The 72,089-nt window shown below is 34.4% G+C and overlaps 3 protein-coding genes, 1 long non-coding RNA gene and 1 other non-coding gene across 5 annotated transcripts; 4 read left to right on the top strand and 1 right to left on the bottom strand.

Moving 5' to 3' along the window:
• The first annotated feature begins 2,104 nt into the window (after positions 1-2,104).
• LOC148205812 (small nucleolar RNA R71) lies at positions 2,105-2,212 on the top strand. Its single transcript, XR_015783977.1, has one exon. It is a non-coding gene; the product is annotated as a small nucleolar RNA R71 (small nucleolar RNA).
• Positions 2,213-23,157: 20,945 nt separating this feature from the next.
• LOC124838627 (Polymerase/histidinol phosphatase-like protein) lies at positions 23,158-26,139 on the top strand. Its single transcript, XM_088103852.1, has 5 exons — positions 23,158-23,750; positions 24,365-24,489; positions 24,671-24,985; positions 25,072-25,241; positions 25,643-26,139. Exons 1-5 carry the CDS (start codon positions 23,406-23,408, stop codon positions 26,053-26,055), a joined length of 1,368 nt encoding a protein of 455 aa, XP_087959978.1. The 5' UTR covers positions 23,158-23,405; the 3' UTR covers positions 26,056-26,139.
• A 13,655-nt stretch (positions 26,140-39,794) lies between these two features.
• LOC148205811 (uncharacterized) lies at positions 39,795-41,886 on the top strand. Its single transcript, XR_015785775.1, has 2 exons — positions 39,795-39,933; positions 40,319-41,886. It is a non-coding gene; the product is annotated as an uncharacterized LOC148205811 (long non-coding RNA).
• Positions 41,887-43,021: 1,135 nt separating this feature from the next.
• Positions 43,022-52,483, bottom strand: LOC124820898 (uncharacterized). Its single transcript, XM_047292683.2, has 13 exons — positions 52,174-52,483; positions 51,360-51,433; positions 51,022-51,105; positions 50,786-50,866; positions 48,871-48,951; positions 47,912-48,004; positions 47,387-47,566; positions 47,192-47,259; positions 46,076-46,127; positions 45,728-45,781; positions 45,559-45,645; positions 43,858-43,924; positions 43,022-43,504 (listed from the first exon to the last, which is right to left on the bottom strand). Exons 1-13 carry the CDS (start codon positions 52,313-52,315, stop codon positions 43,413-43,415), a joined length of 1,155 nt encoding a protein of 384 aa, XP_047148639.2. The 5' UTR covers positions 52,316-52,483; the 3' UTR covers positions 43,022-43,412.
• Positions 52,484-57,690: 5,207 nt separating this feature from the next.
• LOC124834206 (plant/protein) lies at positions 57,691-60,990 on the top strand. The gene is made up of 4 exons (XM_088103851.1): positions 57,691-58,011; positions 58,107-58,239; positions 60,046-60,214; positions 60,610-60,990. Exons 1-4 carry the CDS (start codon positions 57,796-57,798, stop codon positions 60,827-60,829), a joined length of 738 nt encoding a protein of 245 aa, XP_087959977.1. The 5' UTR covers positions 57,691-57,795; the 3' UTR covers positions 60,830-60,990.
• The last annotated feature ends 11,099 nt before the right edge of the window (positions 60,991-72,089 follow it).

The following is a 72,089-nucleotide window of genomic DNA, read 5'->3' as shown; positions in this document are numbered from 1 at the left end:
GGAGGTAGAAAGGATCACCGGTTTCTTCTCATCATCCTCCAAGTAACCATACTTGAGGTTATCTGGAAGTTGTTTCAACTCAAGAGTAGATGCCTGCAAGTCAGATTCATTCGTACTTCCTACAAAGTGGTTAGTGCATTCTGACTCCAAGGAATTCACAGGTAAAGGCGAAACACCTATCTCATCAGGCTCCAAATCCATATCCATGACAATTACATTATCAACATCATTCTCACATTCAGATTCAATGCATGTATGTAGAGAAGATAGAAAAGAATGCTCTTTTTCATGCAAAGAATCAAACTCATCAACAGCATATTTATCTATAATGTCATCCAACATGTCAATCATAAAAACAGAATGGTCCTCAGCTGGGAACTTCATTGCATCTAGAATATTAAAGTGAACCATAATATCAGCAAATTCCATGGATAAAGTTCCAGCATACACATCAATCTTGGTTCGGGCAGTTTTCAAAAAGGGTCTGCCTAAGATTATGGGAGCGGATCCATGAGAGAATCCCTCCTCCATTTCCAAAACATAAAAGTCGGCAGGAAAAATCAGCTCACCAACCCTAATCAAGACATCCTCTATGTAACCTGTTGGGTGGGTAACACTCCTGTTTGCCAATTGAATGACCACACCCGTAGGTTGTAAAGGGCCAAGAGACAAAGATTTAAAAATTGAAAGAGGCATGACATTTATGGAAGCACCCAAATCAAGCATGGCATTTTCAAATTTACTATTTCCAATCATACAAGGAATGCAAAACGTACATGGGTCCTTGCACTTTTCAGGAACGTGCGGGACCGACTTACCAATAAGCGCGGATACATTCCTGCCCATGCTGATTCTTTCATCTCCTTTCATTTTCCTCTTATGCGTGCACAGGTCCTTCAGAAATTTTGCATATCTAGGAATCTGCTTTATGGCATCAAGTAGAGGTATGTTCACCTCTACCTTCCTGAAGGTCTCCAATATTTCTTTGTCCACCTCTTCCATCTTTTTGTTAGGCATCGCCTTTGGAGGGAATGGAAGAGGAATCTGGTGGGGCAAGGTAGGAGATGTGCTGGTGGTGGTAGAAGAAGAAGAACCACCGGAAGAAGAAGAAGGTCCACCTGCCTCGAATGTCTTGCTTGGACCAGCCTGGTCCTCTTCTATGTGGGAAGTAGCAGGTTTAAGTTTAGGAGGTTCAAGTGCCTGAGATGGCATGGTGGGCACAAAAATTTGCTTCCCAGATCTGAGGGTGACGGCACTAACATTCTTAGGATTCTGCACAGTTTGGGATGGCAATTTATCAGAATTCTGAGACTGTGCCTGATTCAGCTGTGTAGCCATCTGCCCCATCTGATTCGTCAAGCTCTGGATGGAAGCTTTTGTCTCCTGCTGAAATTGCATGTTTTGAATAGTCATCTGCTTCACCAACTCCTCCAAGGTAAGCTCAGAAGAAGAAGTAGAAGGTTGGGCAGGAATCTCTTGCTGCTGCTGTTGTTGCCTCTAGTGTTGTTGCATAGGTGGAGGCACATATCTGTTAGGTGCTCCAGCATTCTGGAAAGGTGGCGCCTGCTGCTGATGCTGTGGTGCATTGTTCCATCTAAGATTGGGGTGATTCCTCCACCCTGGGTTGTACATGTTGCTGGACAAGTCATGATTTTGCTGTTGTGGCTGCCTGTTAGTGTAGATGTTCGTAGCATAAGCCTGAGGCGCATCAGAGGCAGCAGGATGCTGCAAAGAAGGACATGCATCTGTATAGTGGTCACTGGAAGGACAAATAGCACATAGTTGTGCAACAGATGCAGATGGAGCTGCAGATCTTTGGTTGGTAGTCAAATGTGTCACCAACTTCGTAAGAGAGTCAATCTTGCCTTCCAACTTGCTTTCAACAGCTGATAAAGACTGGGCAACAACATCATGTACGCCCCTCACCACAATGGCATCATTCCTGGTGCTAAATTGCTGGGAGTTGGAGGTCATCTTCTCAATCAATTGCCTAGCCTCAGCAGGTGTGGTGTCTCCAAGAGCTCCACCACTGGCAGCATCAATCATACCCCGATCCATGTTGTTCAAACCCTCATAGAAATACTGGATAAGGAGTTGTTCAGGTATCTGATGGTGGGGGCAGCTAGCACAAAGTGTCTTGAATCTCTCCCAATACTCATACAAGTTCTCTCCACCAAGCTGCCTAATCCCAGTTATGTCTTTTCTGATAGCTGTGGTCCGGGATGCTGGAAAAATTTATCCAAGAACAGCCTCTTCAGATCATCCCAGCTAGTGACGGATCTAGGCGCCAAACCATACAACCAATCCTTAGCAACATTTTCCAATGAATGAGGGAATGCCTTCAAGAAGATGTGCTCTTCAGGAACATCTTGTGGTTTCATACTGGAACAGACAATGTGGAATTCCTTCAAATACTTATGAGGACTCTCACCTGCAAGACCATGAAACTTGGGCAACAAATGGATCAGTCCAGTCTTGAGAACAAATGGAACGTCCTCATCAGGATATTGGATGCACAAGCTTTCAATATCGAAATCAGGTGCAACCATCTCCCTAAAAGTCCTCTCACGAGGTGGAGGTTGTGCCATATTGTTCTTAGTGTGAAAAACAACAGAACCGGAATCAGAATCAAGTGCAGATGCAACAGATGCAATAGATGCAGTATGCACAAAGTACTCAGCAGTGGGATGCACAGTATCCAATGGAACAGACTCAAAAACAGACTCTAAGGATAAATTTCTAGAATGCCTAGTTAACCTATGAAAAGTTCTATCAATCTCAGGATCAAAGGGTGGTATAGGCCCAGGATTTCCCCTAGTCATGCACTAAGTCCCAACACCCTAAAATCATGAAACGATAGCACAAAAAATTCGAACACACAAAACAACCTAAGCAAACAAATCACACATACTCAAACATACAAGACAAAACAGAACACACACTAACACAACAAAAGACCTAAAACCGAACCGTTGATCCCCGGCAACGGCGCCATTTTGATGAGAGGGTCGCACCTCACACAAAAGTTGATTGCATAAAAGAATGCAGTATAGCTAGGAATTGACTCCTAGGTCGTCTCTCAAGGACCAATTGTGGTTCAGTCTCAGATCAAGCACGTAGTGGGGGGGGTCGGTGAAGATTTTGTGAATGCAGATGAACTAAATTAAAATGTGATAGTAAACACGGATGTAAACCCAGAATAAAAAAAAACGGTTGGTCATTAACTCAATTACAATACTTTCAATCACAGATTAACAAAATAAAGTGCTACTCTAACGTCTTTTTCAACACACATTTCCCAACTGACTTAAACTAACATCACAACTAAATTAAGGAAAACTTGCTTGACTCACTTGAATAAAATATGATACATCAGAAATCACACATTGTATCTTTGAATAAACATTTGCTACACTTAAGTTAATAAAACTTCAATTTAAAAGGGTTGGAACCAATTGAAATGCAGTGGATATAAACTAAATGCCAAAGTGTGTGACACGTGGAAATGCAATAAATAAATGACAAAATGCATCATTACTACTGGAATAAAATAAGCTATGCCTTATCTAATAAATGAGATGCAATATTCGGAGCAACTAAGGAAGCAAGAAAGAAATTTGTGTTGCACCCAATCTCTTCTAAAATAAATCACCACTGTTGGGATAAGAGCTGCTTCCTCTCCAGCCGTGACACATCACCGTGTCTCCAATTGAAACCAAAGCCCATCCCGCGAGCTGCTGCCAAATGAAATCCACGTGCTCTTCATTCTCCAAGTAATAAATGAAATGCATTGTTGCTACACTGCTGCCAACGTCACGGACACATCTCCTATCAAATCAGCTTACTACTACTCTTAAAGAAAAATAAAGACTCCATCCGTGCTGCTCTACGTGCTTCCTTCTCAACTTGACACCACACACTTCTTGCTTCCAGCCATCACCATGCCTTCTACTTCCAGCCGTGTGTCCGTGACAGCTGCTGCCCATTCTCCATTCAACACCGCTTCATTCTTCCAGGACGTGCAGCTATTATGCTTCCAGCTCAACTCCCGTGCACGTGACAACACCTCCTGCCAACGAACCGTGAATGCACCAAGCTGAAATCAAAGTTAGCTGCTGAAGTGTGTCTCTCCCCTGCTGGACGTTTTCAGTGGCTTGCTTCTCTCCAGCAAAGGAAATAAAATTCCAATCACCACCCGAGACGAAAATCACCCCTCGTTCAAGAATAACTATGCGTGTGCAGTCAAAAATGGAATTTACGTTCTCTCCAACAAAGATAAATCAGCATCTTTCATAATGAAAATTAAACAAGTATGGCTCATGAATCCAGCGCTTGCAAAAACGAAATAGAAAAATTGAAAGTGTGTTCTTCATTCATCGTTCGAGAATAGCGTTTCCAGCCAAAAAAACAAAAGCCTCAAAACCAAAGACTGAGACCGAGAGTGAGTGGCAAGTGGCCTGTGGCGGCTGCCCTAAGGCCGTGTGTCCTGTTTTTAATAATGGTGGGGACCACACAACAAAACCCTAGGGTCCAAGTCACTAACTCTAATTTTGGGTCTAATCTAGTCTACCAAAAATTGACCCAAATTGTAAGAGTTGATTCAAAAATTCTAAACTACTGAATTATAATTTAATTAATTCTAAAATGTCTGTGTGGAGAGTCTTGAATTTAATTGCATTCTTCCTAATGTCCCAAAATGTATCTTCAAAATTTTTCTTGTAATCCAAAATGCATTTAATCAGCTCAGAAAACCCAAATTAGCACAATTATAAATTTCCGACCAAATTAAGCAGAATTCGGAAAACGGGGAAATAACAGACAATTAAACACAATTCCCTGGTTTATTTAAGTGCAATAAACTAAATATAATTCAAGAAATAACGACTCATCACTTGCCACACGAGGTTAACCCGTTATACCTCACCTTAGGTCAAGGTAATACATACCGCCCAAGCTAGGGTCTCCTGCTATTCTCACCACATGCATCATCATTCTCTACTTAAGACTCAGTGACCATTAGAATTTCAGGATGAACGTCAGTACTAAGCTTTCCCTATTCATACTTTTACCACAATACAACCAATCACTAAGACATTCCTCCTTGGAATTCAAAAAAAAAGAGAAATTTATGCTTTCCCCTGCTGCGAGAATCAGAACCAGAAAGAATCTGGAAAGAAGAAGAGAGTCCTGTAAAACCCCAACCAAAGACCAGAGAACGAGACGAAGGACAACGCTTCCCCTGCGAGCAGACCAAACCAGAAAAGAGGAAGGAGAAAGGGTATCTCCCTTTTCTAACCCACGACCTCTCTGGAACGAGAAAGGAGAGAAATCCCCTATGTTCAACGTCAGATGCAAGGAAGGAGACAGAGGGAGAAGGAGTGAGAGAAGTAGGGAAAGATTGCCTTAGTGTCAGAAAAAGAAAAAATGACGTGACAATCTGTTAGCCAACTCAGCCTAATTTTAACGGCGTTGGTTTTGGAGGACGAAAAATTATAGTTTCCTTAAGAACAAGAATCAAAATGTACCAAAGTTTGAAAGATGGACGAAAAATAAAATTGCTTGATAGTTGAGGGACTAAAAGCATATTTAACCCATAAAAATATTATATTATTCAAAATATAATTTAAATTTACATAAAAATATAAATATTTAAAAAAGATAGTTCAAAATAAAAACTTGTTATTCTTGTCCAAATGTTCATCATATATCTATTAGTATATTTTCTCGTGCACTTGATCACATCAAGACGATAAACTATTGAAACAAATTTTTATTTTAAAAAATATACATAAAAGAAATATTATAGTTTAATAATAAAAGAAAAAATCAATTTCATCTAAACATTAATATTAAAAAATCATAAAGACCGCACGTGAATCTTATTTATCAAAGATATTCAATAAGTATAATGTTAACTCACGCCTTTCAAAAGACTCATATTAAGTAGGTTTTATTATAAACTAACATCTCATCATTTCGAATACTTGAATTTACAAACAAACTTATAAATTATGAATCAAGGTAAGTTCATTATAATCCAGGTTTCTACATTTATACATGTCATGGTGTGTAAGAATGTAAGAACTCTCCATCAACTTCTCACCACCTCATATCATAGTTTATGTGACTCAAACCATCACTAAAGCTAGAAAATCTTTGTGACAACATAGGTATCAATATACTTAATAGAAAAATCAAACAATGGTTTCCACATTATCCTAAACGTATGACTTTAAATTCATAAAGGTTTCATCAATCTCAATAGTAACAATATAATTTATTTAAATTATAAAACCATAAATGAATCACATTGGAATTAATATTTAATTTGCATTTATAAAAATATTATAATCTAATTAATTAAAAAAGAGTAGAACAAAAGGAAAATAGATTTTTTTTCTTTAGCTTGAGAATAAATATTTTCGTTTGAGCAAAAACATGACTGTTTGAGCAAAATTTTGGTAGAAAGTGGGTCGATTGTATTATTATTTTTGCTTGTGCCTAAAATCTTTCACTTGAACGAAAATAAGGCAAAGATTAAGATACGAGTCTCAATTCTATTTTTTCTTGAATGAAAATCTTCCGTTTGAGCGAAAATATTAGAAAAATTAGCCACAACAACAAAATCAAATCAGTTTTCAAAGATATTTTAGAAATATTTCAATACTATTACTTCTAAACAATTTAAATAATATAAATCATGGTATGATCAAACATCTCTTTTACTCATAACAATTCAACCTTATTTCCTTAACTCAATGTATGTATATTTATTTTCATAACAATTTGATAAACTATCACAAGGAAAGATTCAAAATTCAAATTAAGGAAAATCTAAGATTAACTTGCCTAATCTAGTCTTTAGATCAATATATTGATAAAAGTATACAATTCAACACATTTCAAATAATCATTCATCAAACAAAACTCAATAACATTCAAACGAATTTTCAACTGAATATGAGTTATGCATAAGAGTCATGGACCTAGTCACGTTTACATCCCCACCATCTATACCAATGTTTTATAAAAAGCTTAAAAAAAGCTTAAATCACTCTCTTACCTAAAGTGCTCAACTTGAATGCAATTTATTGAACAATATGATTATTGAAAAATATATGACCTAAACCAAGGTGTCTAAAAATGAAAAAAAAAATAGTATGTAATAAAATAAGTTGAGAGATTCAATTTTTTCAACTGATTGCACTGATATTGATATAAAATCATAAGAAAAACAAAATAAATAAATTTTAGAGTAAACAATGACTCACTCACTCATTTTGAAAAACTGATTGGATAGAATTAATCTTTACATCTTTAGTTGTGACTAGATACGATCATATTATGAAATAAACGAAATTTTATATTTGAAAAATAATTTAATTTAATATTTTATTTGTAAAATAATCACCATTAAATAAATAAATAAGTTTATAATTAATTATTTTCATTTTTTATTTATATTCATTCAGATCAAAATTCAATCAAAATATTTAATATACTTTTTAGGTTAAATAAATAAGTTAATAATTTATTAGGTTAAATATATTTTTTAAATATATCAATTTTAGTGTATTTTTAATGTAAAAACTTAAAAAATGGAGTATTAGAGTTGATAGATATTTTAAAATAATGAGACCTATTATTTTATTTTAAAATAGTTCATGAATATAAATAGAATTTCTTAAATTCGTTTCATTACTTAAAACATTGTCTATCTCTCTAAAACTCTTTTTCTTTGCTTCCACTCACTTCTCTCTAAGATTTATCATCCCTTGATCATTTGTTTGATGACCAGGAAGTTCTTAGGAGATCAAAGCTGAGTTATCTTCAGATCTAGTTGATTAATTTATGTCATAGAGCAAGTAAGTTTCAACTCTTTTTTCCTCATTTTGTTCTTAATTTGAAAATAGAATAATGAGATTGTCGTTGTATGTGTAATCTCGCTTCTTCTACTTGTTCTTGGTTAATCTAAGGTCCTAAGGACTCTTTCCGTTCCCAATTTGATATTTCGTACGTATTCCTAGAAATTCATTGTGTTTCAAGCAATAGGTAAGGCATCTTTTGAGTTGGGCAGTTCTTTGTGAGGTAAGGAAATCTAAAACTTGTTTAGATTATGTTTATTATGCTAAAATAGTATCCATGAGAATAATATGATGAATTGAATGAAATTGTAATTGTAGTGTAGTATTCTTTATGTTTAAATAAGGATATATGGTAGTATGATGTGTGTATAATTAGAATGGCGTGAAATTGATGTTCTATGCTATCATGATTATGTGTGATGAAGTTGTTTTGATGTTTGAAAACTTAATTCAAAGTGTTCGGGTGATTAGGGGTCATATTCTTAAGTTTTAAGTCTAAAAAGGGGGTTTTGATGGGTGAGTTAGAGAAAGAGAGGTTGAGGTGAGAAAGAAACTGTCTAGGAGCTGTCATGAGGTAATTTGAGACTTGTTAGAAGTGTTTTAGGAGAAAAAATTGATATGTATCTAAGAGGTGTTTCATTGTTAAAGTTTTGGAAGGTTTTTAGCGTAAAAATGGGGCTTTAAGTAGTGAGATCTTAAGGTGAAGGGTATGAACTGTTTTGGAGTGTTGAAAGTCTGTTATTAGACCAATTAGGACTTGACTGGATGTTGAAATAAGTAAAAGTTGTCATGGAAGGGATAATTGCTTCATAGGTTGAGTTTCTTAATACAATTGGGAGGTTTTAGGTGATGGAAAATAGAAGTAAGATGGTTGGAAGGAAACAGAGGTATTGGAGGGTGTTAACAAGTGTATTTAGACTTGGTTATGCAGTTGGTGGAATGATATAGGTGTTAGAAAATGTAAAAAAATGATTTTGAGTAGCTTAGAGAAGTGATTTTGGGTTTGAAGTAGTAATTTGAAGTTGTAATAGTGTTTTCAGAAGTTTCACAGGGTCTAGAGGGTCCTAGGGGTCTTTAGAAGTTGGGGTAAAATGTCCAAAGTCAGAAAATTAATGGTTTTGAATTGAGTGTTGGGGTCCTGGCTCTTGGGCACTATCTCACTAGTTTCGGGCGTCGAGCGCCATCTTTCCAACAGTTGGGCACTAACTATCTGTTTTGGGACGTTGGGCGCTAGCTTTTGGACGACTGTGTGCCAGCTTTTGGAAGCTTGGGCGCCACTCTATGTGTTCATATGCTGATGTTTTAGGTGTTTTCCATTGGTTTGTTTGGTTGTTTATGGTCTTTTAAAGTGTGAGTAAAGTTTATATATGTTGGTATGAAATGTGAAAGTAAAGAGATTATGTACATGGTTTCAAAGTTGTGCAAGTGAGTTTGAAGGTGGAATTCTTGGTGTAGTTTCAAGTATCATTAGTCTGAATGTAGGAAGCTTAGTCTTGGGGGTTATCTTGACACTCTAATGGTCATTCATTCTCAAATGGAGATGATTGATACATGTGGTAAGAGTAGTAGGAAGTCTTAGTCTTGGATGTTTTCAGTATGATCCAAGGCGTGTAATAGACTAACCTTGTGAGTGTGGTAGGGTGAAACCCATTGGTAATGGCTTTGCAAAGCAGTAGAAGCCAACATAAATGCACAACACACCACAGCTCAACATTCATTCTAAATTTGGATAGTCCAGTCGAATATTGTCATGTATAAAGTATTTAAATGTTTTGGTGTGATTTGTTTGTCTTGTGTGAAATGTTTAAATGTTTATATGTATATCATTAATGGTTTGTATTCTAGCTTACCCTTTTTGCTTATGATTATGTTTGTATGTTTTCGTTGCTTTCTTTCCTTGCTATGATCAATCGGTGGGTGAGGGAGATGAGGTCTTTGTGGAGCAGGCGTTGGACGGAGATGTTGTGGATGCTTAGTTTACTTTTATATTAGTTCATGTAGATAGTTTTGTTTAGTTCCCTTGTATATATAAAGTTTCAAATTTATGGTTATTCTGGATGGTTGTAAATCTAATTTTATATACATGTCTATCACTGATCTATTATATTGAATTTGTGATGATTATTGTATAGTTAAATGCTATATTTTGAAATGTTAATGGATTATATAATATTATGTTTTTAATAAATAATTAACATAAAGATATAAAAGTAATAAATAAAGTTAATTTAATTAATTTAAATTTAAGTAATTTATTTTAGTAAACTACTGTTTAAATTTAATTTTTAACAAATTTAATTTTATGGTGATTTTTTATTTTAATTAAAAAAATTATTTTAACTTTAATTTATATTCTTAAAACTATTTTTCATCATTTTGTTTTATAGATATATTAATATGAAAATAATTTTATTTTTTGATCAAACTAATTACAAATTCTTTTACTTATTTTTTATTCTTTTTCTAGTAATTTAAAATATCATAATTTTACTCCCTTTCTATCTCTTTTTTTATTCTTCAGCAAAGAAAGCATAAGAGTGATCGTAGCGAGAGCAGCTTGTATGAAACCGAGAAACTGTGAGAAAACAATAATAACAAGGTTAAAGAGAGAGGAGAGAAAAACTGTGAAATTCATGTATTATTATTTGTAATACATTAATTATAAATATAATAAATTAACCAGAAAAACTGTAAAGTAAATCATTATGTTGAATGATAAAATTTTGAGTTGTTGCTGTCAAAATGATTACATCTCTGTTGCCACTCATGTGCATCGGCCCTGAAACACTGCAAACTAAATAATATTTTGTATTATGTTGTGCTAAGACAAAGTACATATGTTTATTTATACTGTTTCCTTGAGACAGAAATTACAAACCTGTGTAATACAGGATGTGCAGACTTTTTTCTGTATTTTTAATTTTATTTAAATATAAAATCCTTCATATTTTTTTATTATCCTCTCTTTATAATGGTAATATCATGTTATGATTGTGAAGGATTTTTTCTCGATTCCTATTGTTATAAATATTTTTTTTTACATGAGTTATATTGTTATAAATATTTTGTTTCCATGTAGATACTAGGGTACGAGGTGGGTGGATAAATTTGAGAAGGTAAAAAGGAGAAGATAAGGTTTGTTTCAAGAGATGAGATAAAAGTAAAAAATAAAATAAAATAAAATTTATGAATGATGCGATGGATAGATGTGATGAATAAAAGAGAATATTTAATGACTAAAATTTTTAGATTCTAATTTTACCATTATGGTTAAGATTAATACAAAATAAATTGTAATTATTATTATTAATATAATTTTTATTATTATTATTTTAACTTTACCATTAATATTATTATTGGAATTAAAAAAATGAGTATTTAACTAAAAACATAGGTGTTGGAGTTTCTTTCCCTTCTTATCTCTTCTTCTATGTAAAGATGAGAATATTTCATTTTTTTGTTAATTTATCCGTGCAAATCACCTATAGTCCTAATAAATACTAGTGAAAAGAATGATTTAACTTTGTCTAATAGGTTTTTGGTTTCAAGAAAAACTAAGCCTTTTAAAGTGTGATAATACTTTTTAAATTATTTGTAAGACGAGACTTTGGTTCTTTAATTAAAACTTATTTTTTTTGTTAAGGGTTAAATTTTTAGAAAAGTTACCTTCTTGTCACAATATTGCATCGTTGTAGTTTTTATTGTAATTGCAAAAATCTACACTTTCTTTATCCATTATTGATCTCCTTTCCACGAGAAATCATTCTTCATTATGAAACATCTTGTTCTTGTCTTCTCTCCTCGTGAAGCATCTTGTTCTCTTCTCTCTCCATTTCTATTCCTGATCACCACATACCATCTCTTGTTCGGAGGTTTGTTTTTCTCTCTCTCATATTTATTTTGGTTTGTTCTAATGTTTTTTGCAATGAGGAGACCAACAATGACACATTTCGATCTTTATCACTGGTTCGTCAAGTTAGTGCCTTGGTCCATTGTTCACACCTCCTCCTTTCATTGCTCAAACATTGCTCATTGTGTATTCCATTGTTTGAAGCACACACCTAATTCAACATTTAAATATCATTTAAATTTTTTTAGAATTGAAGTTAAAACCTTCATTTTTTAGCTGAACTTGATATGCTTTGATTGTAGAATCGAAGTAGAACCCTAAAAATAACCGATGTCAAATCCCCTTCTTGTCATAGTGAATCAAATGTGTTTTGTCCATTCTCAATCATCCTCTCCAATCGTCTCAAACTGTAAATATCCAAAAACAAAATAAAACATAAAAGTTCAGTTTAAGATTTAACTACCACCAAATCCTAATGAGGTTAGATAGTTGGCACAAAACATCATTTAGGATATTTCAAGGACATTTTGAGTGGCTGGTGATGTCCCTTTGATTTAACAAATGCATCAACCACCTTTTAAGGTATAATCAATGAGAAGTTTTAATTTTTATTGAGGAAATTTATGTTAATCTTTTTGGATGACATTTTGATTTTCAATGATTCTTACTATACTCACTTATATCATTTCAAAATGGTAGTTTAAGTGTTAGAAAAAGAAAGGTTGTATGTTAAACTTTCCAAATGTTCATTTGAAACTAATGTGATAAACTATTTGGGTCATACCATTATTGGTGACGGTGTTCACATGGACAAAAATAAGGTGAAAAGTGGTGTTAGAATGACAACAACTAAAAATATCAAACAATTAAAAGGAATTTTTAGGTCTTATTCATACTATAGAAAATTTACAACATCATTCACATGTTCGTTAAAAAAAGCTTTTAAATGATCCTTTTAAAGATTTAAAAAGCTTTTATGAAACTGAAACAAGTCATTCCTTTAGAACCTTGGTTAGTCATACCTAATTTTGAATTCTCATTCAAATTGAAAAGGATGCTTCAAGTATTGTCACTGGTGTTGTCCTTAAGCACGAAAAATCATTAACTAGTTACTTAAGAAAATTTTTCCAATATGTAGCGCTAATGAGCTTACACACGAGAATTTTGTTGGGTTTAATCATTTCAAAGATCTTTGTTTTTGGTTAGAAGTAGTAGATCGATCCTTCATTTTTTTTTTGTCGACTAGGTCCCTAAGTTTGGAAAAGTGAAGTAATGTGGTTCTTGCCATTAAATTGACTGAATGACGTTAAAAAATAGTGGTATGACTCAGTGAACATGTTAATGACGTGAAGTCAAATCAATCACATCCTACTAAGTCATCATCTTTAACCTCAAACTAGAAACCCTAGCCACCAAAGCATTGCAATGCTATCATTGAACCATGTCGTCAACCACCAATGGCATCCACAAGCAAGTGCGCTAACACTGTTCAACATACATCGCGAGCCCCAAACTGCGAATCCACCTCGCCCCTCTATCCTTCACCCACAGATGAATGAACCACTACACTTTGTCACAGATCTGCAGCAACCACCAATAGAAGACCACCCATTGACGTAGAGACCATCATGAGCAGTTGCGCCTCCTCCATTGCACAACACATGCACGCTACATGCATAAAGCCATGATCAACTTACAAGAACGAGCAACCAAGAACCACTCTGTTGCACTACCGTGAGCCTAATTTGAAGATCCATTACAGAACCTCGCCTCCATCAACCTCACTCTTGTTGTGTCAAACCACCTTAAAAAATCTGAAAAACGACGTTGGAATCCACCACCACACTAGATATGGTCACCAGTAGCAACCTTGCAACTCACATATCCACAAGCCTTTGATTGTGAAAACTAGAAACATTTAGTATACCAGATTGCATGACAAAGGCTAACCATTATGAAAAGGACGTGAACCACCAACACGAGCATGCGTGCCTCTTGCAGTAACGATTCCTAACACCGTGAGCGCCTCCTATCGTCGCAAGCCACAAGGTTCTCCACGCAGTCGCGAGAGACGAAACAGGGCACCTGAGTTGAAGATTTTGGATTTTAGGATTTTAGCACATAAATTAGGATTTCCCAATTGCTTGGCCATGTTCAAAACTCACCAGACACAAGAGAAGACTTAGCGGACCAATGGTGGTTTTACAGATATACAATGGTGGCTTACGAGAAAGATGAAGATTGAAGATTCAGTATTTTTCTCAATTTTTTATTTTAAAAAAACGAAATCACACATTAATAGTTTGTTCACTAAACCATGTCATTTAAAAAGTCCATAAAAATGTGTTACATTACTATTTTTTTTATGTCGTTCAATCAATTTAAAAACAAGGATGGTATTGCATTAATTCTTCAAAATTAGAAACCCAATGGAAAAAAACGAGGATTTCTAATATGATTAAACTATATGTGTTATAATAGAAGTTAAATTTAGACATTATTTGCTGAAAATGTTCATGGTTAGAATAGATAAAGTGATGCTCTTTCCAAATGTTTCTTTGTTATTGGGCCTAGTAAACACATCATGTTACACTAGCATAAAAATGGCACCTTATAAGACAGAGTTAGAGACCTCCATCATTCATCAAGTGTGAAATTTATAAAAAGGATGACTTGTCCTTGCAATGCTAATTACGAGGAAGAAGATGATGGTGATTCTGCGTTTTGAAAATTCGCTGATCTGAGGAGTATGGTGGTGAACGAATCCTGGTTCTGTTGGTAAAAGGTTATTTTAGTGAAGGGAGGGGAAATTAAAATCTAAAAGTGGGAAAATTATTCTTTCACAGTTAATTGTGAATTCTTTCACAATTAACTATTTATGTAATCATAAAAACAATAATATGAAACATAATTTGGAAAGTAGCTTTTGTGTCAAATTAATCGTACATTGTGTTATATAATTTTTTATGATTACATTTTTAGATAATAAAATATATCTTAACATATTTTTTCATGTAGAAAGTCTAATTTATCAAATATAAGATTTAGGCTTTGTTCTTTTGGGTGTAATTGGGGGAGATGATTTGGGGGAGATGATTTGAATGGATTTGAGTGGATTTGAGGGTAATTTTGTAGTTGTTTTTTTGAGTGGATTTGTGGGTAATTGAGAGTGGATTCGGAAGTAAAGTTTGTGAGAATTAGTGTAGGATTTGATTGATGTGATAGATTTAAAAAATTATTTTAATTGGTAGAAATTAAAGATTACCAAAATGCCCCTAGTTATTAAAGTAATATAAAATGTTATTTATTAATGTTAAATTTAATTGTAAAATGTTTATAAAGAGACAAAATTTATAAATAATTTATAAAATTAACTTTTAAAAATTATAAAAATTATAATGTAGTAAAATGAATTTATTTTTAAATGTAGGATTTGTTTGTAATATAATTTACTACCCAGTAGTATCAATTTATTTGTTACAGAAGTGAGAATGAATAATTTTAAACAAACAAATAATTAAAGGAAGTTATAATATTACATGTCCTAAAAAAAAGTGACAACATTTAAACATACAAATATATTTGTAATAGTTCATGATGACGTTGCTTCAGTAAGGTATCGTTGCAATGCATTGAAACGATATTGTATTGGCATCCCTATTAGACGTCTTGTATGGGATGGATGCGCAGATAAAAATTTGAAGCACTGTCTGAATAAATTATGATCTTTAATGTTCATAGTCCGTAATAAGTTTTCAATTTCTTCTGTAGTTGGATTAGATAATTGAATCCTAGCATTTACCAGGGATATTCGACGCTCCATGGCCTGTGTATGTCGTTCAAGAGCAGCACATAGTCTTCTTGATTGATTAATTTGTTTTTGCAGTTCATCAATGATTGGAGAGTCCATCTAATTTGCAGATGACCAAGCTCGCAATAAATAAAACTAGCAAAACTGATGTGAAAGATAATAACATTGAAAAATAGGTAATTTAATATTTCAAACACATAAGTCAATTTAAGCAAAAAAAAGTCATGTAATACATTATCGGAATAAAAATTAACTCAGTCATCTAAATGGTGAAGAATCAAGTTAACATTCTGATTGAGGTGAGCAAATTGGCAGTTCATGTCGAGGGAAAGGTTTGCCAAGTTATCTTCAATACGTTGAACCCGCACCTGCATTTGTTCCATACCCTGCATTCTGTGTTGCAAGTCTTGTACCCCTTCCCACATTTGAGTCATCATATTAGGATTTGAAAGAGGTGGAGGAGGTTGCACAGGGTTGTCATGATGGTCTGGTTGCTCTACTTCTTCATCATCACCAACATCATGTTGCCAAACACCGTTGACATTAACAATATTCAACCTCTTCAAAGAATTAATTGAAAAATGATGTCGGGTCCCAATATAAGTGGTGGCATCGGCATCAACATGAACTCCATAATATTGCATGATCTGTGTGATAAGGACACCGTATGGTAGGGGTGTGTCACTGGCCTTCCATTTAAGCATATGCTGCATGATGTGATGAGGCCTATTGATAGCTATATTATTTTTAAGCACCCATATCATAAAGATATCTTCATGCAATAACCTAGCAAAATTCCCTGGTCCTTGAGTCAACATGTGCACAATAACATAATCCAGAAGTCTATCATTAATATTCAAACAACCAACCGTTTTAACACAGTGACCCTGCATTTCTGGTATAACCATAGTAGCTAATGTCATCTCCCGGTCATATGGAAAGTCCTCTAGGATATTTGAAAAACACAATTTCTGGCAAATGATTCAAAATTCATTATCTTTGGACCAACAATACTCCTTGTATAGAAATCAGCTGCATAGTTTTCCATTTGATGGATGTGAGTGAACAAACGACGCTGATCTAATTGTTCCTCTACAGATGGTCTGACATGGGCTGCATCTTCTGCCTCAGTGAGGGTTTCTTTTCCCTTACGACTTTTTCATGGCCTTTTGGTTGATGATGAGGCCATTTGACAATTTCTTTAAGAAAATGAAATGATGAAAACAGTAACAAAGTAAGTTATTTGAAATTATTTATATTTGAAAATAATAACAAGGAAGGACAAACCATAACATCGTAACCATAACCATAACTTAAAATTCAAGATGGATGAAAAATCAATAAGTCATCATTACATCACAGATACATTATTGAATATAATAGTCATACAACTAGTCAGATAAGACTTCCTAACAGTCACCTCCTGAGATCATTTTACATAATTTATTCCACCGCTTGTGTGGTGGAAGTCCCATCAACCTCTTTGTACATGTGGGGTTTCCATATAAGAAATCATAACATTGCTCTAGCAAATTTTCATCAGCAATGTTCATAGCACTCAACATTTCATAAATGTGTACCTCTATATATGTGTAATTCGGGGTGCGACGAAGGATCTCCGTTTAGGAACGTAGTATTTGATTTCTATCTTCCATTGCTGAGACTTGACGCACGACTGCATCAGAAATTACACCAAAATGTACATTTGATGAGCTTAGGACATTTGCGAAACCATCGAGGTTGGTCGTCAACTTATCAAGTTGAGAATCAATTACATCGACCATAGGTGCCTTCCTTTTCGAGCCTCATGAGGATGAAGTTCCACCGGATGGGACGGAAGGCACAGATTGAGTCTGTCCTGGACTATATTCATCCACAGATAGAGGAGGTGATGATGGAGTTGAGTCTTTATACCCCGTCCACTCAGGCTGTTTTGGAATGTACTCAATATTTTGATTCAAATCAACATTGACACGAGGCCCAACTCGCTATCGACGTGCTTGACGAGCGGTCCGAACACCACTCCCAATAGCTCGATCAGCAGCCCATAACTCCACCATTAAATCATAGTGTTTCATACTATTAACTCTCCACTTTGCGGCAGTTGGCCTCGACTGAAACAACAAATAAAACAAACACACTAGTTCATATTATGTATTATAAGGATCCACAACATCTTAGTATTTTTTAAAATACCTGAATCAGGTCCATCCAAACTTCGTCCTCAGCATGAAAGGTCATACTAACTGGGTTCCACGTAAATCCACTCAATCCAGAAAACAGGTCATGTACCTCACGCCATTTATCTTTCAACACTTTCTGACGATTTTTAACATTATTTTTCGTAATTGCGACATGCCCAGAGCTATGAAGATGATAAACTATGTTACTATATGCTTGGGATGTCCAACTTCCGTCAATCCTATTACCGATTCGTGATTCCTTAATCATAGAGTGTAGAAGACGTGCGTCCATGTCCTTTGTCAACTTCATGAACTCTCTAGTAGGACCAAAGGACTCAATGGCGGCTGCCTTACCTCTGTTCATTTTATACCTATTTCATAAACAAAATTGTAAGAAGTTAACATTAAACATCATTTATATAGAATTTAACTTGTCATACCCATAACATGAAATACTCATACAATACAATAAAATACAATAACCACGAGTTTTGATAATCTCGCCACATATGATCTGCTATAGAATCCCTGATACTACTACCAATCATGTGGTCCTCTTTAACTTGAGATGATGAAACATTATGGTGTTCCCTTTCATTCAACTCATTATCAACTTCATCAAGTAATGAGTCATCGTTATCCACGCCACGAAGGAAGTTGTGTAAGATACAACAAGCTAATATAATGTTTGTCATTGTCTCCAATCCATAGTGTGGTTCAGTGCCACTTGCAATGATAGGGAATCGTTTTTTCAAAACACCAAATGTTCTTTCAATAACATTTTTCAACGATGAATGTCTATGATTAAACAACTCCTGTGGATTTTGTGGTCCTCTACGTGTATATTCTTTAAGGTGATATCTTACGCCTCTATATGGAGTTAAAACTATGCTTTTCAACATAAATCCAGCATCATCGAGGTAGTATTTTCCTACAATTTTCCGCATATACACGTAATTAGTCACTACTAAATAAAATCTTCAACATCGCAATGTACACACTAACCTTCGGGGATAACCAACGGATCATCTCGATCAAGAGCATTTTTTAAAATTCTTGAATCAAATGTAGTGCCTTCCCACCCAGCAAGAACGTATGTGAATTTCATGTCAAAATCACACACAACAAACACATTTTGAGTTGGCCAATCTTTTCTTCCTCGAAATCTCAGAGCTTCACATCTTGGCACCTTTACCCGAACATGAGTACCGTCTATGGCCCCTAAACAATCCTAAACATAAAAATAAGAAGTCATCATATTAATCAAAATTTCTTATCATCTTTTGATCAAATAACATTTACAAATATGTTCAAATGAGTACCTTAAAGTACGGGTAAAATCGATTGTTATTCAAGACATATGGATGAACCTCATTTCCTAAGGTTGAATTAGAAATTCAGATTCCAAAGTTAAGATAGTATCCAAGACATTGTGAAAGTGTCTGCTAACCATCAAACCAGATCGATGAAAGAAAAATGTGACACTTTGATTCTTAACATTATGGCCAATTATATGAAGAAATTGAGCAACATGTTGCTCCACTGTCGACCGAATGGCGTCCTTAACTAACCCAATTGATCTTAGTCTCTCACAAAGATGAATAAATGCCTCTGGACCCATCCTAATAATGTCGCGGCACCGATTAGTATGCACAAGATATGACATTAATTGCTCTCTGCGACGGTCTCTGTTTGGTAGGTAATTGCTTACACTACTCGAATCACTGGAGTACATTTTCAAGATACTCAACGCATGTGCAACAATACATAACATTGTTAGTGCAACCAATGAAGTGGTTATTTGTAATTGTTGACGTATCATTGCGATAATATTGAAGTCTACACCAACCACATCATCATCTATATCTTCGCGGTCAAAATATGATAAATCTATATATTCTTCCATCTAGATTTACTTAAACAATTAGACATACTATAATCAAAATCATGCATTCATATATTCATTAAACATAATTCATATATACATTAATACATTCAACTAATCATTATAAATAAACAACAGTAAATAACCTAACACAACAACAACATTTCATATCTTTATTATAAACTACATACATATACATATAACAAATCAAATTCTTATTTAAAATAATTATACATTCATATATTAAATAACATAGAAATATAAATCAACATAATACATTTCATTCATATATTGAACCCCGTCAAGCTAGAAATAACCACCACTGATTCCATGGTTCATATATATATTATAGCCAACTTAACTTTAGAACACTTACCTCTTGAAGACCTTCAACACATGCACACTTCAAGCTGGATTAAGCAAAAAATTTCCAGAAATGATAGGCACTAGGGTTTTTCGTCCAATCACGTAACCAATTTGTCCTTATGTAGATGCTACGTTCAATTCTCAATTTACAAAATCACTCTTAAACAAACCTAACCTGCAAACATAAATATATCAGTTGATTAGATAAGAACCTCATTTTTCAATGCTTGCACAAGATTGAAAATAAGTTTGAATGTTACATTTTCAAATGTACCACTTTGCTCCACTGATGCACCATAGTCCCCCACTTTCACAACCAACCACGCAACCATGTCTTTCCTACCAATGCAACTGTATCAAAAGTGTATAAAAAGTGATTAAGAACTCATACTTAAATTATCCAAGTCATGAGCATTTGCTTTCATTTTCAACAAACAAAAACAAAACACCAATACAATACCAAGTACACACAATGATGGTGTTGATGAACCTCCACCACCTTTCGTAGCTCACACCGCTCCACGACGTTGCCAATCTCCACCACCTTCACGCACGTACGTTCACCACGATCACGATATGTCCAACCACTCAACACCTGCATCACAAATGCACTGTCATAGGTCATCGTTATTCAGCCACCATCATCCACTCCTCTGCATGGACTACACATGTTTCACTCCTCATCCGCATTCTCTTGCTTCCTTCTCCACCTTCGTTTCTCATCAGATCGTTGCTTCATTCACCACCTTCTTATCTCTCAGATGGCCTCCGCCACCTTCACGACGTCCTCCATAACAGCCTCCACTGAAACCTTCTCATTGCCTACGAAGAAGACCAATTGCAATGCTTCTGTTCAACACACAACCACTCACCCCTCCCCGTAACCAAATTTGCAAAAATTTTCCTTCCCGTGTAACCGGATACCCCTTTGAGGGAACCAAATACCACTGTAACCGCATACTTCTCTACTATAACCGATTACGCCACCCTATTCCTACTGTTCATCGTGTTCTTCGCCTCTCAAACACGCAGATTCATCTTCATCTTCAACCCGCAGCTTCTTCATGCCATCAACACGCACAACGTCCTTCTTTTGTAACCGATTACGCCACCCTATTCGTACTGTTCATCGTCTTCTTCGCCTCTCAAACACGCGGATTCATATTCATCTTCAACCCGTAGCTTCTTCATGCCATCAACACGCACAACGTCCTTCTTCCACCCCGTCTACAACCCTGCAAATGAAAACCAACAATACATCACACTATCTTACTAACCTCACCACTTTGTCTTCTTCGACTCAGCAAAACAGCCAACAAGGCTCCCTTCGCACACAACTTTCAACACTAGTAGCCAATATATTATGCTTCTCATCACTCAATAAATAAAATGACCTACCCACTAGCAACTACATATATGAAGTCCGTCTTCTGGTCAATGGCGCTTTGATATCCATACTGCACTTTCACTGTGTCTGGCTGCAGGAATCTTTGCTGTTGAATGGCTGTATGAAGCAAGGTAACATCAGCTGAGGAAAGCTTCAGGAATATTTCTGTAGGCACGCTACCACGCCAACCCAAGCACTCTCGTGCATGTACAGTAGTAAAGGTAAAAGCCTGATGTTATCAAATTTTTTAATATTAACCCCTTCGAATCGGTTCTGGCTACTGCATTGTGCTAGGGAATCGGTTGTAAATGGTAAATTGATATACAGGGATGGGATTTAGCAAATAGGACGAGGGCACACATGACTTTTCGCTTACAATCCGCGCAAATCTCTTCCCATACGTGGGTGACGAAAATTCGATGAATCCTCTAAATCCATCGTCACTGATCCCTCGTAATCCTTTCAAACGAACACCACACGTACTGAATTCAGCGCTCGCAATTTCGCATGAACAATGTCATTCGTTCATGCGAATACGATGCTAGTATTTACAGTTATTTGATAGATAATAGTTCCATAACATGATACGTCAACCACAAACTCATGTATTATTACAATGAATTATTACAATGAGTGATACAATATCTCCTATTTATCAAGTATTACATCATGTACCAATACATAAATGACTCTGTCAACTCAACCTACCATTTTCTTTTTGTTTTATATTACATTAATTTTTATAATTAATGAAAATATCTTTCGATTATCTCAAATTATTATGTTTTTATTTATACATGCCTATTTAATTCTTTAAAATTATTTATTTTAACTTGCAAATAGTCCTATAACGTTATTTAAATAATTTATCATTACAATTTGAATATTTAAAATAATTATTTCTACTGAAAAATTGGTAAAATACAGTAAAATTTAGTTTAATAATAATTCAAATCATAAATTTCAAATAATATTTAATGTAAGTATATATAAAGTAAATAACTAACCCAAACTAAATTAGTAGTATTTATTTTAATAATTCCTAAAAGAATTACTCGAAATAAGTTTCATGAGTTTTTATTAAATTAAAATTGACCTCAATTTTATTTATTTTGAATGAAATGTACTGAATTAAAGATGCTCTTCACCAAGCAAGTACAACCACTATAATTCAACCTCATGTGCAGGCTTTTAATAACTCTTTTCCTTTTGGAATAAAAAGTGTACAGTTTCAGCCTATAAAATATACTGTTGTTTTGGTACAAGTTAATTCATTTAATTTGTTGTTTAAATTTGATTCCGAGTATAGAATTTCCGAAATCATTGTCAAACAAAATCATATAAATTAAAAGATGTTTTCTTTAAAAAATATAATCCCATTTTTGTTCTTTATTTAAAAATCGGATCCCAGAAAGTGAAATTAGATGAAAAAATTAATGACATTTTAATTCATAAAAGACTACATCATTGATGCTTTGTTTCTAATAATTTAAAAATTATTTAATCTTTTATATATACAATATTATAACTATGTTTTGTTACATAATTTAATATAAACTATTTTACCCAAAGAAGCACTTTTATTCATTAATATAACTATAATCAGTGATAAACTATGAATGAACTTAATTACAGAAATATAATTTTTCTACTTTTAATAAATTCTTGGTAGTCTAAATAAAAATCTTGGAACTTTCAATAACTAAATTGGAATTTACAGATTCAAAAATCAAAATATATATTTATTAAAAAAATTAGCAGGGGGTACATGACAGAAAACAGAGTATAACAATTGGGGTACACCTGTCTGAGCACAGACACCGAAGGGCTAAGGAGGAGGACACCTGTGACCTGAAGACTGCCCTTCGGTTTAAGGGTAAGTAACCCCTGCCCTCTCCTCCGTCTCCATGCCTACATAGCCCCACACCCTTCTCTCTCTCTTCCCTCGTTATGTTACTTTCATGTGATATACCCTAACAATTATCTCTTCCACTCTCGTGGCCTAACCAAGAACCAAAATTTTCCTTCAAATTTTCCTCCTTTTTTCGCCCACTGTCAATGACGGGAGATGGGTGCGTGATTCAGGCCACACCCAGTTCCAACAAGAAGAAGAACAACAAGAAGAAGAAGAACAAGGGTGGCACCAAGAAGAAGATGACCCATGACCAGGTTCTCGCCTTCAAGTTCGTCAGTGATTGGGTTTTCTTGGATCACCCTTCTGCTTCGTCATCATCATTTTCTTCTTCTCCTTCTGCTGCTTCCTGTGTTGTGGATGATTTTGGGGTGCAGAAGCCTGTGGGGAGAGGTGGGGAGAAACTCCTCTTTGAATTGCATTCACACTCCAAATTCAGTGACGGGTTCTTCTCCCCTTCAAAGGTTATTGAGAGAGCTCACATCAATGGCGTAAGTTTCAATCTTGGTCTCACTTTCCAGATCGTTTTTTTTAATCTTTTAAAGTTGTGTTTTTTATTTTGTGCTAATTTGCTTGAGTGTGATTGGGAACTGTCTTTTGGAACAGACTTCCAAGGGAGGTAGTTACCTTCCTATGGGATTATTTGTAAGGTAGGTATTGTTCATAACCAGAAATAGGACTATATATTAGAATGAAGTCAGTCAGATGAATTTGAGTTTGTGAGTTTGTTAGTTCCCTGACAGTTGAGAATCAGGTTGTGCTCTCCCTTGTTGTCCTTTGCACTAACTTTACATTTTGGTATTATCCCCGAACTAAAGAATCAGAATCAGGCCATGGATTAGATTTATATATTATCAGAGATTTTCTTGAAATATGTGCATTTTCAACCAATACTTTCTTGAGAGATGGTATATGGCCGATAGAAAGTCAACTGAAATTTAAGGTCAATTTCAGTTTGTGTATGGATTGTGTGTTTTCAGTTATTTCAAAATCCCTGTTGCCCATGATAGTAAAAGACGATTGCCTAAGGTATCCCCTGCTGTTCATAGGGTTTCCTTTTTTAGTGGTAGGCTCCTTTTTAATTAATATTATTTACTCATAACAGGTGAAAGTTCTTGCTCTGACAGATCATGACACTATGGCAGGCATTCCTGAAGCTGTAGAATCAGCTCGTAAATATGGCATCAAGATTATTCCAGGTGTTGAAATTAGTTCCATATTTTCTCCAAGGTAATTTTTTATATTTAAACATTACATATCTTGATGCTTCTTAATTGAATTGGCACTTATGTTATTGTGTCTCTTTCCTCTATAAAGAGATGGAAAGAAGAAAATTTATAAACTTAAATTGTCAAAATCAATTAAAGGTTAATATCTACATCACTTCTAATACATGCAAATCCACTGGCAGAGGAGACTCAGAATTAGAGGAACCAGTTCACATTTTAGCATATTACAGTAGTATTGGACCAACAAGGTTTGAGGAGCTGGACAAGTTTCTATCGAATATAAGGGATGGACGTTTTCTTCGTGCAAAGAACATTGTCTTAAAACTGAACAAGCTCAAATTGCCTCTTAAATGGGAGCATGTTTGCAGGATTGCTGGCAAGGGAGTTGCCCCCGGGAGGCTTCATGTTGCCAGGGCCATGGTTGAGGCAGGTTATGTAGAAAATCTCAGACAAGCCTTTGCTCGGTATCTTTTCGATGGAGGACCCGCTTACTCCAAGTAATGTTACATTGCTTGCTCTTGTAGGTTGTTACTAGTTTTTGTGGTTAGGGAAAATGGTTAAGGATGTAAACATTGTGTTTCAGGGGAAGTGAGCCTCTGGCAGAGGAAGCAGTAAAAATGATTTGTCATACTGGGGGTGTTGCTGTTCTGGCTCATCCTTGGGCATTGAAACATCCAGTTCCCATAGTCAGAAGGTTAAAAGAAGCTGGTCTTCATGGGATGGAAGTCCACAAAAGTGATGGAAAGCTGGCAGGTACGTGCTCTGTAGAAAACTTTCCTCATTTCTTAATCATCAAAATGATGTTGTTGCATTAGGATTATTAAGATATATTCCAAAACAGAAATTTCCAACCCCACCTTCCACTTGCCCTATTCCACTGTTTTAATCATCTGAACCACCTAGCATGAAGTTGATTCCACTATGGGAGAGAAAAGTTCATCACTCTGTCAACTTTGGTGGTAGCACAAGAAATTAGAGTCTAACTGACAAACTGAAGATATCCACATCTAGTCATAAGACCAACAGTATGAACACTGAAAGCATTCATTTACTGTTGATTCTTACTAACTGGGATGGGAATTATATCATCAAGTGCAAATAAAAACAGAATCCTATTGAACTTTTGTATGTTAATTTTTGGTCTTGGTTTCCAGCATATAGTGAATTGGCTGATGCTTATGGGCTTTTAAAGATTGGAGGGTCAGACTATCATGGGAGAGGAGGACACAATGAATCTGAACTGGGAAGTGTGAACCTTCCAGTACTAGTTCTGCATGACTTCCTTAAGGTAGCTCGACCTATCTGGTGCAATGCCATCAGGGAGATAATAGAGTGTTACGCTGAGGAACCTTCTGATTCTAACCTAGCAGCAATTACAAGGTTTGGAAGCACCCGCATTTTAAAGGGAGGTTCACCCTTGAGTTGTGGACAGGACTTGATTGATCATTGCTTACCTCTCTGGCTATCTAGCCAGGAGATGGAAAATGCTGACTTTGAAGCTATCAAGTTAAAGCTTTCCAATGTTTCGGTTACTAAGGGAGGAATTCAGGTTCTGGTAGAGACTTAACAATAGTTGTGTAACTTGTGTATGCCACACATTAATCATTCTCATTGTTGTTAGTTAAATCTTAATATTAATTTTGTTAGTCAAGCTCAGTTTGCCCATTGATTCTTTTGAAAATTCATCATTATTGTCAAAACAAGATTGCATGTACGAAAGTTGAATCAGGAGGGGTTCTTATTCTGAATAGTTTGTGTAATCTTTTAATGAACACGAGGGCAGCAAGTGATCAAATTTTGAATCGGTCAGAAAAATAAAACACGACCAAAGTTACGTTCGACTTACATTTAAAGAAGTTTTAAATAGTTTGTCTAGTAGCTTCCTAAAAGGGAGCTTCAAGGAACAGAAGATGATCGCCACATGAAGTGCTAGTCATTGTTGAGGGCGAAAAAGACGTAGAATTTCTTAATTCACGGGGCAAGAGAAAAAAACGCATATTTTTAATATTTAGGGTTACATAATTCGGAGATGAATCCTTACATCTCACTATTTTTTTTTTTACGTAGCACAGGTGAGTTTTCAAATTTAAAGGGTAGCATAATGTATATTAAATTTACATGAATAATACGGTTTTTTTGTGAAGGTCAGAATTTGGTTTTTGGAAATCTAATTTTAACTTTTTATGAAAACATAGGTTGAAATTTGATTTTTGGAAAATGAAATTCTAACTATGTTTTTTTTTTACATAAACGTAGATCGGAAAAAATTTAATTTTAAGTTTATTTTTTAAATACTTTTATGAAAAGGTATGTTGTAATTTTGGTTTTTGATAAACTGAAGTATGATTTTTGTTTTGAGTAAATTTTGTGAAAAGATAGGTTCGAATTTGGTTATAGGAAATATAATTTTGACTTTTATGTAGATAGTGATTATTAGTTAATTTCGAATAAGTTATTTCGGAAGTAATTTATTATTTAATTGGAATGAAGATAAAGAAGAATTTTTTATTTTGTTTTGTAACATAAATATAAGTTTTATTTTTATTCAGTGAATTAATGTTAAAATAAAAATTCAATGAATTTAATAATGGAATGTGAACCCTCTACTGTTATGATTGTGAAGACAATGATTTCTTGTGTGGCTCGATATTTGATAGTATAAGCAGTTTCGTGGGTGTGCCCATTTCTTGATGTCCATCTTAGTTTTGATTCTAGATTATTTTGGTCGACCATTTGTATTTCTTTTTGTGGCTAGATTAGGCTAAATTTGTGTGCCTTGGTATGGTGACCAATATTCTTCATGTCGTAACTCCCTAAACATATTGTCACACACTTTCATGATGGCATCCAACCTATAGTTGGGACTGATGTAAATGTTAAAGTCATGATGAGCATGTTTGTAAACTGCTAAGACATGTGAGCACGGTAAATGAATCTTTTGAAACTTGTCATAGTCACACCATCATTTAGCCAATCTAACAACAAATATTCTTGCAAGTTGTATTTCTCTAGGGTTTACCATCTCCTCGACTCTGAATCTTATTGTATTTATATCAAATTCAACCATCTTGTGAGTGTTTGATTTTGGATCAACATCCAATAGGACCTTTGTGGCATTTTTAGATTAGACATGACCAACACTTATCATTGCATTTATCTGTTTTCCTCTTTTTGTGAAAAAGGTGTTGCATGTTGTGTTTGGCCAATATTATGGATGAGATTGGTAAATTTCTTGTCTTCTTCAGGACTAAGTTAATTGTTTCAGGACTAATGTTTAGTCATGTGACTCTTTTCATAGGTAAATTCTTACGTTTTTCATATAAGATTCTTCAAATTTTGTATGTTATTGCACTCAGCTTATCAGTTTTACTTGAATGTTTTTTGTACGTGTTATATGTTTTATCTTTACTATGTGAACTCCTTTTTATGCTCTTATGTTGTTTCATTTTGTTTCTTATATTAGCCTTAGTTATTGAAGTACTTGGAAAACACTAGAAGGGAGAGTTGAGTAGTGTTAATGAAAAAAAATTTCGTAAACAATGTCATAGCACTTTAGTCGAGGATTGAAAGATTTAACGTAAATTGTTAGATGCTCGACTTTGGAAAACAATAAAATATTTTTAAGTGTTTTTCAGTTGTTATAATATTTTTGTTGTACCGTTTTGATAAAACGTCCTTTTTAATAAAGACTTGTTTAACAGAGGAAATGTTTATATCAAAAGTAAGTGCAACTGCAGGTTTTGTAAGAGAAGCGTTTAAGAAAACAAAGCAATAAGCACACAGTCGTTTTTATATTGGTTCACTCCACTAAGCTACGTCTAGTCTCCTATATCACCTTAGAGGATTCCACTATAATCTTCAACAAGATTACAACTGAGTATTCTCACCACTCTTAGTATCCCTAGTCAACGAATAACACATGTTACCCTGACTAGTTGAGTTTCACCCATTCTTGGTTGCACAGTATTCTTCACCACTCTTGGTATTCCTAGACATTCCTGGTATACACTTGATACACCGTCTAATTGAGTTTCATCCACTCCTAGTTTCCACTAGACAATCATGGTATCAACCTGATACGTTATCTAGTAATCCTTTAACTTACCTGAGTTAATCAACAAGTGTTTGAATTCTTTTCAAAATGTGCAATCAATCAGATTGCTTACAAGTCTTAGACGATTACTATCACAGAGGGGATATATGTTCAATACAATTCAATCTACAGATTTGCTAAGTGTTTTTCATTTTCTCTCTTCTTACAAAAGCAAGCTTATATAACAATGAAGCTTGAGAGTGTTTCTAGACTTGAGCTTTCTCTTTTCTCATATATTTTCTTTTAAGTTCTTGAGCTCTTCTGTTCTTTTCTCTCGACGATATTCCTTTTTTCTCTTTGTATGCTATTCTCTTCGTAAGTTATTCTCTTGATTCTTTCTTCGAATCATCTTCTATTTAAAGGCTTCTCCATAGATATTTGTTGGATGGAGTTTTGGTCTTGATTCTTGAGTCTTCTTAGTCTTCTCGTATGAAGCATCGTTGGTTAAATTCAACTTGTTAAAGCAGACTTGCTTTTTCAGTACTTTGATAGAAGTAGGTTGTACTATTTTTCTGGCATGACTTCTGAAGAAGAGAACATTCCATGAATGTCTTCTTTGTTTATAATGTCCACTTCTGATTTGTATCGGATGAAGCAGGTGGATGTGTGTAATAGAAAATTTGCACAAAGTAGAGTAGATATACATGAACGGAAATGTTTTTTCTCTTATCACTTTTGTTATTTTTAAACGTTGAGCATTTAATAACATTTAATGCATGTTCAGAATAACAAAGTGTTTTTTTATGTTTTCTACCATTTAGGTAGGATTTTATCATTTAAGTTTCTCACTAAAATATCAAGCATTGATTGAAGACTTCATTTTTGGATGAAGTAGATCGTTTAACTCATGGTATCATCTATTCTCTATAAACATTTTTAGGTTCTGCTTTATTCAACAAGTGTGTTTAGCTAGTCGTATTCTATCACAAGTCTTTGGAATATTAATTAAGACTTTCATTGAAGTTCGGGAAACACTTGAAGGGGGTTGAATAGTATTTCTCAACATTCTTTTTGAGGATCATATATAGATCATGATTTGGATGATCCTCATGAGCTGCTTGAAACGAATTCATAAATGTTATTCTGATGAATGCATTTATAGTTCCAGTTTTTTATTATCCTCCTGGTGATTATGAAGGAGTGATTCTTAGCGTAGATGGCTCGTGTTGAAGATGTGTATGATGAGGGATTGCTTTTTGGATAGAATGATAACTTATAAATTAAAGCTTAACACACAAACAATTTATAGTGGTTCACTCAATTGAGCTACATCCAATTATCCTTTAAGACAACTTAGAAGGTTTCATTAGATACTCAATGAAGTACATATGAATATTCTCACCATTCCTAGTATCTCTAGTCAACGAATAACCACTATTAACCTTACTAGTTGAGTTTCAACCACTTCTGGTTGTGCAATATTATTCACCACTCCTCGTATCCCTAGACGCTTTTGGTATCCTCTTGATACACTATCTAGTTGAGTTTAACCACTCATGGTTGTTGTGTCAACATAGTAACCCATGTTATTGTGACCTTGATTGAGTTTCACTCACTTCTGGTTGTGTAGTATTCTTCACCACTCCTAGTACCCTAGACACCTCTTGTATCCTCCTGATACACCGTTTAGTTAAGTTTAACCCACTCTTGGTTGTCGTTGTCAACCCAATAACCCCTGTTATTGTGACCTTGACTGAGTTTCACAACTCTTGCTATCCCTAGTCAACGAATAGCACCTGTTACCCTGGCTAGTTGAGTTTCACTCACTCTTGGTTTCTGTTATAATATATTAATATTATATTATTGCAAAAGTTAAAAAGCATTAATTATGAGATTGAATTCAGAATGTTGTATTGCAACGTTAGTGCTTTAATTGGCAAACGGTAATATTATTTTATTAAACATGCCAACGTTCAAATTTTCAATGTGATTTAATTCCAACGTCAAAATCTTTATGAATTTTAATTTCTTTTATTTAATTGATTCCTCCCTAGCTCTATAAATAGAGAACTATTTCCCCATTCCAAAACACACAAAATTCAGTTTCTCATTCTTCTCTCTTCTGAGGTTTATTCTTTAGCTCTTTTCTTCTTCTAAAAATATTATGGGTTATTTTTATACTCTTTTGAGAGATCCTTGCTAGTTCTAAGATCCTTAAAAATATTCTGGGAAGTTTCTGTTGTATCCTAGGGGACTTGCGCAACACACCGCGGATAAGTCCTTAAGGACAGTGACTCTACACGCCTCAAGAAATTTTGTTCGTGATTCTGTCAGTCTTTTACAACAATCTTAAGGACTTATGGCTGACATCAACAACATGCCTTCGGAGAACCAAACCATTGCTTCCGGAACCCAGACGGTCTTCGCAAAATCACTTCCGGATGTTTTAAACTCGAGGTTTTCTCTGGACAGAACTTCCGAAGTTGGCAAGAACGTGTGTCTACCCTTTTAGACATGTATGGAGTTGCTTCTGCTCTTTCATATCCGAAGCCCAACTCCAAAATTCCTTCAAACTTAAAACTAGTTTAAGAGTGGACTTACGCTCATAAGGTATGCCGACACACTCTACTTAGTGTACTTTCTAATGATTTGTTCGATGTGTACTGTTCCTACAAGGAAGCAAAAGACATTTGGGACTCGTTAATTCTCAAATACACTGCCGAAGATGTCGTCAGACAAAGATTCGTCATAGGAAACTACTACCGTTGGGAGATGATTGAAGACAAGGACATAAAAACTCAAATCAATGAGTACCACAAGCTGCTGGAAGTTATCAAAGCAGAAAATATTCAGCTACCAGATGAATTTGTTTCAGAACTTATGATCGAGAAATTGTCGCCATCCTGGACAGATTACAAACAACAGTTGAAACACAGGCACAAACAGATGTCTCTACCAAAACTCATTACACACATAATAATTGAAGATACCAACAGGAAGGAATCTGCTACTACAAGGGCCAAAGCTTTATCTGCAAAAGCAAATATGGTAGAAGTAAAACCTGCTCCCAAAGGGTACGAATACAAACCTAATTCACAAAAAGAAAAATAATTTTCTTAAATCCCGTCCCAATGAATCTAAACCCACCTTTAAGAAGAAAGGAAATTGCTTCGTATGTGGGAATCTGGGCCATCATGCACCACAGTGCAGGAGTAGAGCGAGAAACGACAATCCTCCTAGGGCCAATATAGCCGAAGGAGATGACATTATTACTACGATCGTTTCTCTAGTGAACCTGATGACCAATGTGAGCAAGTAGGTGGTAGACTCTGGTGCTACCAGGCATATATGTGCAAACAGAATTGCCTTTACCTCTTACACTAGTGTAGGGGATGGAGAAGAACACGTCTACCTTGATCATTCCAGGACCACTCATGTTCTGGGAAAAGGAAAAATTCTTCTCAAACTCACATCTGGAAAGACTCTGGCCTTGAGTGATGTGCTACATGTGTCATCAATTAGAGTTAATTTAATCTCTGTAGCACTATTGGGAAAGGTGGGGGTTAAAGTGTCATTTGAGTCTGACAAGATCATTATGACAAAAAATAATGTTTTCGTGGGGAAGGGATATTGTGATCAAGGACTCTTCATTCTAAATGTTTCTGAAAATAGTAATGAATCAAGTTCTTCTGCTTATATTATTGACTCGTATGATATATGGCATGCTAGATTAGGACATGTGAATTCCTCTTATGTTTTGAAATTACAACGACTATGATTGATTAATATGCATGATAAACAGAGTAGTAAATGTGATATATGTGTAGAATCTAAATTAACAAATAAAACATGTTTTTCTATAGAATGCCAAACTGAGCTATTAGGGTTAATTCATACTGATCTAGCTGATATGAAACAAACCATGTCTAGAGGAGGTAAAAATATTTTGTAACCTTTATAGATGATTATTCTAGATACACCAAAGTTTACTTAATCAAACACAAAGATGAAACCTTTGATGTGTTTTTAACCTATAAAGCAGAAGTAGAAAATCAGTTAAATAAGAAGATTAAGAGGATTAGATCAGATAGAGGTGGTGAGTATGTATTGTTTAATGAATTTTGTGTTAAACAAGGAATTATTCATGAAGTGACCCCACCATATTCACCTGAGTTTAATGGAGTAGTTGATAGAAAAAATAGAACCCTTAAAGAAATTATGAATGCTATGCTTATTAGTTATGGTGCAGCTGATAACCTTTGGGGAGAAGCCTTGCTTACTGCATGTTTTTTACAAAATAGAATACCCCATAAGAAAACCGGTAAAACTCCTTATGAGTTGTGGAAAGGTTACCAACCTAACCTTAAATATCTAAGAGTGTAGGGGTGCTTAGCTAAGGTGATGTTACCCGATCCCAAGAAAAGGAAAATAAGATATAAAACCTTTGATTGTATGTTCTTAGGTTATGCTGAACATAGTGTTGCCTATATATTTCTAGTTGTTAAAAGTAACATACTTGAGAGAAATTCTATAATGGAGACGAAAAATGCTGAGTTTTTTGAACATGTGTTTCCCTTAAAGGTTAGTGAGATGTCTCAACCTGTTGATGAGAATGATAAAAGTAATACCATGAATGAGGATTTCAGAAGAAGTAAAAGACAGAGAAAGGAAACTTCCTTTGGAGATGACTTTTATACATATCTTGTTGATAATGATCCAATAAGCTTTATAGAAGCTACTAGTGCTCCTGATGCAAAACAGTGGGATAAGGCCATTAGGACTGAAATTGAACCAATTCAGAAAAATAATACTTGGACTTTAGTAGATTTTCCTAAAGGAGCAAAACCCATTGGTTGTAAATGGATCTTTAAAAAAAAATATCACCCTGATAGATCCATAGAGAAGTATAAGGCAAGATTAGTAGCAAAAGGTTTTACTCAAAAACCCAACATAGATTATTTTGATACTTTTGCTCCAGTGACTAGGATTTCCTCTATTTGAGTGTTGTTAGCTCTAGCAACTATCCATAAACTAGTGATACATCAAATGGATGTTAAAACATCCTTTTTGAATGGTGATTTAGAGGAGGAAATTTATATGACTCAACCTGAAGGATGTGTTGTACCTGGTCAAGAGGATAAAGTTTGCAAACTCTTAAAATCCTTGTATGGGTTGAAACAAGAACCAAAACAATGGCATGAAAAACTTGATAATGTGTTACTTTGTGATGGTTTTTCACCTAATGATGTTGATAAATGTGTGTACTCTAAGTTTGAAAATGGTGATTGTGTCATTATATGCTTATATGTGGATGACATGTTAATCTTTGGTACATGCAATGAGATTGTCAGTAGAACTAAATTGTTTCTAGGATAAAAATTTGCAATGAAAGATATGGGTGAAGCCAATGAAATTTTAGCTATTAGAATCATAAGGAAGGGAGATAGTATATTACTATCTCAAGAACAATACATTGAGAAACTTCTTAAGAAGTTTGGGTTTTATGACTTAAAACCAGTGAGTACCCCTTATGATGCTAATTCTAAATTAATGAAAAATAAAGGAGAATCATTGTCTCAGCCTCAGTATGCCCAGATAATTGGGAGCTTACTGCACTTGATGAGCTTTTCTAGACCTGATATTGCTTATGAAGTAGGTAGACTGAGTAGGTACACTCAATGTCCAAATCAGGAACATTGGGATGCACTACTTGCTAGACTTATGAGATACTTAAGAGGTTCAATGGATTATGCCATTGAAAACAGTGGATTTTCCGCTGTACTAGAAGGGTACAGTGATGCTAACTGGATCTCTGATTCAGATGAGACAAAATTCACTAGTGGTTATGTATTCACACTTGGGGATAATGCGATTACATGGAGATAAGCCAGACAAACAATTATTGCAAGATCAAATATGGAATCTGAGTTTGTCGCTCTTGAGATGGCTGGTAGTGAGGCTGAGTGGTTGAAAAACTTCTTTGCAAACATTCCACTAGGAATGAAACCAACCTCATTGGTGTCAATACACTGTGATTGCCAATCGGCAATAGCTATAGCTAAAAACAAGAATTACAATGGAAAGAATAGACATATTCAATTGAGACACAATTTGGTGAAGCAGTTGCTAAAGAGTGGAACTATTTCCATTTATTATGTGAAGTCAGAACGGAATCTAGCAGATCCTCTGACAAAACCCCTGGGAAGACAAATGATATTAGAAACATCGAGGAGAATGGGACTTAAGCCACTTGCAAACAAACAAGTGATGGTAACCCAACCTTTGTGATTGGAGATCCCATGAATAAGGTTCATATGGGTAAAAACCAGTCACTTGTTAGTTCTGATAGCACTAAATTGATTTTTATTCATTATGTCCCTTCCTATGGTGTGTGTGCGTGAAAGTGCTACAGACTGCATTATTGAGAGGCTAAACTTTGTCATTAAAATTCTATATGGTGATAGAATTTTATCTTAAACAAAGTTTTTAATGATTTTCATATCCCTTATGGATGATGTATGATTTGCAGCATACACTTGATGAAATCACCTATATGAATGTCAAGTGGGGCCGCTTGCATGAGATCTTGTCATGATCTCTAGAGCATTCATGAATATCGGGCACGCGCATGGCCTAGTAAGCGCAACACAACGATAACAACAAGGATAAACCTCTAACACACGTCAAGTGTCTTTGGTTCATATAGCTTGCTATACCAACTATATTTTGTGTTAAGTTTCTAAATCTAAGACTGGTTCATATAGCTTGCTATACCAGCTCTAATGCATTACATCCTTTGAGACCTAGAATAAAAGTTTTTATTTTTCTTTCAACTCTCTTTTGCAATACGTGGGAGATTGTTATAATATATTAATATTATATTATTGCAAAAGTTAAAAAGCATTAATTATGAGATTGAATTCAGAACGTTGTATTGCAACGTTAGTGCTTTAATTGGCAAACAGTAATATTATTTTATTAAACATGCCAACGTTCAAATTTTCGATGTGTTTTAATTTCAATGTTAAGATCTTTATGAATTTTAATTTCTTTTATTTAATTGATTCCTCCCTAACTCTATAAATAGAGAGTTATTTTCCCATTCCAAAACACACAAAATTCAGTTTCTCATTCTTCTCTCTTCTGAGGTTTGTTATTTAGCTCTTTTCTTCTTCAAAAAATATTTTGGGTTATTTTTATACTCTTTTGAGAGATCCTTGCTAGTTATGAGATCCTCAGAAATATTCTGAGATCCTCACAATAGTAAGCGTATACCTCAATGAAGCTTAACAGTAATTCTTCTTTCTTTCAGGTGTTTCTCTCTGTGTCTCGTTTTCTTCCTCTCTTCTTACAGTAGTAAGTATGTATAATAATGAAGCTTGAGAGTAATTCTTTTCCTGAGCTCTTCTCCTTTTTCTCTTCTTTGTAAGAGGATTTGACTCTAATTGTTCAAAGAGAGATCTTGATTCTTCTATGGGAATGATTTTTCTTTTTATTCCTTAATTTTCCATCATCTTTTCCTTCTTATTTGATCTTCTATTTATACACCTTTGATAATATTGTTGGTAGACGATGCTTATCCTTGAGATTTGGTGATAGTGTAGTCATTGGATGAAGCTTGTCCTCTTAATTTGACTTTTTGTAGCTTTTATCGTAGGTGGCAATCATAGGTTGATGTCTTCTTGTTAAAGCATACTTGCTTTTCAAAGCGTTATCAAAAGTAGATTAGACTATTCTTTTTTGCACGACTTTTGATGAATGAAACATTCCGCTAATGTCTTCTTCTTTATAACGTTTATTTTTTACTTGCATTGAATGGAATAGATGAATGCGTGTAGTAGATATCCTGCATAAAGTAGGATAGATGTCTACACAATAGATATGTCATTTTTCATATTTACCTTGTTTCTTTTAAACGTTGAGCATTTAAGACACTCAATGCTTGTTCAAAACAACCAAAGTTTTTATGTTTTCTATTGTTTGGTCATGATTTAACTGTTTGAGTTTTCTATTGAGAATACTAAATGTTTCATGAGAGTTTTATTGTTAAATGAGAGTGTGTTTGGTATGTGGTATTGTTTAGCCTGTAGAAGACTTTTTCTTAACTAGTGTTTGTTTGGTAGATACTTGTTATTTTCAAGATTGTGTTTATTGGAATGTCTTTTATCATGTGTTTAGAAGCAAGTTTTATTATTTTTGTGTGTTTACCAAACTCATCATTTTATGGTGAAAGTTTGTCTAGCTCGGTTAAAACATTTAGATTTTTCTATCTGACATGTTTAGCACGATGTTTTTCATTACATCGTTTGAGACTTTTTAGCATGCCTTCATCGTTTGACACTTTTATCAGCTACAACATATTGAGAGAATATTATTGTCTAGTACTGTAAGACTCGTTTTGAGCGCTTGGTGGTGGGTCTTGTTTAGCAAGATTCTCATTTTATATGAGTTTTTGGATTTTGAGATGTTCTTCCAAACACATCTTTCCAATCCTTCTATTTTTCAGCTATGCATAGAATTAGTTTGATCATCGTTTAGTGATGCTTGTCTAGTGTTTGTGTTTCCTATAGAGGTTGTTTAAGGATACTTCTTACAAAACCATTTGTTCCTAGCAGTTTTCTTTAATCCTTGTTTACCTATCTGCATTGTAGCTTTTATTGTCAAAACATTCTTTGGATTCCTAGTGTTTTGTTGTTTATATTTGTGAATTAGATTTCTTTAGCCCTTATGTTGTTTTATTTTATTTTATTGTTTTGTTGTCATCTCTTGAGTCCCAGTTTTTCCAATAGACTTGTTATGTAGACACCTTCTATTCTATATTTAGTGTTTCTATGCAACTTTTAGTGTTTTAACTTTAGTGAACTTCTTTTGTTTGTTTTTCTTTGTTTTTATTGTTTTACAATCTAAGACTATATTTAAGACTACTTCATTTAATATTGTTTGTTTAAACATCAAAACCAAAGATATTGTAGACGAGCTTTTCTTATCTCAACAATCTCTGCATTTTTATGTTTAACAAATATAAACGAAGAGTTTTACTTTTTACTTAGAAGATAGTCTAGTTGTGATTCTCTCGCCTTACTTATCTCCCTTACTTAAATATGCTTTATTTTATCTATGCCTTGTCCATACAATTTTAGTTGAACTTTTCTTCTTATTTGATTTAGCATATTTCTCTCCCTCTTATTTAAGAAAGATAAAAAAGTACAGAGAAATGCTTCTTGTATACAATACCTTTCCAGGTCTAAAGGTGAATAGTTTGAGGCTTCTAAGGATAGACGTAGTAGCAGTTCATTATAGTCATTATGAATTTGTTTATTAGATATCCATCGTCTTATTCGAATAACTTGTTTTAATGTTCTTTTCTTCTATTATATTTAGTGCTTTAGTATGGTTTTTATTGTTAGTTAGGGTGTTTGATGATTTCTGTATTTGATCTTGAGGAAATCATGGACTACAATTTTAGGTTGTCCTAGACTTGTGTTGTTAGGGATTTTATACATAGATTGTTTATCATATTATGAGGATTTTAGGTGTTTTTCCTAATTTTCTGATTTAAATTATCTTGACCTAATCTAAGTATTGATTGGTCAACAATTATCATATCATCATCAATTAGTTATCAACCAATAACGTAAATTCAAGAAGTTAAAATATATTAAAAATTTAAGTAAAACAAAACAGACAAAAGAAAAAGGAAATTCCTATGACATGTAATTTTAGTCGTTTAGTCCTATTTCCTTGAGAAGATTTTGAAGACGGTCCTCATGTTCCTTTTTATGCTCTTGCAATAGTCCTTCAAATCTAATCATCTGATGCTCATTATTTTCAGCGATCAGTTGTTTGACTTGATCGATTATTGCTTGCGAGAGGAGTCTTTAGGAAGAACTGGTTCAGATTTCTCATTCTTCAACTTCTTGGTTTCTTCAGATGCTTCTTCCTCCGCCTGATAACAGTTGAAAAACTGTTATTTTCATGCTTAAAGTTGATACTAAAAGCAACCTTTAGACTTAGAAACTAGCTTGAAATCATGCCTTTTGTTTATATTTTCAGAAATAAGAGAGCTGGACAGGTTTATGCTTGATTTAAGTGTTTTTGTGCAGGTTTTGAGGTGAATTTGGTGAAAGAAGTGAAGAATAAGAGAGAGGACATTAGAAAAGACAAGAAAGAGTGCAAAAAGGAGAAGTCGAAGGCACCGCTCAGCGGCAAACTACCGCTGAGCGGCACTCAAGAGGTGACGTTGGAACCGCTGAGGGGCAAAATGGCCGCTGAGGGGAAGAAAGAAGACGCGCAATCACCGCTGAGCGGTAAATACCGCTGAGCGGCACTTTTTGGGCTTGGACTTTTGTAATCTTTTGTAACTTTAGATTAGTATATAAGGGCTTGCACGTCCTATAGTTAGGCATCTTTGGCAGAAACGAGGCAAACACTCTCTCTTTCACCCCTTTGAAGGAGGATCTTGGATGCTAAGGCTACCTCTTCCACTTTATTGGGTTTATTCTTTCATACTTTCATTGTTATTCATCTAGGTTCACCATGAATATGGTGAACTAAACCTTGTATGTTTGTTGGGGAATCAAAGTAATCTCTTGAAGCTCTCATATATGGATTTGTTGAGTACATCTTTGAATTAAGACATATGCTTTCTTTCATCATTAGTTAGGGTTTTTCCTCTTTGCTCAATGCTTGCATTGTTTAACTCATTCTAATGCATGATTATTGGTTTTGTTGATACGGACACGTACGGGGAAATCTAGATCCGGGGAATTTCTCCCAATATTATACTGACAATATTATATTGGTTGCCTTTAAGCTCCTGCACTCATGAACTAATCATTAGGAATGCTAGGAATTGTATGAACTATTTGATTAGGGAGAAGCCATCTAGAATGGTACATTAGAGAGTGGCATTAACAATGATGATTTGAATGTTGAATTCCTAAAATATATGAGAGTGGATGAGATGAAATTGACCCCCAACAACATATTCATTCATATATTTCCTTGAAAGTGTTTATCTTTTGTCTTTGTCATTGATCAATTCATGCATACATATTTAATTTTCGTCTTTGCATATTAAACTTCAATTATTGTGTTATTAAGTCTTAGCTAATCAACAAATCACATAACTAAACTAGGCCGTGAGTCCTTTGGGAGAACGATACTTGGTCTTACCAAGTTTATTACTTGAAACGATTCGGTCATACTTGCCGATTGTGAAACAAGTTTGTGACATCATATTTTGGTGCTTACAAATTTGTCCATCACCGCCCTGGAGCGTTTTTTAGAGTCTTCAACAATCGTGCTGGTGTTAGAATCAATAAACTCATAGCGGGAGGTTCCCAGTTCTTTAAAATTTCCTCGTAGATAATCTATCCCTAGGCAATTCTTACTCTAAAGCAGATTTATATGGTAAGAGAGGATGTTGTTCATACCTATTTCTCCAAAACTTGTGATCTTATTCCCATTTTTGTTGAGATAACTTTCTCCTTATGATTCCTTTAGATATATATTTGATTCTGTCGTGGAGAGAGTCTAGTTTTTCATCCTTGTGACAGATACTTCTTTTAACCTCTTCATCCCATTTTCGTCTAGCTCCCTTGAGAGTGTTAGACGTTGCTCCCTTGAGAGTATTAGACACTTTTGTCATGAGATTCATGGTCTTCCTTTCCATCCAAATAAGTAACAACTTGTAAAACTAAAGAAAGGGAAGTGGAATAAGGATTTCTAAAGTTCTTTCCTTATCTAAATCTTAGATGGATTTGCTTTGTTAAATAACATTTACATTGTTTTGTAGGCCTTAAATAAAGGTTAAAGATCATGGACAATCAACCAAGGAAGCTTGGTGAGCCAAAGGAAGCAAGGGAATAAAAAAAGAGAAGAATTGAAGTGCTTTCCGGATTTGGACCATTACCTTCCGAATTAGGATAATAAAGGGACTTAGCTTCCGGATTGTAAAATCGCCCAACCACCAGAAGCTCGCGCTCAGCCATTTTTTACAGCTTTTTCATTTTGCACGTTTTTAATGTGTGCTTGGATGAACCTTGCGTCCCAAGCTCCTTAACTTCTCCAGCACACTTCATTTGGGATTCTTAGAAGTTTAGCAAAGTTAGAAATGAAGTCCTCTCTTCACCTATAAAAGAGATACTCTTCTCCATGTAAATCTCAACTTGAATGAGATATTGAAGTGTTGTTCAGATTACTCTAGACCTCTATTCTTCGAGTTCACCTTATTGTGATTGATTCAACACCTTCTCCTCCAGCTTCCTTCCCTCTTAGAAGGCCTTCTGAGCTTGTGAGGCTTCAAACACACACCAAACACACACGGAACCTTCCATCGAACACCTGGTGTGCACCTTTATTTTCACTCATCAATCCAATCCGATGCGTCACTTTGAGTCGTGGAGCTGCTTTAGCATGGAGCTTGGAGCTGCTTCCATCATTATACCTTTGATTGACTTACCCAAGTCATTTCTTATGCTTATGAGCATTGTCTCTTATGTGAGCTTTTCCTTCATCTGCTTTGTTTTACAACTTATGTCTTAAAGTTTTGTACCGATAATCTTCTAGAAGATTCCTTCATGTCTAGTGAGCTCATTCGTTGAGCGATCAAGATCAAGCTATTATACCTAGTGAAGAATTTCATTGTCTAGTGTCATCAGAATTTCTATGTATTTTGAGAGTGACACCCCGTGCTCTTCATTGTCTAGGATGGCTTGGTGGAGTCTAATAGAATGGTTGTTGTTGTGTTAGAGATTTCCCAAGACTTTGAGTTCCTTGAGGATCATTTGGACTTCATTTGGAGTGTCCTCTTTTGAGTTGTGACGAAGGATGTGTATTGACTTTTCAGAGATGCTAAGCCTGCTTCTTGATGACCTTGAGTAACCTTCGTATGTTGGAGGCAAGATGTTTGTTCCTTTTGCTCCTTGATGAGTCTGAATAGCTGCTTCAACTTATCTTTGTCTCCTTCTTGTTGTATTACTTCGACGAACATCAGCCTGTGTTTTTTCAATCCCTTGGACTGTTACCTTGAGTTCTGTTACCTTGAGTTCTGTTAGGAACTAGCTCAATGAGGTAGGCTCTAATACCAATTGAAGTTCGAAAAACACTAAAAGGGGGTTGAATAATGTTTCTCAACATTGTTTTCGAAGCTGATATATAGATCATGATTTGGATGATCTTCATGAGTCGCTTGAAACGACTTCATAAATGTTGGTCTGATGAATGCATTTATAGTTTCAGTTTTAGATTATCCTCCTAGTGATTAGGAAGGAGTCATTCTTAGCGTAGGTGGCTTGTGTTGAAGATGTGTATGATGAGGGATTAATTTTTGGATAGAATGATAACTTATAAATTAAAGCTTAACACAGAGATAATTTATATTGGTTCACTTAATCGAGCTACGTCCAATTCTCATCTAAGACAACTTAGAGAGTTTCATAAGATATTCAATGAAAATTTTGAGTGAGCCAACTTAAATTTGGCTCACTTAGTGAGCCAAATCAACCTAGCTCACTTATTAGTAAATCAAAAAAAAATATTTGAATCTGGTCTTGTCTACTACAAGTTAATGGATTAAATGAATTGGCTCACTAACTCACTTAATTATAAGTTTTTTTTAATTCTAAAATAAATAAATAAAATTATTTAAATCTAAATAAATTTCAATCTAAAATAATGTTAATATCTAGAGATAATTCAAAATAAAAAAATACAATACAATAAAAAAATCATCTTAAACTTCAAATACAATCCAAAATCAGGTATAAAAGGCAAAACAAATATGCAAAACAAATATGTATCTAACGTTAATACTTTTTGTCACTTATCCATCTATAAGATTATAGTGTTAAATGGATAAATTTACAATACAATAAAAAGAGTGTTAACTAATAAAATTGAAACATAAAATAATAATTAAGTGGATTAGTAAACCAACTTGACTCACCAGGAGTTTAACTGAGTGAGCTGAGTTCTTAGTTGATCGGATTTAAAATTAACTTATAAAAATTTTAATTTATTTTTTCAATCCAACCTGTTTTGACTATACTACTTTTAAGTTATTAGAATAAGATATTTTATTAATAAATTAATGTGAATTTAAAATCAGTATAAAATATAAACGTGAGGTTTAAAGAATATTTTTTTTAATCTTTTCAATTCAAGTAAAATCTTTCCTTTTAATGGATAAACTTTGAACAAGATTGAATTTTTTTAATTAATTTAATTTACAATTATCTAAATTAAAAAAAGGAAGTTTTAAATAATGAAAAATGGATAGATGGAAGTTGTCCAATTTTAAAGAAGGGAGAAACTTAAATTAACCAAGAAAATTGAAGAAACTTGCATTCACAATCTAAACTAAATAGAGCATGAGTATAACTAAGTCAAATTTGATATGAGAGAGTTGCTGCTATAAGAAGCATCTGAAACATTTCTCACTCATAAAATAGCATTGCTGCTCTTGAAACATGAACATTAAATAAGTAGATAGGAAACGGGACAAAAGATTCAAATTCTTCAGTTCAATGAAAATATTGGCAAAGATTACAATGTAGCTGTGATAGCAATACAAGAACCGTATGTTATGCATAATCACCCATTTCATGCACTATGCAGCAAAAATATCATGAAGTTCCCAATAAACTCTGCATTCCTCATCTTCATCCTTCACTATTAAAAAGCCACCAAAGTAGCAACTGAAATTAAATTGCTACACCCGAATGAAAAATCATGATCCAAAAATACACTTCATGCATCAACTAAATCTACGGCTCTGCTTAACCCTTGGCATCATGTGCACACGATATACCATGTTATAAACTATACTCAATGCACCACCCAACCAAGTACACAGCAAAAGAAGACTCTTCATGCAGAATGTGACCAAATCATCTATATTTTCCAAGCTCCATCTTCTTCTTGATTGTTCTCTGACCATAATATATTGATGAATCTATGATCCCTGCAACGGTAAATACACCTGTGCAGAAAGGTTGAAATGAATTTTTAATCAGTTGCGTGACATGAAAACATAGACGTCCCTGATGTAAAGACAAGTAGATTATGAATAGCAAAATCATTAAGTGAAAGTAGTACCTAGTTCATACTGGCTATTGATTACACTATTTTTCATTTAGAGCTTAACTTTGATGCATTGTGTTAGTGTAAAGATATTTATGCCGTCAACTAATCAAAAATCACTTTAGATATAGCTTTGAAAATTATTAGTACAAAAGTTCATAATTTTTAATCATATGATGAAAGTTGATAAGAAATTAATTTATCACCGTTATCTTTCTCTGCCATGAGAGGATAGAAAGAACAAGAAATTACCTCCAATAATTGCACAAATATTAGTTAGGAAATGTAAGAATGGAATATGTTCCTCTTTAAAGTTGACCTGCAACATAAAACAAATCAATTTAAGATCCAATACACTTTTTCTTTAACTTGAACTACAATATGCTTCTAACAGAACTATGAAGTCGGGTTCTTGGATTCTTCCACGCAAATAAAAGATAATGGATACATATTTATGTTGAATCAGCAGGATGTATCATAATTTAGGGACAATTTTAAATAAAGTACCAATATCAATCATATCGGCGCAATTGTAACTTGCAAAAACAATATAGCAACTTTAGTTCTATTTTGTGGTTAGCAGCAGTCTCAATAAAATTAGTCATTGAGATCATTGGCAAAAAGCTGCCACTGTTAGAAATGCCATATAGTTACCAAAAACAGTAGTCATATAATAGAAGTCTCCGTACTTTGAGGGTTGAAACTTGCTTGAATGTCTCAGCATATCACACTATTATCTTCATCTGTGTTTAGTCAATAACTTAGTCACACCCTGTAAGCTTTGACTTGTATACTTGTTTCCAAGTAACTCATATTATGTGTTTTAGGTAGAAGAAGGCTTCATTTTCAGTGGCTGTTAAAAAAAACCTAGTGCCTAGAATATCAGGATTATTTTTAGTCTTAGAATTACCTGACAAGAACTTGTATTAATAATACCATAACTTGACCTAATGACACCTTTAACAACTCTTTGCCACCCTAATAAATTATCACTAAAGTAGGAAAGGGATACAATCCTCAAGATATCTGAATTCAGTTTAGGGCAACAAATTGACTCTGAATATCTTGCGCTCATTGATAACTCAACCAGAATAACACGTAAATCAGTATCTTAGGTTCAAGAAACTGATACTGTTTGCAAATTATGTACAATGAACAAATGAAGTTTTGACTTGTGCAAGTGCTTTTATTTCGCAGCGTCTTAAAGAACCATTGGACTCAAGCAGTGATAATTGGTCTACACAAAGACACTGCACATTGTTTTCATCCTGTCAACATAATCCATTGAGATTTTCTTCCAGGTCATCCTATCAATGTAACAACTTCGCATCTCCAGAGAAACAAATCAGAACAATCACTAGCTAAATACAAGCTGATCAAAAATAAAAAAATAATAAAAACTCGCTAAATACAAAATCTTGCATTTTCTTCTTATTTCCCTACACTTACACCCTAGGGGTGTTTTCAAGTTGTTTTACATAGTGACAAGATTTTGAGAAAATTACATTCGGTTTGTGAAGTTTTGAGATCAAGTATTAATCCAAAGTTTTTAAGTTTAAGTGTTTATTTTAAATTTGATTACAATGCAGATGGAAAAGGCTTAACAGTTCCGAACTCCTTTGACTATAATAATTATGAAAGAAAATAAACTCTATGCTGGATCTGGAAGGGGGACTACTTATAAAATCATCGGCTTGTGTCCTTTTGAATCTATAGTAACAAGATTTTAAATAGAGACATGCAGCAAAAGTGCAAAAGAGGGCCCAATACACCCATTCACTATATGAGGAAATGTTTAAAAGGTTATCTTACAATTACAGGGAAAACAGAGACTTAGGCATGCCTGGCTGTGTCAAACTAAAGCAGAAAAACACAAACTTCGAGTCCAGTCAACGGAAGCAGAAAAGACATCAACATTATATGCAATTTGCTAGCAAAATTAGGCAATTTTACCTTGATTGGAGATATGTCGTAAAAGAAGAAAACTCCAGGAACTGCAACACCCAGCTCTGAACTCTTGAAATGCTCAGTCACGGAATACTGTGCAATAACATTTATTATGCTACTTAAGCACAATCCAATGAATCGTGAAATGACAGTATGTTCATAATATTAAAAATACCTGATTTGAATGGATAACACGACCTCTAATGTCTGTGTATATTGTAGGGACCACCTGCAATGTGTACACACATAGATGCCCAAACAAGTATCAAGCAGAGCATAATTTCATGCATAATATTCAAGAAGTTAGAAGAAAGCACAAATGATGCAACAATTTGAAGCAAATATTCAAAATGTTTTTGCTGGTTCTCTAGTAGCTTTGGCAAGACAAATACTGGAATATACTAAAGTTTGTAAGTGCAGGATGCTAAAAGATAAAAAAGAGAGAGAAAAAAAAAAATGCAATATCATCTCATAAGTGTAAGAGAGATTCGGATGATAACATAATTACAGTTCCATAACTAACCTTTATAAAATACTGGTACATGCCATGAGTCGGTCCTTGCACCCACTTTACCCTGCAAAGGATTAGAAGGAGAACAAAGTTAGGAGACTTCAAATGATTAAAAGAAAAATTTAGGCACGGTTTTTTTAGAAGGCTATCATTTGATGAGTATAATACATCACAAAATTTTGCAATCATGGTCAACTTAAATGCTCAGAGAGAAAAGAAAAGGTGAAAAATAAATTAACAATTTGCTGTTTCTGCAAAAGCAGGTCATTGCAAGGCTTCATTGTAACAAAATATGAAAATTGAAGTCTGTCTGTATGTGTATTATAGATGTAAAACCAATCTTAAACCTTCACCTAACAGCTTAAATTTTAGGTAGAGTTGGTCCTTAAAATGTATTGCATGTAAGTGGCCAATAGTTACATCAAATTTTATGTACATCATAATTAAGAGTTCTCTCCCCTTCCATTGCGTTTTCCATTTTCAATACGAACCTACTCTATTGAAACCAATACAAAAGTCAGAGGTTACAATTTCAAGACAAAGCATAATAGTTGTATTGTAGTGCAGTTATAACTTCTAAGCCAATGGATGTTTTACAATCAAAAGTCTGGTACCCTGGTTTCAGCTCTATATGTTGAGAGGATGGGAAAAACACATTTGTTCAATAGCCGAGTGAAAGGTTCATCTCAACATTTGCATGCTTCCATGTTCTCAACAATAGGGTTGAATAAAGTAACAAACAAATGACATTTGGCCTACCTTATACATGAAGTTATGGCTTAGTCATCAAATCTATTACAATCTGGTTGTTTATTATTTTTGAAGATTTCAAACGGCCATTTGGGAGAATGAGAAAACACATACATGTCCTTTTAGTGCCTTGCAAATTGCAACGTGAGGAAACATGCTTCACAATGACTGAAAACAAATTATTGTGCTTTTACAAGTTATAGTCTTTTAAATGGAAACTTGATTAAGTTTTAATGATAGAGGGGAAAAGTAATTTTACTTTAGAATCTCATTCTATAGCATTAGATTCAAATTTTACAAATCTCAGTATGTAAAACTCATGCCCACGTCCATCCTTGAAACCAGAAAATAAAGGCGTCAGCTGGAGAAGAAAATTACCCATCAAGAGGATTTACCAATCCAGGGAAATGGTGACCAAAACTTAATTTGTTGATCCGATGGCTTATCTGCATCATATTTTTGAAAATCAAACACGAGATTACAAGGAAAGGAAAATCATCAAAACTATATCAAAGTTTTCAAAATATGATAAATAATTCAGGCAAAGGACAACTAAAACCTGTTCAGTCTTACATTATAATGATTATCCTGTAAAGCAAGAAGATCAGCAAGAAATATAGCAGACTGAAGAAAGCTTTTCCCGGTTGCAAAATGAAAATTTCCTGCCACTTTATTAACTTCAAGAGATCCTTGAATATTGCATCCTTCACCTTCTTCATCCTTTACCCTTTGCACGTAACCTTCTCTTTGACACTAAAACAAAACCAAAGCATCAGAATGCAGTATACCTCCTACAAATTCAAGCAAGAGGACAAAGTACACAAATCCAGTACAATTAACACAAATGTCAGATTTCATCAGCCAAGAACTCCAATACATGCTATATAATGGATCGAGGATCTATAGAATAAGGTACAGCGAAGCCTTCTCATTCCTGTTGTTAGCCTCCTCATTGCATCCGGAAGTTTTCATAAATTATAATAAATGTGCTTCAAGCAACAACATACATAAAACAAGTAAAACCTCTCAAGTGTGGCATTTGAATCCACAGAAAATGCAAGTGCTTATTGTGTAATAGAAAGAGAGTATCAAGCCAACCTGATCAATCAAATCCATATTTGTCAGAGCCCACCCCTTTTTCCTATATGCTTCACGAACTTCTTCACAAGAATTACAACAGTGTTCATCTGACTGCATGAGAATGAACAAGAGAGAAACCATAGACATAAAAGAAATCATTAAACAATTGAAGAGTACAAGTTGCGCTGACAAAAGTGTCAAATACACAGAAAAATATAAGTTTAGAAAGCATATTAAACCACACAAATTAAAGCATTAATTAAAATAATGTATAAAACAGGTTTAGTTGTTTTGAGGGACAAAAATTATTTGTTTTAAAATTTGAACCCTTAGCACTAAATTTGAGGGACAAAAATTATTTGTTTTAAAATTTTGAAGACCAAAACTGAATTCACCCTTCAGATACCAAAAACATAGTTAAGCCTTTTTCCCACTATATTATCTAATCATATAAAGTCATAAACTGTATTTTCCCTTATATATTAGACCAGGGTTTGAAAACTATAACCTAAGGTTGACAGTACTTTATACAAAAAGTAGACCAAGGCACAAAAGTTATCACACAGGTAATAGTTAGAAATTTTACAAGCTATCAACCCATACAAAAACTGAGGGTAAAAACACTTATGGTCTTTTAATGTATTTCTTTCGATGAGGCATGAGCCTTTTGGCACCTCCTATGATAAGCATCAAAAACTCCCAAGAACCTTGAGGACACTCTTCACCCTAGATTACCTAGTTTAGATCCAAAAAAATTTATAGTCAAATATCTCACCCAATTATGTCACCACAACCCTTGATACCTAATTTCTCCCTTCTTTTTTCATAAAATCCTTAAAACCTTAACACAATTAAAAAAAATGTATTGAACATCAAAGTTTTGACAGTCACCACATTGAAACCAAAACATGTTGTGATAGTTACAAAAACTATAAGAAACATGAGCTAATTTAAGTATAGTAAATGGTCAAAGGTACCTCTTCCGCACCAAAACATGAACCACAATACTTCTCATCATGTCCAAGTCTGCCACCATGTTTTTGTAAGGGTCTCTCAATCTGCAATAGAAGAGATATACAGGAAACAAAAATGAAAATTCTTTAGACATGAATAGTGATCTTTGCTTCAAAATGACACAAAAACTTAGCAGAAACAAGGGGTACATAGACATTTACAACAGTTGACTTTAATTTATGCCAGCCATCATTGGTAATGAATTCAAGAAGTACAAACCAAGATCCAAAAATAAAATCTCATCAAGGCAAAAACAACAGGCGATCAAATACAAATATATACAACTCATTACTGTGTATAATACCCAGATCAAAACAAATTACAAACAACTCAAACCAGAGAACCTTCTACTTCCTATAAACACTAAGCACTAAAAAGGACATTATTGACTTGGGAGAACAAACATAATACTGGAAAAGCAATCTACAAGAAAAATTATCATAGAAACACAGAAAAACAATGTCAAACCCAATCCAACCCAATTAATAAGAGTCCTTTCTGAAAAATGAATTATCAGTCACGTTACAACCATCCTTTCTAAAGGTACTTTTTCCAGCAGACACTCAGGATCCCACATAAAAGTCTGTTAAGAGCTTCATTCATTAATATGCAACAATCATGTTATCATCCATATTCCCTTCCTGCCTTGAGTAACGAAGCTTGTATTCATTTTAAAGTACTTTCACATTAAATGTCGTTGATAGCTAACATGAAGAATTTAACAGGTCAGAACCTCTATTCTACTAGTCATCCCTATAAATGTAAGAAACAAAAGTGCAAGGCCTTTCATTTCCAAGCAGCTCAGTGCAATATTAAGTCATAGCTAATATGGTTCTCTAATACTACAAAAGTATGAAAATGTTTCAGGCTAGCATTTCTATTAACAATAATTCCTATTAATTTGTATTAGAAGACAACAGAATTATAAATAAGGTGGCCTTATCTCACAGCACAATCAATGAACTGAGCCTCTAGATCTACCAAAAACTAAATTTTCAATAAAATCATTTAAGTACAATCTTCTATCATGGTTTCTCCTAAAGTTAACATCAATCATCCTCTATAACTTTTAGCTGGACTATCTTCCATTTGATGAACTTTTCCCATATTTCCAAACCACCTTCAGCTAAGTTTAGTCATCTTCTCAATAGGTGCTTGCTACTCAAAATTTCCGCCTTTCTAGTATATCCACTCATTTACCTCAACATTCTGATTTCAACAACACTTTTCTTTTAAAACCCAATATTCACTAATATAAAACAACAACAACAACAGAGTCTTAACCCACTAGATGAGATCAGCTACATAGATCATGCCTTACTCAATTCAGTTAAACTAAAGCTTCAACAACATTATTTAGCCAAAGATCCCTTAATGATTTCCTCCAATGTCCATTTTGGTCCCTCAATGGGTGTTACACCAATCTTTCCTTGTATATAGTCATTTCCTATTATGTCCTTTCTTCTATGACCACACATCCATCTTAACATTCTCATTTCTGCTATTCCCACATTTTTTGTCATGCTGTCCTTTTAACAGCATTTACCACCATATAGTATAGCTAGACATGTAGTTGTGGAAAATAACTTGTCTCTGAGCTGTGTAGGTGGTACCTTGCAATCACACCAATAATCACTACTGTTATAGTGAACTAACAATTGGTATATTTGAAAAAGTCTTTAGTAAGAAGCTGCACTCATTTGAGCATAGATATTGAGTTCAAGCTTGAAAACACACAAGATGTATGTTGCAACCTTTAAAAGTAAATCACAAATATAGTCTAAAGGCAAGTTAAGAGTCAAATAGATTAAATTCTATGACAAACACAAAGCAAACAACATTTGTGAAGTAAAAAAGAGTCAGGGTATTTCAGCTAACCTTTGGTGCACCAATTCCATCCTTCCTCTCTTCTACCACATTACCATTAGCATCAATTCTTTTCTTCACTATATTATGTCGCTGCAAATAGAAATAGTAGTGTGAATAATATTTAATAACTAACAATGCTATGAACATGAGACTCGGGGAATGATAGAAAAAGAAGTATAAATATGCAATTAGAATTAGAGGAACTGAAAATTAATTGATAAGATGCTAATGTAAGCAGAACGTACTATGTCAAGGTGCTGCTCCCCACTAATATCCATTGCATCTAAACTGAGTATTGAACATCGAACAGCAGGAAAAGTGACATCAAACTGCATTTAAAAGGGAAAAATGAGTTAAATTTTTAGTTTTAAAAGGTAAAGTCAATATTAAGAAGACTGATGCTTGAAGACTTAGAAGATATATGAAGGTACAAGGCCAATCAAACCAGATAATGGCACCTATACAAGTTCTATTGAAAGAAAATCACTAAACAAATAAATGATTCATAGATTGGGCTTGAAATATGAAGATCTGAACAAAACTCAAAAAAGGTACACTGCAAATATATAACAACAATAATTACATTGATGTGCAAGGTATCTCCTCTTGAAGTATCCACCAAAAGCGTACTCTCTGTAACTGTATAGAGATATAAATCTGCAACCAAAGGTAACAGATAATATTATAGAAATTTAATAGGAAAGATAACAGTCACAGATGCAGGCAAAAAAGCAATCATTCAGAGAAAAGCCAAGCTAGCTCATTTAATATCACTCATTTTTTTTCTACGACTGGGTCTTTTATCCCTAAATAAAACTAGCAATAGTTAAATAACAATTATATAATAATTGCAGAAAATAAACTTAACTGGATAAATCTTAAAAGTGTGATACTAGCATTAGACCATCACTGATTTATGCCAATAATTTAGAACATTACTCGTGTCATACATATCAGGATTATATTATCAGAATATTTTCTGTGACATGAATCAGTTATATGTCATCAATGACATTATTGAATCAATGGATCTAGGTCCTTATTGCCTTGGAAATCTCAACTATCAACCATCAATTTATTATAAACATGGAAAATGGTCGAAAGAGAAAGAAGATGAAAAACAAAACATCGTTCCACCTAGAAAGAAATCTTCCTTTTCCTAATTCCTAAGTTCCCCAACCACTCAATGAAAATACATTACAAATTCAGCTCAATGCAACAAAATTGCTGAGCCCAGGACACACAGATTAACACAACTTTCTCAACACCCGAAAATCAAATCCCCACTTTAAAATTTCCCACCTTTCCCAACCAGCCAACAAAAACAAGTCAAAACTCCAATAATCAACAAAAATTTAAAGGAAAAGAAATACAAAAACAGGAGATGCAGGCCATACTTAGCTCGGAAAAGAAGAGGAAGAGCATGACAGCCGCGGAAACGACGGTGACGACGCCGCCGGCGAGCGTGCGGCTGTAAAAATCTTCATTGACTTTTGGGTAAGCGTCCAAATTGCGGAGCCTGTTGAAGACTTTATCCATGGATGGTCGCCGAAACCTCACAAGCACCCACCTTTCAGAGAATATTATACTATGAACGGCGCTCCGTCACCAACGGTGGCCGGAGAATGGCGCGTGGGGGAAGGAATGGGTTGTTGTAGAATGAAGAAAGAACGAAACAAACACGGGATCATATGACCTCTTATTCAAGGTCAATTTAGTCAAACATGCCGTCTAAAACCCCTTTTAGTTTTCACAAATAAAATTTGAATGATCGGTAAAAATTGAACATTTTAAATTTAGAAATTAATTCTCAAAATTATATTTAACCGATTACGGCTGTCTCAGAGTGGATAAAAAGAAATTTTCGAATTTACGTTTAACAACCACAATTAGCGTATTAACTGATTTTTCGTTTCTTAAAATATGTTTGCTTCATTGGTGAAAAAAGAATCTTTAAATATTGGTTGTTGTCAAATGTACAAATTTCACCAAACTTTTTACTTTTATATACACACAATTACTGAGGTAAAATTTTAAATTATAGGCACATATTTAATTTATTTTTCATTTAAAAGCATAATTTGTTTTTTAGTAGTTTTGCTAATTATAGGAAAGAAATGTGATTTTGTTTAAAACATTGCTTTTATAAGCATTGTAAAATAAAATCCAAGTCTACTTATTCTATATATACATTTTAAAATCTTAATTTTAGGTTTTAAAAGATTAGGTTAATAAAAGTATTTAAAATCATTTGAATGTAAAATCTATTAATAATATAAATTATGGATATTTTAAATGGATGTCTACTATTAATAATATAATCATTTTGAATATATGCTAATTAACCAGAGGAATATAAGTACGTGATAATCATATTAGTAGAGATATCTCATTCTCTAGAATTAGGTGATTTAGATAATGCTATTTTTTATTTTATTCACTCAATTTTGATACACTTGAATTATGATCGAGTGAGCAGTTCTCTTAACCTCATTTACAAATGTTCCAAAGATTTATCAATACAAACATTTATTGAAGAAAATATTTATTTAATAATCTTCATATATTATTATTTTGTTATTTTGTGTTGTTACTAACTTGGATATCCAAAAGTATTTTGTAAACATATATTCATTCGATACTCACGTCTTCAATAAGAAGATAAGGAAAACATTAAAAACTGAAAACTTATTTAGAATATAACTTTATATGTTTATGTTGTTTATTTATTTCCTATAGCATTACAACTATTTTTAAAGAGATTATTTTATTTAAACTTATACTTGGTAGTGTAACTTAGAAAAACTAACTTTTTTTTGTATTAATATTTTATTATGCAAATTTATTTGGATTATACTTTAAGATAAAAATTATTTGAGTTTATATTTTTAGTAAATAGTCTTATTTAAAATTTTAAAAAATATAAAATTAGAAAATTATATATGAATATTCATATATACTAACAAGTATAAAGTAATAATTTATAAATACTTTTCAAATAGGTGTGAAGCAAGTAAAAGGATGAATATGATGACATATTTCAATTACTTAATGTTTTGGAGTATAGGGTTCTTAGGTCGATTTTGAGGTTGGAGATTGTTGAGGAACATTGTAGTAGATCGGAATGGAACATGCAAGAGGTCGATCGAGTATTGTAATAGACCATATGTGCAGGAGACTAATTGAGTTGTTGGGAAGCTTGACTACACTTTGTTCCGCTCATGTAGAATCTCTGAGAAGGTATTTGCGGAAGACACTCTGATTCTTAAGTCAGTAGGTGACAGTTTAGTTGGCTAAAGGTGCATATTATGTGCATGATATTCTAAAGACATATGAGACCTTTATATAATAGTTGTAATGGGGCTTTATCTTTTGTTGGCCTAATGACAGATTAAGCACACCTTAATCTGCATTAAGGGTTTAATGAGTTATTACCGTTGATAATTTGATCAAGTCGTCGTCCTGGTGGGCCTGATGGTGGGCCTGATGGTCGGCCTGGGGTTGGACTAGTGGTTGGCCTGTGTGGTCGGTTTAGTGGGCTTGGACGGTCGTCCTAGTGGTCGACCTGGGCAGTTGGGCATGTGGTCGGCTTAGGGGTCAGCTTGGGCGATCGAGCGTTCGACTTTATGGAGAGGATGGTTGTACAGTATACAAGCCCCCTAAGCCCGAGCATGATATATTGTGCAAAGGCATTTTAGGCAGTCTACATCCGATGCAAATAGGTTTTACCTTTGACACTTGTCTTTTTGTGTTGTTGTATGTTGACCAAAATCCTAAGCTTCATCGACCACTTGTTGCAAGTAAGGTAGAAGTTAAAAAATGTTCCTTGTCGCCTGGGTAAAGGTAAGTCATGAGTTTAAATATGTCCCTTGACCACCCATGGAGGGCTCGACAGACATTCCCTATGAATTGGTTAAAAGTAAATTAGGAGTTGAAAAACATTCCCTATCAACCAGTTGAAGGTAAGTCAGGAGTTGAAAAAAAGTTCCTTGACCACTCGTGGAGGGCTCGACAGGAGTTGAAAAACATACACTGCCGACTAGTTGAAGGTAAATTAGGAGTTGAAAAATATTCCCTTGTCTGTCTTCCACTCCTTAGAGCTAAACACGGTCAACAATGATGTCTTCAATTCATGAAGACAAGCAAGAGTTAAATAAGTCGTGAAGAATCTAGTTACACTCAATCTTATCAAGTGACCTTTAGTATATTAAATGAATGTATAGTCTCAATTAAATATATAAACCCTTAAACTCATATAATGAATATGCGTATAAATTAAAACATCAAGCTAATTAGCTACAATAAAAGAAATCATTACTTTCTACTAGATTCAGAATCAAAAGAAAAGTAAACAAAAACCACAACAATACTAAAAAGAACAAAAAAATTATTTCATTCTAACATCAGAATCCACTTAATAAATTACGGTAAAATAAACTCTAAAGGCTTAATACTCCATGAAATGTATAGAAGTAACATAAAAGTAGAAGAAAATGGAGGGAAAGGTAGAAATTAGGTCCTCTTTTCTATTTTCCCTAGGTCTTCTTATAAAAAAATTTGATTGGGCTTTGGGTCTAGCTTGATGGGTGGTGTGGTTTGTGATGCATGTGCGATTTGTGCTGTGACGAGCTCACATGTATTTGTTGCAGGTGTGTGGTGGTTGAATTCACTGGTAGTGCTCCAATCTGGTGACTCTAGTAGCTTCAGCGTGGGGGAGATGCTTCAATGGAGATTAGTGATGGGTGATTCTGATTTGGAGAAAACAATGACATGTCATATTTTGGATGGTCAGATCTTGAGTGCTAGGATGATGGACACATAACTGCTTCTGGTTAGTTAGTTTTGAAAGTGGTGGATAGTGACATGTGTCTATATCTAATTGGAGCTAATTTTGTAAGTGGTAGGAAGGGTGAAAATAGAAAATATATAGTTTAGAAGGTTTATGAATAAGTTTTGTATGGTCCATTTGAGAAAGGGCATCTTAGCTCCTTGTATATTCCTTCCAAAATTTATTAATTTTGGCCTTGTTTTGTAGTTTGGAATAATTTATTTTCACACTTTGGATGAACTAAAATTTAAATTCAGTTATATCAACAAACATTAGAATATACAAACATAATCTATCCAACTAAAAAATGCTTTAAGACATTTTTATCTCAAACTCAATAAATCTAATTATCATAGATCCTAATTAAATTAATCTTTTAATCACAATAAAATTAATTAAAAATCTAAAATTAAAAATTAAATGAAATACTAAATTGATAATTACTTAAACCTAAGAAAAGTCAATCAATGAACTACATCAATCATAATTCCGTGTATATCTAGTATGTAACAATTTGTAATGTTAGGAATGGTGACAAATAAATTATCTTGTGGTTATTCTTTATTACTAATGTCACTTTAATTTAATGATATTTTTAACACACTCTACACATCAGCTAGTTTTTATTTTTGTTTTTTTAAAAAATATTATTTAATTTATTATCTTTTTTATTTTTATTTTTTCTTTTTATAAAAAATACAAAATTTTATATTTTTATAATTATTTTACCTTTATATTTTATGTAAAATGAACTTAAAAAGTGTGACATAATACTATTTTTTTTAATTATTGAATATAGATATTTGTTCTTTTACTTTATAATCACGAAACTAACATACATATTTTTATTATTCTTTTATTATATTTCTTTTACATGTAAACTTTAAAATTGTTAACCAGTGAAAATACATTCATTTAATCATCATTAGATAACATAAGTAATATTTAATGGTTTAGTAACACTAACATGTTGATGTAGAAACTTTTTATCAATATCTTACCTTAAATACTAAATATTCTTACTAAAAAGTATAATACATCTTAAAAGTACGTTTTATTTTATGTTTTATAAAACGAGTTGTAAATTTAATAAAAAAGAGTATATTTTCAATCTAACTAACAAAAACCAAATATTAACCTAAAGTTAAGTTAAAAATCAATACTAATCTTTTAAAAAATTGCAAGCATGATAAAAAATATAAATAACGATCTTAACAAAAATTCATATATTATAAAAGTAACCAACCTATCAATCATTTATTTTGTCAATTAATTTACATTTTTAATAACTATCTTCGATATCAATACGATTGTGTATTTGGTTGGACAATTTAACGCTTTAATAAATAAAAATATTATTTATTTATTTAATAAAATAAAAATTTGAATAACTTCTTCTTATATAAAAATAATTAAATAAATTAAGAAAATATCTAGTACATAATTTTTTAATATTAATTTTACAAAAATTATATATATATATATATATATATATATATATATATATATATTTACAATATATAAAACCAACATCCCTTTCATTATCTTTCGTTATAAGAATTAACATATTTATCCATATCATATTTAAAAATTTTCTATTTCGTACTCATATTTTATTCTCTATTTTATCTTTTAAATAATAACTTTATAAGCTTGTTTTATTAATTTTATTTTTTAGGTGATTTTTTAATTTAACTTTTTCTTATTTAACCATTTTTAATTAAAATAATTATTTATAATAAAAGAATTATCTACAAAAATAAATAACAATTATTTACAATAAAAGTATAAATTAAATAGTATATTATTATGTTTTATTATCATAAAAAAAACTATTGCACTGCTTTTACTGGCTATTATAATAATAGTTAGTTTTTATAAAAGAAAAAAATACAACTCATTAAAGAAATATTTATAACTAACAAAAGAAGGAAGCAAATGTATTTGAAATAAAATTAGTCCTCATTTCATATAATATTTTTATCCAGCACAAAATATCTATTAAAAAAAAAGAAATTATTTTGTTTCCTAATAGCATAGGGACCCTGCAATCATTCTTGAAAATATATAAATCAGAAAGGGAAATCCCAGACTCAGAATATAGCCATGTCCATGATATATGCTTTGGACTGAGTGAGAACAAACTAAGAAGTAACAGAGTAGGGTTAAGTCAAACACACACAAATACACAATGAGCTTGTCCCTTATTCAAGGTTATTCTTCTGCCGAAGACGAACCGGACCAAGACCAAACCAACAATTCCGACCTCGAACATTCCGACGACGATGCCACCGCCGCCGCCGCTTCCGTGGACCACCCTTCTCTCGGCGACAGATCCATCTTCAACCACCTTCCTAACCCTCCTTCTGCCTCTGGTCTTCCTTCTGCGTTCGACGCTTTCTCCGAAGTAACTAACTTTCGATGGCTCTTATCCCCTTTTCAATTCCCAATTTGCCCCTCCGTTGTTGAATCTGATGTTGTCGTTGTTGCTTCGTAACGAAGATTGCAGGACCGCCCCAATTTCTGAACAACAGCGTGGAGGAATACAATAGCAACCCTTCGAGAGACGATGATGAGCAACATGGGAGGCAACGCAATAGGAGGCGCCGCAATGACAAGAAAGATTTACCCACTGGTATTATTTTCTTCATTTTCTTTTTCTTTTGCTTGTCATTTTCATTTAATTATTTGTTTTATTTTGTTTAGTTAATGGAGGAGTAGGGGAGATTTAAGAGGCTAGAAGTAAAACCCTTGTTCTTTAATTATTTTTCCTTCAGTATTGAAAATATTTTAAGTGGAGAAATAAGGGGTTTTTACTTGCTCTATTATTTCGTGCTTTTAATTATCAAAATGTTGCCTTGTTTTCCATGTGTTCTGTTATTGAACTTTTGTACAGAAAACAGTTTGAAAACTGAAAACTGGTGATGTTTTTATGATTAAAAACTGAAAACAGAAAATGTAAATAAGAAATAAAAATGTAAATAAAAGCTTCCTGGTAGGATTTATAATTTTTAGACCAAGACAAGATATTTAAGCTAAGCTTGTGGCCTCCTATGCTGTAAAAGGGCATGCTATGTTGTGGTTAAGCAAACTGTGGATTCCCTTTGAATTTGAGATAGCTACAGGTCTAAATCTTTCTTTTGTTAATGTTATAAAATGGTATTCATGGGGGGTGCTAACACTGATTTTTGGGTTGTTTTCTTACATATAATTTAGACTTGCAATTTATAGTGTACAACTGGAAAGAGTATTCAGTGAAATTGATGTGACAATTTAGATTTGATTGCAGACATTTTTCCTGGTTTGTCATGTTGTTATTTTGTTATTTGTGTAAGTTCAGTTGCTTGGGCTGTTTTTGGATTGGATTAACAATAAGAAGGGGTGTACTCCGGTTTATTGTGGTCATGTCAATTGTTGATATGGCTTTCCTGTGTACCATAGTTTATCATGTGGATTTAACTTTGTTGACTGGCACAACGATTGATCACCCTGGAAGTCACACAACAATACAAGTCAGTAATGTAAAAGCTGTTGATTTTTAACATAATTGATTGGTGTCCTCCAGCGAGATTTTCATCATGAATGGTACTGGAATAAAAATGAATAAAATCATTTTTGATACTAAAAAGTTTATGTATGACTCTTCGAGTTTTTATATAAGATTGGTAATGATTATCAGAACATCAACTTAACCAATGTAAAATAGGGCTGTCTGTTTTGTGCTCATGGACAGTGAGCAAAAGCTTGATGTATACCCTGCAAAATGCTTTATGCTGCTTGAAAATCAAACGTTGAATGACGATTATGGTTATATATATATATATATACACACACACACACAGTGATATGTACTTTCTCTTGTGCTAAGAACTTTGTATTTTTCAACTTCTTATAATGTGCCGACCCCCCTGTAAAAAATTGAGTGTTGAGCCTTCTACCAATAGTTTCTTGAGACTAAAAAAATTAAAACTAGTGCCAACTGCATAGGAATTTGATTCACCAAGTTTTTTCCCCTCTGTTGCTTCGTGGTTTGTTTTTTAAGAAAATATCTTGTACGTCTTTTATGGATAAATTGTTCTTTGACAAGCACTGACGAAGATAGAAAGGCTTCTGATTGGGATTTATTTTTAAAAGAAAGCTAAATAAATAGATTACTTGACTGCCAATCAAGTTTAAAAGGCTCTATCCCTTTCTAAATGCTTCTGGGTTTTGTTGCTTCAGTTGCCAAATCTTAAATGCACTTTTACCAGGAAAAACTTCTAATGGTCAGTTAAAATAGTTTTTCTCAAGGATTGTGACGGTGCTAGGGTGTGTTAACTCAGCTGGTATTTTGTTATAATAAAGTGAATAATCCTCTCTTAATCCTTTGCCTTTTGTTAGTTTACATTCCGGTTGATTTTGAAATTTGTTGAGTATAATATTTATGATATATTTCATATAGGTGCGGTAGTAGAGGCAAAACCTCAACTGATTGGAATTCATGAGCGAGTAAGAAGTGACATCGAAGGTAGCCAACCACCAACATCAGCTACCTCTGGCACATCAGAAGGAGTCAAGCGGGTGCCAACTGCAACAAATCCTAATGCTGAAGATGCTGCAGAGCTTTTAAGGTATGCTTTGCATTATTCCTTAGTAAGTAGTCCTGTCCGTAGTCTGTTCATAAAGCCCCTTTATAAGTTCAGTTAGTTGTTAAAAATAATAACATTGAATGCATTTTGGATATATAGTGTTCATGTATCACTTGATGGTGTGTGTGTGTGTGTGTATATATACACACACACTACTTGAGTGTTGATAGACGTGGTGGAGACTATTTCATAGGACATAGACTAATATGTGGGTGATGTGCAGAATCTAAGTAGGGCATTTCCTTGAATAATGAAGCATTGTCGTTTCCTAATTTTTATGTAAAATATGCAGTTCTATCTTCCTCTAAGCTCTATCTTGGAAAATGCCATGATGTTTGAAATAGATAATAGTAATAACCTGGAAATATTCTGTGTAGAATGTGCTTGCAGTGTGGGATTCCCAAGACCTACTCCAGTGCTCGTGGAATGGTGTGCCCTGTATGTGGTGATCGCCCTCCAAATGATAGCAGCACAGAGTCCAAGAAGAAAGGATCGACTGTCAAAGATAAAGAAAAATCTAAAAGAATGAAGGGCCAATCATCCCATGCAACCTGGAAAAGTGAAACAGAGATGCAACTTAGGCAACAGTTTGATTAGCCTTATCTTTGTTTCCTTGTAAGTTAGGTTACCAGTTACCTGGTATATATAATTTTATGTGGTTAGGACTATGATTTTTAAATTCACAAATTTCGATTAACAACGCCAACTTTGTAGCTTAAGTCAGATTTTTGTTCGGTAAGAGAGATCTCTTCTGGCTCTGTGGAATAGAACCAAGTCACTGTGGAATAGAACCAAGTCACTGTAGTTTCTATGTATTGCAACCAAGAATTATTCTTCGGATAATTTTAGGGCATCTTCGAATAGTTTAAAGAAAAAGCCGTTAAAACATGGTTGTGATAATCTTTTACTAGTTAAGAGATATTAAAATCATATTTTAAAATTAACGTTTTAAAAAATATTAAAAGACGGACCAATGGTCTTTTATTTTTCATCAAATATTCAGATTGTTACTTTGTTAGAATAGAGTAAAATTATGGAGTATGTTTGGTGTGTGATCCTTTCATGTTTGTATATGTCTTAGAAAACGAGGAAGAGTTATAATTTAAGGGGTAAGTTTAGTTTGATTTGATTCAAACTAAATTGATTTAAGAATAAAAATATGTACAGGGAATACGGAAATTCGGATGCTATTATTGAATTTACTAGCTCTATCTTGAAATAGCTGTTATTGTAGTGTTTTTTATAAGTTATTTATCTTATCATGCAAGAAAAAAATAAAAATAAAATATATATATATATATATATATATATATATATATATATATATATATATAATTCCATTCTTGCCCTCTATTAACTATCGTCTTCATAATAGTGAAATTAAATTTCAGTTTTGGGAGATGAATTATTAAATAATCATCGGTTCAAGAGAAGGATAGCTTAGCCCCAGAATTAATTTTTATTTTCTAGAGTTTAGGATAATTAATTGGTTTTTTTTTATTCTCTCTTCAAGCTAGCTCAGTAAGAATACATATCCCAAAGAAAAATAATTTCGCAAACAATATTTTCAATTAATTTAAATATAAAATTGCTGTCCCCGCTACTATATGTGTAATTCTTGTGATGATTATTAGGAAAAAAACATTGTTTCTGTTTCCATATTTCTATTATAATAAAATAATGTATTGTTTGCGTGTCCAATGTTTCTATTATAATTATAATAAAATAATGTAATTATAAGAAAATAAAATACAGTTAACTTTGTAAGAAAAGTTATGAAAATATAATGGAATTAAAAAAAAGGACTTGTTAGTATGGAAAAGTCATGTCTTGCTTCGAATAAATTTAATAATTGCTGTAATTTCTTTTGAGGGGAAAGGCTATTTGATTATTTTTTTTAGTAGAGAAATGTGTAGATACTAATTTGTGCTTTTATAAAATATAATAAAATTATTTTTATTTAGTAAATGAAAATTACAATTGTAAATATATCTCAATATATAATGTTATATGATTATATAAATTATTTTTGGTTGCTAAGAGGTAGAATAGTTTAATTAAAAAGTTGCCAAATTAGTTTCATTATGTATATTATGTAGTACTTGTTTCAGTGTGTAAGGTCGGACACAATTTAATGTGGTTTTTTTGTCTTAATTTTATTTCCTTTTTCTGTAGCTACGTTGAATTCTTTCCAAAATGATTCAATCCATGCGGATTGGTATATGCTAAAGAGATTCTGACGTTTAAGTTATTTTTTATTATTGATTGATTATTACAATTAAATCTTAAATGCTTAATAAATGCAATCATCTATTTTTTTATCTTGTTTTTGTATTTATAGATTTCGTATTGGGCCTTTAAACATGACTGGCCCAATATCATCTAGGCATGTTTTTATTTTGTTAATTTGTGGATAAGAAGTTTGGACCGAACGGTCAAAATGTTCGAACAAATCACCCATCCGTGCGGTCTCGCAGGTTTTTTCAAGGTTACTTTCTTATATGGTTGACCGATCGGTAGGCATGTACCAGTCGGTCCATAAAGTACACAAGTCCCCCAAGTCTGAGACGAACAAGTTTGGCTAAAGGACTTTATAAGCTTTGGTCGACATGCTTCGTCCGGTACAGGATGCTCCTTGATTTTGAAAATTTCCCGTTGGCAATTGATAGCAAATTTCCCGCATCAGGGGAAGTTATAGAGTCACTTGATTTGAACTGTTAGATGCGACTTTTCGTTTCCCGCACTAGGTAGAAGGTGCAAAGTCTTTTGAACTGGGCCATTGGATCTGACTTCATCCAATGGTTGGGGTGGTTTTTAGGTTCGAGATTCATTGTCTATAAATATGATAGGTCCTTCACGTCATTTTCACCGTTTTCCTATCTAACTTCGTGCAAGAGCGTTCAAATCATTTCAATAAAGGTAATAATGGCTACTGTTACCATATCTTCGTCTAAGGAGTCTTCGGGAAGGGGAGGGTGAGACAATGAGGGCGACGTTTCGTCTACGGCAGCGTCGGAGCCTTCGTCTACCTTTGTTAGGTCAACCGAGCGGGATGAGGGTATGGACGTCGAATCAGTAGTTGTAAATGAAGAGAAAGAATAATGTTGAGCGGTCCACGCAACTTCGTGTACGGTGGAGTGATAATCGAAGGTGCTAAGGAGAAAGAAGGGCAAGGGGAGGTGCTACTAGTCATTATTAGTTACGATTGGGCATACCATGATGTGAACGAGTTTTCGACATGTTTTCGAACGAAAGCTCAATTGGAGGACTAGGTCAAGCGTAACTGCGTACTAAAAGCAATAGAGTTCGATCCCTTGTTTAAGTTGACAGTCTGCGAGGGGAATGCGCATGTCTTTCATAGAAAGGGAGACAATCCAAATGATTTCTGCATACGATCCCCTTCAGTTCCTTTCAGACGGACGTCTTAAGGGTTTTAAACATTGCTCCCTCTCAGCTTCACCCGAACAGTTGGGCTTACATCCAAGCCATCGCGGTGATTTGTCAAGTGGTTCACCTTACACCTACACCCGTCACCTTTTTACACTATTTTCGCACCAGGCCGATTGCCATGCGTGGTTGGGTGTCTTTGATTTCTAAGAAAGGGAAGGCCTTATTCAATCTTTTCTCCCTTTCGTTCAAGGGCTTCAAAGATAAATTCTTTAAGGTAGAAATTATCGAATTTGGCCGTTCGCGCTTTTTCTATGAAAATGGACGACCAAGGTTTCCTCTATACTAGACGCAGAACCCCGCTAAGTTGACCTTCTGGTTGAGGTCCGAAATGACTTCGATCGAGTTGGAAACGCTTAGTATCCTTGATGACTTGCCTCACCAACTCCCTTTCCGAAAGCTTATCAACTGCCTTGGGTGGGAAGACCTCAGTTTTGAGGTGTTCGGTATGGCGTTTTCGTTTTGCACTTTATAAGTTTGACTTGATTTTAGGATAGCTAAATTTTTTGTTATTCTTTAGGCATTATGACTTCCTGCAATCCTAAGAGAGATTAGTTCAAGGCGGCTGCTGGACAAGTCAAGCATGAGGAGTCTTCTAAGCAACCTCAAGTTGCTACAAAGACCACTGCGAAGCCTCCGTTTTAATCCCATGCACCTACACCATGCTAGAGGACGCAGGCGACTGCGAAAGCGACCCCGATTGAGGCTTGGGCGACTTATCAACCAACTCAAGACTCGACGGTCATCAAAGTCGTGCCCCCAATCTTATCCCTCAAAGGGGCGCATTCCTCGGTAGCGTGCCCAAATTCTGATGGTACCGACAATACCTTTTACCGTCTGCATTTCTGGGATGAGCTTTTTCTTGACAGGAGGAAGAAGTTCTGTGCTCAGGGCTTCTTCCAGGATTCTGGCCCTAGGGGCATTGAGGACAATGTATTGGTTGAATTTTGGCACGCGGGGTAGGTCCTTAAGATGGGATCCCCATCCCTTCTCATCGTTGTCGAACGGTTTCTTGGCCTCCCTCTTGTTCCCCACCGCAGATGCTTCTTCTTGTTGCTTCTTGTGGAAAATCTGCATATCCTCAATCTGAATGAACTTAGATGCTCTATCTTGAAGTTCATCCATAGTCTTCGGTGGTCTAGCACACAAGCTATCCGTGAACGACCTAGCCCTGAGTACCGATGATAGGTTATTCAAAATGAACACATGGTTGATATCCCCCACCTGTCGGGTTGTCTCATTGTACCGTTTCATAAAAGCTTTCAATGTTTTGTCTTTCTCCTGCTTCGTATTAATCAAAGTAACGTGCGTCAGTCCTTGGACGCGACTGAATGTGTATTGTTTGCTAAAGAGAGATTCTATAGTGACAAAACAATCCACTGTGTTGAGAGGAAGGGTATTGTACCAAGTCAATGCTTCCTCTTTGAGGGACAAAGAGAAAACTCTACACATCGTCCGGGTTTATAGATCCATCATACTTCTCGAACACTAGAGGGAGCTTCTCAGGCATCGGGGCCTCCATGATGGCAGTTGTGAAAGGTAGCAGGCCTTCTGTAGGGACGATCCTGATGGGGACGAACGCTCTTGTCGCCCCATTGTTCACTTCTCTCCCCTCATCCCCCTCCTAGTTGACATGGCTGGAAGCTGAACAGCCCTACTCGTCCCCTGCCCGGCTACGCTTGGTCCTCCACATGGTTGTTATCTTTAGATGGGGTCAGTATTAGAGAAACCGAGTGTTGGGCGGATTGTTCTCCCTGCACGACTGCATGCTCTGCTCGGAGTGCGGCGATCTCGGCCTTGTGTCTCCTTTGCATCTTAACAATATAAACACATCCTAACAGTCTTAGTCAAACAAAGACTCATTTTGAACTCCTTGGAGCCACATGCAAAGCTCTCCATAGCAAACATACAAAACTACTAAAAATTGACTCAAGAAAAGGGATAAAAATGAACTTACTCAAAATCAAATTATGATCGACTACAATTGTAGTTATTTGTTTCATGACTTCTATGGTGCACTCACATCTTCAATAGCTAGATTGGTCACATTAGTGCAGAAAAGTCTTTTAACGTCACCTATTAGACGTAGAACCCAAAAATATCCAACGTAAAAAATGACCGGTGGCACTTCTGTAAATAAGTTAATTATTTAGACGTCTGATGTGGGAGGGCCCCGACGTTTATACTCACGAAGACGTCAGCTCTTCCTAGTTGGACGCCAAAATATGGCAGAAAATTATTTTTTACAGCTCTTAGACGTCCGACTGGCAAGACCCTGACGTCTAATGGTGGCACCAAAATAACAAAAGTCATTTTCTTTCGCAGTGGAGACGTCCGAGCCCCTGTGTCGAACGTCTAATGTCTATATAGACGTCAGGGCCCCTATGTCGGATGTCTAATGACCTGATAGGTAGGTGAAAAGGTGCCATGTTCCATTGCTTTAGACGTCCGAACCCCTATGTCGGACGTTTAATGTCTATATATACGTCAGGACCCCTATGACGGACACCTAATGACTTGACAGGTAGGTGAAAAGGTGCCCTGTTCCATTGATTTAGACGTCCGGGCCCCTATGTCAGACGTCTAATGTTTATCTAGACGCCAGGGCCCTATATATCGGACGTGGATAGCCTCCGCCAAAATTAATTTTTAAATACACATAGACGTCGGTGTGGTAGGGGCCTAAACGTGTGAACATATATAGATGTCTGATGGGGGAGGGCCCCGACGTCTAAGGCTGTTTATTACACTTTGCGCGAACTCGGGGCAGTTACGCGCACTATTCATCATCTTCCTCCTCGCGTTCTCTCGCGGCTTTGCATTTTCAGGTTCGTTTTTTCTCTTTTGGACCGTTTAAACTTTCTTTTACTCCGATTAAATTAGTCTTTGATGGATTATCTTCCATTTGAACCGATTAAAATGAGTTTTTGCTGTGTTTTGGTGCAACTTTGCTCGTTTCCTTGGGCGGCGATTTCTTGTGTTCTTGGGCAGCGCTTTCTTGCGGTTTCCATTCCTCCAATTCCTTCACTACGTTTCTAATCGGTTAAGGTTAACAATATTGTTTAAAATTTTTTGTCTATGCATGTTATTGGCTTTTTGGTATGCATCTTTTTGGCATTTGGATATGCATGTTATTAACTTTCGAATTTGCATGTTGTTGGCTTTTGGATTTGCATGTTGTTGGCTTTTGGATATATACATGTTATTGACTTTTGTGTATGCATGTTATTGGCTTTTGCATATGCATGTTATTGGCTTTTGAATATGCATGTGATAAAGTTTTGCTGTGTTGTTATGATTGGTATGTTAGATTATTAGTATCTAACTGAGTGAAACTTAGTTCTCGTTTAAAATTTAACACAAACGATTAATCTTTTAATAGTTTGTATTAAATTTTGAATTGTCCGATTGGACCGTTTGGGAAAATTATTTTTCATAATTTGCTATAACATGTACGTTGGAGTTTATGGATAAGATTGATAAAATTTCGATTCAGTATTTGTGTTGTTCTCCAGATGCATATTTGATTGTGGTCATCCTTGACTACTCTCATTTAGTGTATATCGGAGACCAATGCGAAATGCTGCCGAAATCTTATCAAATTTATGATGTAGACTTCTTCGCATGTGTCTTAATTTTTCTGAATGGGTAGGACCTAACCTTGTGAGAGTTAAAAAATTGAAACTGATGAAGTATATTACGAACATAGTATGGATCGAAGCTGGATGAATGAACGTAGCATCAGTGAAGAATATGAGAAGGTTGTTTCGGAGTTCTTGCAATATGTTGAACAAAATGCTAAGTTTATGAACGAGACATATTTTTGTCCTTGTGTTTATTGTCTTAATCAAACACTCCAAGACTTAGGCAATATGCATGACCATCTATTCATGTTCGACATAATGAGAACTTATACCGTTTGGACTTGGCATAGAGAAGTACTGGACCAACCTACCACGTCAAAAGGAACAAATTATGTGGAAGAATGATTGACTGATCATTTAGAGGACATGATACGTGATGTTGGTGAAGATAATTTTGGAAGAGCTAATTTGTATGATTCTCTTAAACATGATTTAGAGCAACCATTGTTTCCAGGATGCCCAAACTTTACATGTTTGTCTGCCACTTCGAAGTTGTTTAGTTTAAAAGCAAGGACTTAATGAACTATAAAAGTTTCACAGAGTTGTTGGAGTTGTTGAAGGAGATGCTTCCAGAAAATAATACTCTACCTATTCGTCATTACGAGGCCAAAAAAATTTTATTGTCCAATGGGACTCGAATATCAAAAGATACATGCTTGTCCTAATGATTGTGTTTTGCACATATAGGAGTTTGCTTCGGTAAAGTATTGTCCAACATGTGGTTTATCCCGTTTTAAAAAGAAAAATGATAGAAACACTAATGATGAAGGTAATGATGGTGCACTTGCTAAGGTGATGTGGTATTTGCCTATAATACCTAGGTTCAAACATATGTTCTCTGTTAAAGAAGATGCAAAGAACCTTAAATGACATGTTGTCAAAAGAAAGTGCGATAATCTTCTTCGACACCCAACTGATTCACCACAATGGAAGAAGATCAATTAAACATTTCCAGAATTTGGTGCAAATCCAAGAAACTTAAGACTTGCACTTGCAACTGATGGTATGAATCCTTATGGGAACTTAAGTAGCCAACACAGTTCATGGCCAGTTATGTTGATGTTATACAATCTTTCTCCATTGTTGTGCATGAAGAGAAAATATGTGATGTTGTCCATGATGATATCAGGTCTTAGAAAACCTGGAAATGACATTGATGTTTACTTGAAATCTTTAATTGATGATTTGAAAATGTTGTGGGATGAATGAGTCGAAGTGTTCGATTCAAATGTTCAAGAAACTTTTTTGTTTGCGTGCAATGTTGTTTTGCACTATAAATGATTTCCCAGCATATGGAAACTTGAGCGGTTATAGTGTTAAAGGTCATTTTGCATGTCCCATTTGTGAAGGAAACACTAGTTACCTTCAATAGAAGCATGGTCAAAAGACAATATATACAAGATATCGAAAATTCTTTCGTCGTAATCATCCTTACCGTAGATTGAAAAAAACATTTAATAAAGTGATGAGGATGAGGTTGTGTGCAGACCCCACAATGGTGAAGAAGTGTACAACAAAGTAAAAAAAAATTAACATTGTCTTCGGAAAACATCATAAAACTACCTTTGCGAAAAACATTTGGAAGAAACGATCAATATTTTTTAATCTTTCGTACTAGTGTAAACTTGATTTTAGACATTGTGTCGCAACCGGAATCGCGACGGGACGACGATCCAAAAAATAAAACACGGGTTTTGAAAAGAGATTTTGGAGTCGCCACCATAGTTTATTCTGGAAAACTACGGAAAAACCATAAAACGATAAAGCACGGTCCACGAAAACCAAAGATTGGGTTCGGGAGTCGGTTACGCGTGGGGAAGGTGTTAGCACCCCACAACGCCTGCCCTAAGGCAGTACCTTTAACTAAATGCACGAATATGATGTGATTTTCAACATGTTTAACTATCCCCTAAAATAAAATTCTAAAATAAACAAAACATATTTTTTAGTTTTTTGGGCCCGACAAGGATTGACCTTGCTCCTACGTATTCTCATTCAAAATGAGAAATCAGGGTTACGTAGTTCTTTTAGAAAACTGCTTGAAAATTTGTTTGAAAATTGTTTAGAAAATTTTGTTTGGAAAATGATTATGCATAAATTTGGATTTTTGGGAAAGTGAACCTGACAAGGGCTAGCCTTGCTCCTACGTATCTCCACTTTTGATGGAGAATCAAGGATCACGCAGTTCTGGGTAGCAAGACTATTTGTTGTTTAAAATTGTTGATGTTTTCGGTTTTTTTGAAGATTTTATACCTTTTTTTGTATTTTGTTTAAGAAAGAGAAAAGGTTGTTAGCACAAGCACGATGCGTGCGATCACACATGTGCATAAACCTTTAAAACATATTTTGTTAATTTTACCTAAGGAAAAGAAAAGGTTTTTAGCACAAGGACGATGCGTGCGATCACACGTGTACCTAAACCTTTAAAACATATTTTTGGAATTTTAATTAAGAAAGAGAAAAGGTTTTCAGCACAAGGACGATGCGTGCGATCACACATGTGCCTAAACCTTCAAAACATATTTTTGTAATTTTATTTAAGGAAAAGAAAAGGTTTTTAGCACAAGGACGATGCGTGCGATCACACATGTGCCTAAACCTTCAAAACCTATTTTTGTAATTTTATTTAAGAAAGAGAAAAGGTTTTTAGCACAAGGACGATGCGTGCGATCACACATGTGCCCAAACCTTTAGAACATTTTTTGGTATTTTTAATTTAGAAAGACAAAAGGTTTTTAGCACAAGGACGATGCGTGCGATCACACATGTGCCTAAACCTTTAAAACATATTTTTTGTAAATTCTTTTATTTAAATTATAAATATTGCATTATTAAATATATATTTTAGGATAAGTAAATATCTAGAATAAGTAGATAGAACAAAATAAAATAATAAATAAAATAAAAATAAAAGAAATAAATAAAACAAATGAAGTAAGATAGACAAAATAAAAGAAATAGAATAAAATAAAATAAGAAAAAACAAACAATTAAAAAATAACGAGCGTTGGGGGAATCTGGACGGACGTTAGGAATGAAGTGAAATAACGAGCGTTCGTTGCGGGGATTTAACGAACGTTCGTTGAGAATGAGGAGGAGGCTGACGAGCGCTCGTTTTGGAAGAGCGCTTGATGGGAGGGTCGCACCTCCCAACAAAAGTTGTGCATAAAAGAATGCAGTATAGTGCTAGGATTTGACTCCTAGGTCGTCTCTCAAGGACCAATTTGGGTTCAGTCTCAGATCAACACGTAGTGGGGGGTTTTTTTGAAAATGTTTTTGCGATTAGAAATTAACAACATTAAAACTGGAAAGTAAATACAACCAAACATAATTGAAAATAAATGTCAAACATCAAGGCCGAACGGTAAAAGACATCAAAATCAGAGAATGCAGAATTCATCAATATTTGAAAATAAAATGCTGGAACAATAAACGCGCAGAAAACATAACAGCAATCTACTTGAAATGCACCAAATAAGCTTAAACGTTAAACGCAACATGAGAAGCATCAGTAAAGCAAACCAAGATTGAAACAACATTTGAAAATAAGATGAACAATAAAACGCAATGACAAAATGTAGCAACGAAGAAAATAATGAACACTAAAATGCAACAAATAATAAAAATAAAAAAAAGGTAGCTAAAGTGAAATGCTATTCATCATGGAATCAACACTTAAAATAAATGCTAGCAAATAAATGAGCATGGTACTTCTTAGAATATGAATCGAAAAGCTTGAAATTTCTCCAAATTCAATCACCATTTGTGTGAAGCAGCACCGCTTCTTCAAAAGTTAAAATAAAGCTTGTGCATCTCCTAAGCCATGACAACACACCACTTTCTCCATGGGATCCGTGCCTCTCCAATTTAATCAACATTGTGCACTCCATCATCTACTGGACCTAGCAATGATGACCGAAACTTCCTCGGCTCCAGCGTTCCAGTACGTGCCCATCATTCCAGCCCCCATAATCTACTTCTCAAATTAAATCACCATTTATTTCTCTCAAAGCCAAAATGAATGCACCGCATGTGCCTCCTGCTACAATGACTCAGCGCCTCTTTTTCTAAAAAAATGAATTGCCGCTTCTTTCAAAAGAAATTCTCCGGATCTGCCTCATAGCTGAACGTCACCGTGCACCACTTTGCTTCTGAGAAAACGAATTCACCTTGCTGCTGGAAACAAAAAGGAAAAAAGAAAAAAAACCAAGAGCCCCTTCTCGTTCGCACACCACTTTCTCCCTAACGCAGCTTCCTCTTTTCTATCAAAGATGAATCAGCCCCCACTTCCTACTACATTCTCCTACTGGACCCATCCGTGGCACCTTAACCTTGCACACCACTTCACCTACTACTTCCAACTAAAGTTTCTCCTTGCTTATTACATCCAGCCAGCCGTGAATCACCAAAAATCTATCACCGTGCAGTCCAATTGAAATCAGCGCATGCTCCAAAGGCAAATAGCCTTCATCTTTTCTAAGAAAATGATAAAACTTCCAAGACGTAACCTTGCTGAAGTAAGCCGTGTGCATCACCAAAATCCATCACCGTGTTGCCAACTAGCTAAATCAATCGCCGAGTGTCACTTCCAGAATCATAAAATGCGAGCAGAGATTAACGTGCACAATCTTTCATTCAATGAAAACTTAAACATACATTGTTCATGAATCCAGCACTTGCCAAACAAAAATGAAAAATAGAATATGTGCTCTTCATTCCAAAGCAGCGTTTTCAACCCAAGGAAAAGTTCCCCCAAAACCAAAACC

Source organism: Vigna umbellata, chromosome 1 (genome assembly GCF_029865625.1).
Source record: "Vigna umbellata cultivar VRB3 chromosome 1, Vumbellata_1.0, whole genome shotgun sequence".
Taxonomy (NCBI): Eukaryota; Viridiplantae; Streptophyta; class Magnoliopsida; order Fabales; family Fabaceae; genus Vigna; species Vigna umbellata.
Note: the sequence above shows the minus strand (reverse complement) of the source record. Positions and strands in the feature narration are given on the sequence as shown.

Excerpts from the sequence above, each read along its gene's own strand:
- LOC124838627 (XM_088103852.1), top strand. The coding sequence starts at position 23,406 with ATGACGGGAGATGGGTGCGTGATTCAGGCCACACCCAGTTCCAACAAG. Across the intron at positions 23,751-24,364 it reads AGAGAGCTCACATCAATGGC|GTGAAAGTTCTTGCTCTGAC; the intron begins GTAAGTTTCAAT and ends TACTCATAACAG. Across the intron at positions 25,242-25,642 it reads AAGTGATGGAAAGCTGGCAG|CATATAGTGAATTGGCTGAT; the intron begins GTACGTGCTCTG and ends CTTGGTTTCCAG.
- LOC124820898 (XM_047292683.2), bottom strand. The coding sequence starts at position 52,315 with ATGGATAAAGTCTTCAACAGGCTCCGCAATTTGGACGCTTACCCAAAA. Across the intron at positions 51,106-51,359 it reads GAGATACCTTGCACATCAAT|TTTGATGTCACTTTTCCTGC; the intron begins GTAATTATTGTT and ends TTTTAAATGCAG. Across the intron at positions 45,646-45,727 it reads GTGTTATCCATTCAAATCAG|TATTCCGTGACTGAGCATTT; the intron begins GTATTTTTAATA and ends GTTATTGCACAG.
- LOC124834206 (XM_088103851.1), top strand. The coding sequence starts at position 57,796 with ATGAGCTTGTCCCTTATTCAAGGTTATTCTTCTGCCGAAGACGAACCG. Across the intron at positions 58,012-58,106 it reads CGTTCGACGCTTTCTCCGAA|ATTGCAGGACCGCCCCAATT; the intron begins GTAACTAACTTT and ends TTCGTAACGAAG. Across the intron at positions 58,240-60,045 it reads CAAGAAAGATTTACCCACTG|GTGCGGTAGTAGAGGCAAAA; the intron begins GTATTATTTTCT and ends TATTTCATATAG.